The sequence below is a fragment of the Phalacrocorax aristotelis genome, chromosome 21, assembly GCF_949628215.1.
Source record: "Phalacrocorax aristotelis chromosome 21, bGulAri2.1, whole genome shotgun sequence".
Classification (NCBI taxonomy): Eukaryota; Metazoa; Chordata; class Aves; order Suliformes; family Phalacrocoracidae; genus Phalacrocorax; species Phalacrocorax aristotelis.
This window is the reverse complement of record NC_134296.1, coordinates 1-55609: the sequence shown is the minus strand read 5'-3', so window position 1 is coordinate 55609 and position 55609 is coordinate 1. Positions and strand designations below refer to the sequence as shown.

General features: G+C 55.7%; 2 protein-coding genes, 3 long non-coding RNA genes and 4 other non-coding genes across 10 annotated transcripts; 3 read left to right on the top strand and 6 right to left on the bottom strand.

The window, feature by feature from the left end:
- Positions 1–3063: 3063 nt before the first annotated feature.
- LOC142067301 (uncharacterized) lies at positions 3064–5313 on the top strand. Of its 2 annotated transcripts, none has more exons than XR_012663967.1 (5): positions 3064–3154; positions 4164–4199; positions 4301–4336; positions 4635–4703; positions 5086–5165. It is a non-coding gene; the product is annotated as an uncharacterized LOC142067301 (long non-coding RNA). The 2 variants fall into 2 exon arrangements; XR_012663966.1 differs by lacking the exon at positions 5086–5165 and adding an exon at positions 5172–5313 and having other exon boundaries at positions 3065–3154.
- Positions 5314–11385: 6072 nt separating this feature from the next.
- Positions 11386–25904, bottom strand: LOC142067105 (sperm-associated antigen 4 protein-like). Its single transcript, XM_075115404.1, has 15 exons — positions 25353–25904; positions 24769–24876; positions 23511–23706; positions 20461–20661; positions 18613–18719; positions 18289–18373; positions 17478–17545; positions 16833–16894; positions 16626–16666; positions 16276–16369; positions 15603–15687; positions 14919–15031; positions 14158–14325; positions 13708–13797; positions 11386–13040 (listed from the first exon to the last, which is right to left on the bottom strand). Exons 4-15 carry the CDS (start codon positions 20511–20513, stop codon positions 12909–12911), a joined length of 1098 nt encoding a protein of 365 aa, XP_074971505.1. The 5' UTR covers positions 20514–20661; positions 23511–23706; positions 24769–24876; positions 25353–25904; the 3' UTR covers positions 11386–12908.
- Positions 22485–22569, bottom strand: LOC142067417 (small nucleolar RNA SNORD45). The gene has a single exon (XR_012664029.1). It is a non-coding gene; the product is annotated as a small nucleolar RNA SNORD45 (small nucleolar RNA).
- On the bottom strand, positions 24535–24617 carry LOC142067421 (small nucleolar RNA SNORD45). The gene has a single exon (XR_012664033.1). It is a non-coding gene; the product is annotated as a small nucleolar RNA SNORD45 (small nucleolar RNA).
- Positions 25905–26114: 210 nt separating the features above from the next.
- Positions 26115–28029, top strand: LOC142067230 (uncharacterized). The gene is made up of 2 exons (XR_012663931.1): positions 26115–26606; positions 27142–28029. It is a non-coding gene; the product is annotated as an uncharacterized LOC142067230 (long non-coding RNA).
- Positions 28030–36083: 8054 nt separating this feature from the next.
- On the bottom strand, positions 36084–50253 carry LOC142067103 (SUN domain-containing protein 5-like). The gene is made up of 15 exons (XM_075115402.1): positions 49658–50253; positions 49074–49181; positions 47816–47961; positions 44766–46945; positions 42918–43024; positions 42591–42675; positions 41832–41899; positions 41189–41250; positions 40982–41022; positions 40632–40725; positions 39959–40043; positions 39275–39387; positions 38521–38688; positions 38071–38160; positions 36084–37403 (listed from the first exon to the last, which is right to left on the bottom strand). Exons 4-15 carry the CDS (start codon positions 44816–44818, stop codon positions 37272–37274), a joined length of 1098 nt encoding a protein of 365 aa, XP_074971503.1. The 5' UTR covers positions 44819–46945; positions 47816–47961; positions 49074–49181; positions 49658–50253; the 3' UTR covers positions 36084–37271.
- On the bottom strand, positions 46790–46874 carry LOC142067405 (small nucleolar RNA SNORD45). The gene has a single exon (XR_012664018.1). It is a non-coding gene; the product is annotated as a small nucleolar RNA SNORD45 (small nucleolar RNA).
- On the bottom strand, positions 48840–48922 carry LOC142067422 (small nucleolar RNA SNORD45). The gene has a single exon (XR_012664034.1). It is a non-coding gene; the product is annotated as a small nucleolar RNA SNORD45 (small nucleolar RNA).
- Positions 50254–50301: 48 nt separating the features above from the next.
- Positions 50302–52320, top strand: LOC142067104 (uncharacterized). The gene is made up of 2 exons (XR_012663893.1): positions 50302–50897; positions 51433–52320. It is a non-coding gene; the product is annotated as an uncharacterized LOC142067104 (long non-coding RNA).
- The last annotated feature ends 3289 nt before the right edge of the window (positions 52321–55609 follow it).

Genomic DNA, 55609 nt, shown 5'->3' with positions numbered 1-55609 from the left:
AATCCCAAGAACTCTCTTTGCTGAAGGCTGACTAGGAATGAGTGGCCAAAGCAACCTTTTGTGACTGGTCTGGAGGCTCCACACATCCTTGGCATAGACCACCTCTGGAGAGGGTACTTCAGGGATTCAAAAGGGTATCAGTGGGCTTTTGGTATAGCTGTCTTGAGTATGGAGAACATTAAGCAGCTGTTTAGCTTGCCCAGTCCCTCAGAGGACCCTTCTATTGTGTGGTTGCTGCAGGTTAAAGAATAGCAGGAGCCAATTGCTACCACATCAGGGCACTGGTGACGCTATCGCACCAACCGAGACTCCCTGGTCCCCATCCGTAGGCTGATTCAGCGACTGGAGAGCAAAGGATTTCTCAGGAATACTCGCACCCTTTAATAGTTGCATATGGCCAGCCCAAATATCTGATGTGGGGTGGAGACCAACAGTGGATTATTGTGGCCTGAATGGTCACAGTGCTGCTACGTGCTGCCACAGCGGACATGCTAGAACTCCAATATGAACTGGGCTCAAAGGCAGCGAAATGGTATGCAACAACTGATACCGCTAACGTGTTTTTCTCGATCCCTTTGGCAGCAGAGTGCAGGCCCCAGTTTGCTTTCACCTGGAGGGATATCCAGTACCCCTGGAATCGATAGCCCCAGGGGTGGAAGCACAGCCATACCATTTGCCAGGGACTGATGAAGATGGCACTGGAACAGGGTGAAGCTTTGGAACACCTGCGTGGGGCATCATAGCAGAGGAAGTGTCTGAGAAAGGGCGAACAATCCAGATTCTTCAAGGTGGTTTTACCATAAAATAAAGTAAGGCCAAAGGACCAGCACAAGAGGTCCAGTTTTTAGGAATAAAATAGCAAGATGGGCATTGTCATAGCCCAATGGATGTGATCAATAGAATAACAGATTTGTCACCACCAACCAACAAAGAAGAAACACATGCTTTCTTAGGTGTTGTGAGGTTTCTGGAGAACGCACCTTCCAAGTTATAGTCTGCTTGTAAACCCTCTCTATCGAGTGACCTAGAAGAAGAACGGTCTTGAATGGGGCCCTAAGCAGCAACAAGCCTTTGAACAAATTAAACGGGAGATAGGTCATGCGGTAGCCCTTGGGCCAGTCTGGGCAGGACAAGATGAGAAAAATGTGCTTTACACCACAGCCAGGGACCACGGCCTCACCTGGAGCCACTGGCAGAAAGCACCTAGAGAAACTCGAGGTCGACCTCTAAGGTTTTGGAGATGGGGTTGTAGAGGATCCAAGGCCCACTACAGTCCAGTTGAAAAAGAAATATTAGCAGCATAGGAAGGGCTTTGAGCCACTTCAGAAGTAGCTGGTCCTGAAGCACAGCACCTCTTGCCACCTCCATTGCCTGTGCGGGATGGATGTTCAAATCAGGGGTAGCCTCCCTACTCCTGCTGGCCACACTATTCCTGATTCAAGCCAGGACGCTGTTGGCCTCCTTGGCCACCTGGGCACACTGCTGGCTCATGTTCAGCTGGCTGTCGACCAGCACCCCCAGGTCCTTCTGCACCAAGGCCTCTTTTCCCCACAAGCCCCAGTCCCAGCAGAGGGGGTACTTGGCAGATGACCCTGAAGGGCTGCCAGCTCTGCAGGGCAGAGAAACTGGGTCTTGCATACCTGGGATCCCTCCTCTGCTCCAGGCGGTGTCCATGGGCTGGCGATAGAAACCACTCAACCGCCAGGTCACCCTGGGGTGCACCACACTCAGCATGGAGTAATGAACCAATCTCCCAACTCCCACACTGCCCCTGCCCCACACTGGCCAGAGGATGCTGCCCAGGGCCCCCAGGATGGTGATGTCTGTGCCAGGGGTGCTGTGAAAGAATTCACCCTGGAAAGACAGCGATAGCTGCAGGACAGGCGGAGGGGAGAGGGAAAGGGATGCAGTGCCCCTGAGGAGGCAGCCCCAGCACGTAGGCTGCTTTAAGCCCTGCTCCTGCAGGACTCCCGGCCGCCAGGCTTTCCTGAAGGAAACACCCCCGGCTGTCAGGCTGCACCCTTGGGAATGCCCCCGCCTCTGGGCTCCAGCCTGTACCAAGGGGAGTGAGGAAGCCCTGGCATGTGGGATACCCTGGGACCTGCTCCTTCCTGGTCCCCCCAGCACTGCCCTCCAATGTGGGCTATGCCTGCTGCTGGGGCTGGGGGGAGCCCAGGTGTCCGGGCTGCATTAACCACCCCAGAGTCTCCCTGATCAGGCATGCTCCTGAAGAGCCAATCTTGCTGAATGGGCTCCTTATGCCACGGGCCCTGACAAACACAGCTTATCATTGATGCTGCAGGCACAGACATCCCTCCTCTTGCAGGGCAGCCCCGTCTCTGCAATTAGCTCTGAGTGGCTGCACAGGGACAAGCAGGCGCTTCAACATGTCCCTCTAAATGGCCGATCCTGATCAGGGACAGCGCTGCCTGGGCTGCGGACAAGGGCACTGAAGGGACACTGGGGAAAAGGGCCTTTGGTGAGCTGTGGCTGAGTCCCAGGCAGGGAGAGGGCTGGAGCCAGAGCCTTGTGGGGGGCAAGTCACTGGGACCCCCTAGCCAGAGGGGAGCTCTGCAGAATGGGACCCACGTTGTCTGGGCGCGGGTGGGGGCCGGGGAGCGGCAGGGTGAGGGAAAGACTGCTGTGGGAGGCGAGCGGCACTGGGAGATGGCAGTGCTGGGAGGTGAGGGGCACTGGGAGGTGGGGGGATCTGTCTTTGGGGGGCTGTTGGAGGGCGTTTTTCTGTTGGAGCAGCGCGTTGTCACCATAGGGTGTCCGGCTGTCAGGGGTGCTCTGTCCGCCCTCCCCTTGCAACCCCCAGGTGCCTGGGCCCTTCCATGGTGCAACCGCCCCATGCAGGAAGCTGGACTGATGTCGGGGAAAGTGGTTGGATCTGTGCCGGAGGCGGGGGCTACTCTGTGCCGAGGCTGGGCTTGTTGCCAGGGCTGGCGTCTCTGCCACGCCTGGCTTTGCCCTGGAGGCTCTCGGGGTGGGGAGCGGGGGAGCGAGGAGGAGTTCTGGGGGGGATAAATCTGCCCCTCACCTTCTCCAGCTTCACCCAGGACTTGCCACTCAGCAGAGGAAGATGAAGGCCGCAGTGCTCGGCATGGCCCTGCTCTTCACCATCCTGCTGTGCACCCCAGAAGATGCTCAGGTGAGTCCCCAATGCCACAGGGAGGGCTCAAGGCTGGGGATGGGTCTTGGCTGCAGAACATCAGCTCTCCTGCAGGGTGAAATTTGTAGCGGGGAGCACAAAAGCCCTTGACTTGGCCACTCCCTTTCCCAAGCCAGGGGCTGCTCCAGGCTGCCCTGCACCTCCAGCCCTGGGCAATGCAGCCTTCTCCCTCCCACAATCCCATCTCTTCCCTCCGCTTCCCCTGCAATTAAGCCTCTGATGCCCAGAGACCGGGTTCCTCACTGAATCGTCAGACCTCTCTCCTCCCCGGGAGGGGCCACCACAAACTCCTACAAGGGCCCACACCTGTTTCTCGTCTTGGTGCCCCACATCCCTCCCTTTTTGGCCTCCCCATCCCATCCTTTTGATTCCCTCACGCATCTCCTGCCCGGGATCCCTGCCGTGTCCTCTCTGGGGTCCCCAGATGCCCTCCCTTCAAGCGTTCCCGATGCCTTTCCTTCCGTCTGTCCCCTCAGTCCTTTGCCTTTCATCCAGTCCACTGCGGCACAGTCTCCAGATCCCCTTCCTTGAACCCCCACTGCCAAACATGCTCCCAGTCCCCTGGCTTCGGTCCTCTGCAGTCGTCTTCCTCCTGCCCCCTCCAACCACCGCACCTGAAGTCCCCGTATCCTCTCTGCTTGAATTCCCTCACTCGCATCCCATGCAGTCCTGTCCCTTCAACACCCCGGCCCAGTCCCTTGCGGTGCGCTAATTCACCCCAGCGCCCTGTCTCTGGGTCCCCCCCACCCCGTCCTCTTTGGAGGCCCTGAATTCCCCACGCTCTCCTTGTCTCCATCCCCACCCCTGGTCCTTGCATGAGCGGGTATCGTGGGTGAAGCTTAGAGGAATGGGGCTGGGGGGAGCAGAAGGGATTTTCCTGCTCACACCAGGGGGAAGCCCTTGGACTGGAGGGACTGGGGACACCTGTGCCCCACGCACAGCCCCACCAAGGCCCAATCCAGACCACCGCTTTGCTCTTTGTCCCTAGGCAATATTTGAAGCAAGTGGAAGTTATTGCGTGAACGTAAGTAGTGGGGTGAACCTGGAGGGCAATTTGGTCCTCCCATCCCATGCTGGGTCTGGGGACATCCCAGTGACCAGTGCGGCCTCATGGTCTCTTAACAGAGAAGACTCACGCTCGGGCGAGTGAAGAGGGCTGAGGTAGGTACCGCGAGTTCGGCTGGCCCCAGACCCTCCTCCCCTCGCCTCCTATGGCCACGACACTCCAGCGTGACCCAGTACACCCCAGGGCAACCCCAGAGAGCACCCTGCACCCCAGTGCTTGCCCAGGGAGGCCCCCTTCCCCAGGACCCCCCACTGCTTCCTGTGCGCACCATACAAAATCATGTACCCCGCTTTCCCCCGGCAGCACCCTCCCCAAAGACCCCATTGCTTTCCCCTGCCTCCCAGTACACCCCAGTGCACCCAAGCACATCCCTAACCCTCCCTTTCTCCCCAGCCCCCTGTGGCTGACAAGCAGGTGGAGCTTGTGCGCCAGAAACTTGTGGCTGCAGACGTTGATGTCTAGGTGAGCAGCATCAGGGCATCTCGAGCCCCACAAAGGATCCTGAGCCCTCAGGGGTGGGCAGAACTTGGGTAGGGGACAGGGAAACAGAGGGGACTGCCCAGGATCCATGTCCCAGGGTGAGCTGGACAGAGCTGGCCCCATGCCTTTCCTTGCACTCAGTGGGGCTCTATGGGCCCAGAGGGTTGCCGTGCAGGCCAGGCATACAGGCGCCATACAGACCCCCAGGATCACCATGAGGGCTGGGCTGGGCTCTGTGAGATTTAGGGGCATCCCGGGTTAATGACACATGGGGCACGGAGCTCCGGGTGCCACAGGGGTCTCAGGAAAGCCAAGACCCTGTCGTGGGTGTATTGCGGGCTGCAATTCCCTCCTCCTTCCCTAGGTCTCTGCAGAGAGAGACGATGGGGACAAGGCCCCTCTCATGTCCCGGCAGACACTGGGGGTCATATTTTGGACTCTGCCTTTCAGGACTGGAGCCAGTGGTGACACCCGTGTCCTGCCCCCCTCCTGCAGCATGCGGAGATGATTGTCCCTCGATGAGCCCACCTGATCCCCTGGGAGCCCTGGGCCCTTTCCCTCTCACAATCAATAAACCCCTTCAGTAAAGGAACGCTCTGCATGTGTGTGCGCGTCCGTGTCCGTGTTCCCGCTCCTCTGCCAGCACCTGGATGCCTGGGTCCTCTCTGGCCACACCACCGCAATGAGCAGAGGGGCTGAGGAGGCCCGGGTGCCTGGGGTGTCTCTGTAAAGGCGATCCCTTCCCACCCGCCGTGTGCCCCCAGAAAAGGGCAGATCAGGGCAAAGTGGAGTGTCCCCCTAGGAGGCTGGGAGAGGGGAAGGGCAGGTGGTGCCAGCCCTTGGGGCACCCGGTGTTTTAGAGGCACAGCGGGAAACAGGTTCTTACCGGGGCTCTGGCGAGCACCATCCCCAAACAGCACAGTCTGGTGTCAGGACAGGAGAGGAGCGTGGACAGGCAGCCTGGACCCCAGGGTCCTCTGCCCCACTCTGGGCCCACGAGCCTTCCTGGACCCCCAGCCCACACCCTTCACTGGGGCAACCCCCATCACCAGTCAGGAAGGCGTGTTGGGGCCACCGGACACTGCAGAGAATCCCCCAGGGACATGTGGCCCAGCTCAGTCACCATGGGAGTGGGAGAAGCAGGTTCCCTGGCGCTGAGCCCCTGTGGGTCTTCTCTGATGTCTCATAGTGGGGTTCGGCACCAGCTTCAGTTGGTACCTCCACAAAAAGCCCAGGCAGGTAGAAGCCGTGGTGATCTGGGGAGCTGGAAGTGGCTAACAGGGCCACACCTTCTGGTGCCAGGTACTGGGGTCAGACGGGGGGTGTGGGCACCCCTCCTCTGTGGTGTCAGCTACTGGAGTGCGTGGGGCCCCAGTGCAGCTACTGTAGTGTTTCGGGTCCCAGTGCAGCTACTTGGAGCGAGTGGGAGTCTTTAACTTCCAGCCACAGGAGTGGGAACGCTGTGTATCCTAAAACCACTATGGGAGGGAAAGGGAAAGGGAAAGGGAAGGGAAAGCAGTGGACAAGGAGGGGGAAGGGGCATGTGCTGTCAGGGCTGGCACTCACTGGGTCTCTCCCTCTAGTCCCAGAGGCAGCTATTCTCCCAGGGCTGTAGCATCCGCAAGCTGTTGAGCTCTACATGCAGGGAGAAGGCAGACAGATTCTGCAGGGCTTGTTCAGGCCAAACGGTCTTGGAGCTGCTGCTGCTGGAGATTCAGAGCTGTCTGTGCTGGGAAACCGGCCCTCGTGCCTAAGCCCAAGGCATGTCCTAGTGCTGCTGATCAGCCACACTTGACTCAGGGATGGGGCCTCGGCTTGAGCAGGCATTGGCCCTCAGTGAAAAGTGTCTTGGTGTCAACATGCCATGAGAGGCAGGACAGCCTCTTGCCTTTGGAGAGAGAAACAAACACTAGACGAGTCCTTTCTTCTTCAGCCACCTGCAACCCATCTTGAAACGCTTTCCCAGGGGCCAGTCCTGTCCTTGGGTGGGAGGAGAGCAGGGCAGGGCCCTGACTCCACAGGCTGCTGCTCTCCATCCCGCAAGGGTGGCCAGGAAAACCCTGCTTCCCGAGTGCTGGTGGGAGCAGGAGGACAGGCGATGCTGGGGAGGGCAGCCGCCCTCCCGCCTGCCCAGCTGAAGAAACAGCTTCCTCTGTCTCTTCCTCCTCCTTCCCAGATGGAATCTTTTCCACGCTGTCAGCCTGCCCCTTCCTGCTTCTCGGTCTGCACCAAGCGTCATGCCCTCAACCTTCAGCCATGCTCCCCCCAGGCTGAGACCCTCCTGCCTCCCATCTCCCCCTGCTCCAGCACACATAGCCCCACCTGTTCCCATGGTGCCTCCAGCTCGGGACACGTTTCAGTCTTTTGCCTAGGAATGCAGAGAAGCGCTTGGTGTCAGGACTGAGCATCAGCGCGGGCCCTCAGCCTGTCTCCTGCTCCTGTTGCACGAGAGCTGCTCTCCTGGCCGGTCTGAGTACCCCCCTTGGCCTGAGAGGTTCACTGCGGAGGGAGAGAGGGGTGTCCTGGGTCACCGCCCTGGTCGAGCTCCTCTTGGGAGAGCCATGTTCACCTGCAGGCGGATCCAGAGGAGGACCCGAGGGGCTACTCACAGCTGCGTGAACAGGATGTTCTCCTGCTGTGCAGGGCCAGGGGCCTGCGAGGGGCTGTGGCTGGGATGGACAGTGCAGGCTGGTGGGTAGCTAGCGTATGGGTTTGGGAACGGTTGAGGTGTTTGTGCTGTGAGCCCGTGGTCCAGTGCAGAGGGAACGGAGAACACAGAAGTCGTCTCGGTGTGATGTGCGTGAATGGCAAAGGAATGTGAATTTGGAGAGGAAAAATGCCTGCTCGTCTCTGGGCTGGGACTGCTCTGAAGTCGCAAAGTCATGACCTGTAGCTGTCCCTGCTAGACCCTGGGGAGTCACTGCTGACACCGCTATGCCACCTTGGCCCTTTCAGTGGGAAGGAGCTGATGCAGAGGGATGTTCACTGCGGGGTCTGTCCATGCTGTTTCACTCCCTACTGGTGCCCAGAGGAGAGCACGTATGGATTTCATCCAACACTGCAGCAGAGAGCAAAGGGGCCAAGAAAGTCTGCTCAGGAAGGTGCTGCGGAGGAGATGATCCTCCCCGGCAGGACCTGGGTCTGGGCAGCCAGGCAGAGGGGAGGGAGATGTTCAAGCTGCACAGCAGAATGGAACGTCAAGGGATGTCAGGAGCTGGCACTGCCTCCAGCAAATCCGTCCCAGGCCCCCCCCTGGGGACCCAGGGTCTCTGCCCAGGGTGGTTTGACACAGCTGGTTTGACCAGCAGCGAAGCTGAGCACGTATCCCAGAGACGCATAGATGCGCGCACAGACACATGCACAGGACACACAGACGGACAATCACACAGCCTGCCACAGCCAAGACACTGCCACCAGCAGCCCCCATGCACAGGACCCCCATCACACGTCTGCACCCACAGCCATGTTCCCTCCTCCGCTGCGACTGGCACAGACCGACGATCACTCGTGCAGGCACACGCGCGCACACTCGGGTCCCCCAAGCACTAGCATGGCCCCTCTGCTGCCCGCGACCCCTGCCTGGACCCCAGCCTTCTGACCCACCCCTGGGTCCCCAGGTCGATGGCTGGTCCAGCTCGGTGCTCACTACAAACATGCAGCACTCGCACAGCCATCCCACGGGCACCCCACACTCGCTGGTCCCCCCGAGGAGGACCAGCACCGACCCCTGCCCATCTGATTCCCCAGCCCAGATGCGAGTTCCCCCTGCTCCTGCCTGGTCCAGCCTGAAGTTTGCTGGTGAAAACCCACGCACATCCCACGCAGAGCCCATCTGGGGGGGGGATACAGACCCTCGTCCCCTCAGCAGGGGCAGCTCCAGTCACCAGCGCAGAACCCCTCACTCACCCTGTGAAGGGGAAACCCAAATTGCCACTGCCCAGCAAAGGCACCTGGTGACCAAGGAGTGATTTGGCAGGGAGGGCAGCAAGGGTTTAAGCTGGTGATGCCGTAAAAGTTGGTGAAAGAAACTCTTTAAGGCTCGTTCTTTAGAGTTTTAGAAAGTGGGCGTTTATTGCAGTACTGGGTACACAGGGGATCGCTCCACCTAATGTGCATGCCGGGTTCTTGTATTGCAGAGATTATATACTCAAAAAGTTTGCATAGTCATTAGATTTTGGGGAACGTATAATATTCATGCTACTCATTAATATATGCAAATGGCCTTGGCGCATGCGCAGTCGAGATCAGTGGCGGTCTTCCAAATTTCTTTGGTGGTCACCGATAGTCTTCCTCACCGTGTTCGCTAGTTGAACTCAATCTTCAAGCGTGCTCAGTACCCTTTTGGCTCGTTTTCAAGGTTATTCCATGTGCTTATTTTACAAAAATCTACTAATCAGGATTTATTTTTCCGTAACGCTAAATCACGTCAATTAGTAAGGAATGTATCCTACCAGGGTGCAGTGTTACATCGTACCCAGGATATATTGTCCAAGGACACAATACTTAAATCATGTCCATACTCCTCCTGCTGTCTAAAAATGTTTTCCTAACCTTATCTTGCTTGTAAATGTATCTCCTACCTATCATACTTGTAACTATAGTTTTGGTTATTTTGATTAGACAGGGACCAGATGTTCCATCTGGTATCAGTGATGCCCAGATGTCCTGCACATCCCCGATGTCCCATCTGGTGTCACTGGCAGGGAGCAGGGGCCCGCACAGAGAGACAAGCCGCAGGATGGAATCGCGAGGGTCCTGCAATGGCGGCGCCCTTGCCAGCAGAGCTGGGCTGGGGATGGACCCACGGCCAGCGCTCACAGGACAGGCACTGGCCCCAGCGTGGGGAAGGAACGGGCTCCTGCCCCGCAGGTGCCGAATCCCTCCAGAAGGGCTTGTGGCAGTAGGACTCTGCCCCAACGCATTCCTGTGTTTAAGCACAAAGGTCCGTTGAATTTGCCTCAAGGGGCACAGGAAAAACTCCCACACACTGGTCCCCCCTGTAGCTGGTTTTGAGGACACACACCGTTCCCGCCCCACTGGCTAGAGGCCCGGGCCCCCCCTGGGTCCAGTAGCAGCACTGGGACCCCCACTGGCTCCAGGACCTGACACCACAGAGCCCACGGTGCCCACACCCCTGCTCTCATTCCTGTTGCGGGCCCCAAATCCACGCACACTGCTCTTGGCAGCAGCTCACACTTAATCCTTGCAAAACAAATGCACGCACTCCCCTCCCCACAGCCCCCAAGAGAGTGAGTTACACGGAGCGAGCGTTAAGAGAGGATCTGTTACACTACTATTATTATTATTGCTATTACTCGTATTATTATTAGGGTTTATTTCCTTATTCTTATGAAGGTTAATGGGATCGCCAGGAGTGGTTAACACAATGGCCACGAGGTGACTGTCGGTATCTCCTGGAGCTTGTGCTTGCAAAGGACCCAAGGCCTTTGCCAGGCCAGGCCAAGGGCTCCCTTCCCCCGCCACTCTTCCACCAGTTTGCACAGTCCCACCCACCCCCTCCTACATCCCAGACCCTCCAGTTTGCATCCTGACTAAACCTGACCCGTTGCCAAGTCTGGCTTTGCCTGCAGCCCCTTGACAGCCCATCAGTCAGTGCCACTGCTGAGGTGTGGCCTCCTTACTGCCTCCCTTACCACTTGTGCTCAGGGCAGTGGCTCCGCACCTTCTTCCTGATGACTTCTTACTTTTCCTATTACCTGCTTCTGCATCTGGGCAGATGCCCTTAAAGGAACAGGCACTCTCTCCTTCCACATGCCCCTACACGCACCACCAAGGAGGACAAATGGGACAGTGACAGGAGGGTCTCTGCAGAGACCCTGTGGAGGGGAGACCCCTTCCCCTGTGGCACAGGACAGGAGGTGCAGCTGGAGACCACTCCCAGAGGAGCACTGGACCCACGACAAGCCCCCCAGCCCCGGAGGGAGGGGATGGAAATTGGTGACTTCTGGCACAGGAGGAAGGCTCCTTTTGCTCCTGCAAAGCTGCGGGTACATGGGAAGCGCAGCCCCTGGAAAGAGGCGAGGAGGAGCCAGGCCCACCACGGAGACACGGGCGCCAGCTGAGCCTGAAGACCCATGGCACAGGACAGGCTGGGGGTGACTGTGCCGCAGAAGCAACTTTGCTGAAAAGGACCTGGAGGCCTGGGATGGTTCTGGCTGAGAAGGGGTTAATTCTCTTCACTGCGGTGCCTGTGGTGGTCGGGGACCTTTCCAGCTTCCCGCGCTCTGCCGCGTCGGCGGGAGGCTGGGCGGGGCGGGGCCACGCCCGGGGCAGCTGACCCCGACTGGCCAATGGCATGTTCATTCCATACCATGTGACACCATGACCAGTATATTAAGGGGGGGGGGCAGCTGCGGCTCGGGGAGGCGCGGCGTCGGGTCGGCGGGCAGCGAGCGGCGAGCGGCTGCGTCGCCTGTGGTTTGTTTCGGTGGTTCGTCCCCCCACCCCCCCGGGTTTCGCGCCTCTCGTTGTTTTCCTTTCCATTGCATTTTTGTTGTTGCTGATTTTTAATTTTAAATTACTAAACTGTTCTTATCCCAACCCACGAGCGTCACCCTTCTGATTCTCTCCCCCATCTACCGGTGGCAGAGTGAGCGAGCGACTGCGTGGGGCTGAGTTCCCGGCTAAACCATGACACCCTCACTTTCAGCATCCAAAATCCTCTTTTAACTCTCAAAGCCTCATTTTCATGTTCCAAACCTTCACTTTCAGGGTCCAAACTCCTCTGTTAAGGCACAAAGCCTCCTTTAGAGGTCCCAAACCCTCACTGTTAGGGTTCAAACCTGTCTTTTTTACTGTCTAACCCTCATTTATATGTTGCAAACCCTCACGTTCAGGGCCTAAATCCGTTCTTTAAAGCTCAAAGCCTCATTTTTAGGACCCAAACCCTCACTTTTAGAGTGAATCCGATCTTTTAATCACCAAACCGTCATTTTCTCATTACAAACGGTGACATTATAATACATATTATTTTAATATAGTAGTATTATAGTATTATATTTCAAAGTACAGATCGGCGACCAATGATTACAATATTCAGTTAACTGCTTCCTTGTGAGGGGATCGAACCCACCCCCACCCCCCTTCCAATGCTTCAGTCAACGCCCTAGAGGTGACTTCTTTAAGACCTTGCCTTTAGACGATTCCCCACCCATATTAAATGTGACTTCCAAAACAACTATCTGATCCGAACATGCAAAAATAAATCCATATTCTGATAACCACGCCAAAATTCAGAGACCGGTCAAGACAAGTAGCCAAACTGGGGACTCAAACCCCATTCAGTGGGACTCTAACCCGCTTGGTCAACTTCGGGGACTCGAAGCCCTTTCCAAACCAGGCAGGGGACTCGGACCCCCCCAACAAGAAAACATCCTTGGCAAAGTTCTTTTTCTCTTAATAACTGACCAAAACAACTATTACAAGCACCGGTACTTAAAACCAAATTATAACTACAATTTCCAATTAAACAACCTTTCCCCTCCTGCGCGGGCAGCCCTTTGGCTGGTACGTGAGGCATTCACGCCAGCAAGCGCCTCATTGCTTGACCTCTCGCCGGGCCTCGAACCCAGCGGCGGGACTCGAACCCGGGGCCCTGGCTGGCGCTCCGGGCGCGCCCGTAGCAACGTGCTCGTCCGTCGGCACGCGGCCGCAGCGGGGCGGGGCCAGAGAAGGGGCGCTGCGGTGGTTGGCGGGGGGCCCTGCCTGTCCCCGCCTGGCGGGCGCCATTGGCTGAGAAGCCGGGAAGAGGGTGGGCGGGCGCCTGGGGGAGCTCCTGCAGAGCCCGCGCGGGCCGGCGGGCGGGGCCAGTCGCCCTCTTGTGAACTGAAGCCGGGCCCTTCGGCCTGCCCTGGGCTGGGGCCACTTGCGGAGCCCCCAGGGGCGGCGGGAGGAGCGCTGACAGGCTGGGCCTCCCCTCTCTAGCTTCAGTCTTGGGAATGCTTCCTATCTTCCTCGTTTTTAAGAAAAAAATTGCATAGAAGTTGTAACATTTTCCACACGCTCCCGAATTCCCCTCCCACAGCGTGGAACGTCTTGAGCACCCCACTTTGGAGACAAATCTTCTACAGTTCTACAGCCATCTCAATTGCCACATCTTTTAGATTTATTTGTTCTTCCTCCCCTTCTTCTTCTTTCTCATGTTTGACTTTTTTTTTCTCTCTGGTTTCACCTGGGGCTTTCCGGTTGCGCCATCTTCCCATGAACCTGCACTCGATAAATGCAGGTGTACGCTGGGTTTCCCCAGTTGCTCTTCACAAGAAGTTTGATAGACGGAAAGGCTCTGGGAAGCGGCGCGTTCTGTGAAGAAGGGTGGGAAAAGGAAACGGGGGTGTTAAGAGCGGCAGTGCAATCACCCCGTCTTTGCATGCCGGCCCGGCTGGGGCTCGGTCTCCCTTCCCTCTGCCCCTTCCCGCTGCTGCTTGCTCTGTGCTGACAGGGAGGCCGGGGAGGCGCTCCTGCGCGTGGGGCACCTGGTGTGCAACCCCGCCGAGCTCCCGCTGCCTGCTGTGCCTGCTCTCCCCCTGGCAGGTGTGAGAGCGCCGCGGGAGAAGGGGCGTGCTATGGTGGGAGGAGAGGACACTGTCCAGCCTGCCAGCAGGCCGCAGCATGGAGCGACGGTGCTGCCCGACGCCTCTCGCCACCAGGCCGCCCTGTTTCTCCACGGCACAAAGACGCTGCTTGCGTGGAGTGGGCGCACGTGCAGCTGCCTCTGCTGAAGGCACCGGGCGCAGCCAGGGATCTCTCGGGACTCGTGCTCCTACGGGCCTGACCCTGCCCTTGCTACCCTCTTGCTACCACCACCGCGTGCTACTCAGCCCTCCCAAGCCCGCAGGTCTCTCTCTCATGACGGCGGCCCGGGCCCCTCTGCCCAGGGAGAAAAGAAAGCATGCGTGCCCTTCCTCCATGGACTTGCAGGCAAACCTGCTGTGCTCCCTGGCATCTCGTCCCCGTGCGTGGAGCGTACCTTCAGAGGGAAGGTCTGAATAGCCTCTTTTGCCACGTTGTACGTGAACGTCCCAAGGAGAGTTTCCTCTTCTCCGTCCGCATCCACTCCCTCAGGGGCAAAGCACAAGGAGAGCCGCTCAGACTCATCCCGACAGAAAGGCAAGGTACGCGCTGGCTCAGCCCTGTTATCCACCCACCCTCTCCTGGGGCTCGAGCAGCAGCCTAGCACCGCGTATGGTGGAGCTCAGTCTCCGCTTTGAGATTTGGTCAAGAACCCAGAGGTGCTTGGCCAGAACAAACCTTAAGAGGGATGAAACCTCTCGAGCCCCTGAAGTGTCCCGCGAGGGCACTGCAGTGCTCGCGAGAGATCAGGACACAAACCCCAGAAGATGCACAAAAGCAAGCAGGGCCCTGTCCTGGCTTTGCCCCAGGGTCAGATGCCCGCCAGAAGCGCCCAGCAGAGACTTACAAAGACAGCGACGTCTCTGGGAGCACTGATGACGGTCCCAGATGGAGACACGTCTTTGGAGATGTGCTGCACAGTGACGGCAGTCAGATGGACTCGTGCTGGCAACCTGATGACCACCTGGCCCTGATGCCCTTGGAAAGGCCAGCAGTTTCCTGGGGAAACATCCGCCTGCAACCAGAACGCGACAGCAATGAAGTGTGAGAGAGCACTGGGGCCAACACCACTGCCCATGTAGCTCGAAGCATAGGCGCCAGCATGTCTGTGGGGCCTATTTCAGCTTGAAATTGAGGCGCCTGTGAGGAACTGGACAGAAGTAGGAGGCCCCCTGCCCTGCCTGACAAAGGGGGTCTCAGTATTAGGGAGCAGAGGAGAAGAGTGGTTACGAAAGCATCCTAGTCAGGCCCGCGCAGAAACACGTCCCTGCCCAGCGGCTCTGCAGGGCACCCGCCACCTCCCGCCTCCCGCCCGCAAAAAGGCACCGTTAGGGGTGAGTGTGGAACCAGGGTCGCCAGGGAGGAAGGCTTTCACCCAGTTGTGGCAGAGGACTGTGGGCAAGATGCAGCAGTTCACCTCTGTTCACCTCCCCAGGGGAACCATGGATCTCTAGCAAGCCCAGCCCTGTGTGAGAGCTTTGGTGTCCGGAACCTGAGCAGCACGGTGGGCTTGACCAGTACCACTGGCCTGAGGGGAGAGCCCCTGAGGTCAGTCCCCAACTTCTCAGGAAGGAAGGACACCTTCCCTGAAGATTTCTGCTACAATACCTGCAAAATAGTCTCAGGAGGCTTGGCAGCGCGGAAGAACCATAAAACCCTGCAGCCCCAATTCTCTTGGCAGTCGTAGGTCTCGGAAGTTCTCTGCCTGTCAATGGTGGCACCTGTAAGGAAGGGAGAGCAGATGACTGCTAGAGGCCGCAGACTAGAAGGGAGCTGGTGCTCAGGAGTATTTGTGATGCCGCCGTCCAGCTCCACGTCTGTCAGTCCTGTCCTCATCACCACGCTGGGGGCGGGGGGGTGCCCAGCTGCACAGAGCAATGACGGCAGCCCCATCCCTGGTGAGTGCTTCTCTCACAGCACCACGAGGAGAAGGTCTGAGGGCTCTGGGAGCCTGCAGGCGCCCACGAGCATGACAGCAGACCAAAGCTGAGAGCTTGGAGCATGAGCAGCAAAGGACGGCCCAGCCATTCCCTTTGCAAATGCAGCGCAGAGGAGCAGAGCCCCTCCATCAGCACAGGAAGACGTGCGGGGGCAGCGCCAGGGGCACCTGTGTGGAGACCAAGGGCTTGACTGGGAGGGAGTCTGAGCGACCCACTCTGCCACAGCCTTGCTCTTGGACCCCGTGAAGGATTTAAGCTGCCCCAGTTTGGAGAGCAGCGCCTGGAGCACGGGCTCCTTTGGGGAGTGCTAGAGGCAAGCGCAGGACAAGGACTGGGCTGCTTGTGTCCATACCAGAGCTTTCCAGGGCCCAGTCAGACATCTCGACGTAGGCACCCAAAGCCTTCTTGGACGCTGCCTGGTTCACTTCCTGAGCTTCCTGGGAACGCCAGAAATCAACACAGAAAAGGACCACATCAGCAGGCAGTGCAGCGTGGCTCCTAGCGCCCGCAGAGGCAAAGGGTCAGTGTCAGGAAGGCAAGGCAAGGCAAGCCTTGTCCACAGAGCTGCAAGACTCTCTGCTGCTGGCGTGAGCCGTGAGGACTAGGAAGATTATCTGTGGCCATGGCCATGGCCATGACCCCAAGGTGTGCTGATGTGGGTCCCCACACCACCGTCCACACCCTCTGTGCTCTCCAAGTCAGGAGGGGGAGAGGCTCAGGCCCTGTAAGCCATGGCTGGCACTGTACGTGTGCCTGGGTGCCACCACCGCCTCAGGAGCCTGCTCAGAGGAGCCAGAGGCACCAGCGCACCTAGGAAAGGCTCTCAGGAGTCCTCTGCTGCCTGAAGTGGCCTTGTTACACTGGGGCTGGAGAGGGGCCTGTGCAGTGCAGAAGCTCACCCAGCAAGCTGCTGGGGCAAAGGCTGGGTTGCTGCAGTCAGCAGTCTGACCCCACCAAGAATCCTGAAGAAAATGTTCTCAGGGGTTCTGCCCAGCCAAGCCTCCCTCCCCAAAATGCAGGATCACCTTCAAACTGCGGATCTGTGCCCTCAGCCGAGCCACCTCCTCCAGCAGAAAGCGTGTCTTTTGGGTTTCCTCCGCCGCCAAAACGGGCAAGTTCCTGCACGACAGGAAAGCCGATCTGGTCAGAGAGCGGCCCATTGCCTCTGGGGAGCGTCTGAGCTCAGCAAGAGGAGAGAGAGACACGTGTGCTTTCCCTGCTTTGCCAGTGCTTCCCTTCCGCACCAGGCTGAGCAAAAGGCAAAGGCAGGAGGGAAGTACGGGAGCCCTGGCTGTTAGGAAAGTGAGTGCAGGTAGCACGAGGTCGGCTGACGCTTCTGCACAGAACCAGTTCCAGCTCAGGAAACCTCTCTTACCACAGCATCTTCAGGTTTGCCGACGACACGCTTGTCAGCTCCTGGGAGGGAAAAATGCTCCATTAGAGCATCTGCTACCAGAGTTGCCGCGGCTTCCCAGGAGAGGCTTCCCTAGGAAGGCACAAGCTGCCGCTTCTTTGGGTCAGCCTGCGTGGCAGCAGCACAGCCTGTGATTCCTCCAGCCACTGCCAGCAACGAGTCACTGACCTCTATCAGTCCCTTTGCCTGCGTTGTCCACACCGGCAGCGAGGTCGCGCAGTAAGCACCAGCTGCAATTCACATCACCGAGAGACGGTTATTTTAGCGGAGTTGCTAGCCATCCCCCTGCAGCTGCGTTGTCGCCTGCCTGGTGCCCTGGGGCTGGGCAGCAGGTGAGCTGAGGAGGTGGGGAACGTGGGGTGCAGAGAGAGGACGCGCCTCTGACCGGGAGCCATCAGCCCAGGCTTGAGGGGACTGCGTAGCCGTGGCCTTCAGGTGTGCTCGGGGCCCCAGAGCTACTCCCCATTTCCCCTCACTGCTTCGGTGAGCACCGAGGCTGGGCTGCATGGGCTAGGAGAGGTACCTCTCCATGGGTCCCCCTGCACGGCCCCTCCCATCTGGGAATCCCCAGCTCAGGCTTGGAAAGAGCTACGCCCTTCTCTCACAGACTTGCAGACTAAGCAAGCCATTTGGCCCAGTGGCCAGAGCAGCAGCACGGCTGGGAGGCTACCAGTCTTACTGGTAGTCCAAACGCCAGTGCCAGTCAAGGACCTCCTCAGGACGCACCCGCACCACGGGCGTTTCACACATACTGGCCCAAAAGGAAAGCTGGCATCCAGCACAGCCAGGCTGTGTTTGCTCATGAAAACTCACCCAGAGCCACTGGGAGCCACAGGAAGAAGACTTTCAGGAACCTCTTGCTCTGCGGGCCCATCTTTTGCCTAGAAGAGAGTCCTTTGGGTGTCAGTACTGCAAGTCTTGGGCAAACCCCCTCACCCGTGGACTTCCCTCTTCAGGCCCTGAAGCCATTGCTTTGCAAGCCTGCTACTGACAGAGAGCTGACAGATTGGCACCCAGCACGAACACGATTTCTGTCCACACCATTCAACGCTGCAGGCAGATCTTCCCCAAACAAAGGGCTCCAGGAGCACCTTCCGAAAGGGAATGAAAATCATGCAGGGAAGTAGAGGGGTTGAGCAAATGAGGACTGCTTTTCAGTAGTCCTTCTGGTGTGGACCTTGCTCTCTCTCTTTGGCTGAGAGAGCAGGCCTGTTCTCACTTGCAGTCACACAGATTGCTCTTAGGGGTGTTTCTCCGCACAGCTGGGAAGCGCAGGGGCCTCGTCTGGCTTTCCTTCCAGACCTGTGTGGTCTCTTGCCAGAGCTGGGGAAGACCCTTGCCCTGCGGAGGCTTGGCTGTGCTCCTGAGCTTCTGGCTACACGGCGGTTTGTCCTACTACATCTCCGGGAGGGTTCTGGGGCTCCGGCAAACGCCTGGGAGTGGGGCTGCCAACGGGCTTTGCTCTTGGCTCTCCCCGAGAACGGGCACCGCACAATCTTTGGTGCACGACGGGAGCCCGGAGCTGCTGGGTGGGGAACACCCTCTGCTCTCCCCCTTGCTTGGGGGAAGGGACATCCCCCTTCTCCCCCCGCCCCCCACCACAGCAGAAACAGGTAGTACGTACCTGGCAAAGACGCATGTGCTCAGCAGATGTCTCCACAGGGAGACAAGGGCACCTGCCGGATGCCAAGCCAGGCTGAGGACCGCCCCTGGGCAAAAAAGCAAGAGAAAAGTTAGGCCTGTCTCTTGAGGTCTCTTCTCTAGGATGCCCAGCCACACGTGTTTGAGCTCCCTGCGGGAAGGCGGGCACCCAGTCCTACGCACTCCCTCCCTCCCTGGGGCAGCCTGCACTTCTGCCTCTCGTGACATTTGGCCAGAGCTCTGGCACAGCGCAGCTCTCCAAGTTCACCCCAGGGGACTTCACAGCAAGCAGCAGTGCTGAGCTTACTTGCAATTCCTGTGGCCTTGTTGCGCCACTTGGCAGGCCCTTGCGTGGCAGAGCAGGGAGCCGAGGTGGAAGGGACCGTCACCAGCTCCACCTCCACGCACGGGTTCCTGTGGGAGGAAAAAGACAAATGCTGGTTGCCCACCATCGCCACGCCACGGGAGCCGAGGCGGGCCGGAGCAGCCTGAGCAGAGGCCCTTGTCAGAGGACGGGCTGCCCCAGCCCACCTGGCAGGACAGCCCTATTCTGAGCCCGTCACTCCCTGCTCCCTGGCACCAACTGCCCCTTCGCAGACAGCTCTCGGTGGCTGTCTGGGGAGAGGGCACAGGCTGCTGTCCCCCACCGTGGGCCGTCCCCCACCATGGGCCACACCCCTCCTCCCTGGTCACTGGCGTTCTCCCGACCCCTCTCCTCCCCGCACAGCTGCCCCACCACAGCCAGGCAGGACCCCGCCTCAGCATCCCAAGGGGGGGGCAGTGTCAGGTCCCAGGGGCTGGCCTGATGTGCAGCAAAATCTCCCTGCAAATCAGGGTGGGCTCTGACCCCTGCAGCACAAGGCTACCCCCTCCCCAAAGGCCCCTGCTGCACACTGGCTTCTGACGCCACTGACTACATTGGGCCACGGCCCTGCTACTCCGCCCGAACCTGACGCCCCAGGCAGGAGCAGCCCACTTCGTACCCGCTGGCCTGGCAGCAGCTCGGCCCCGCTGCCTCCCCTGCCAGCTCTTGTCTGGCATTAATCCCAACGGAGCCTTTGGAGGCCCCTTGGTGTCTTCCCTGGGGGGCCTTTCTCCTCGCCATCTCTGGGCCAAGGCAGGCTCCCCGCTCAGCTCTTCCCCCTCAGCCCCAGCAAGCGTGGCCTGCCCAGGCAAAACCAGCTCCAGTAGCAGCCACGTGCCTGCCGCCTCTCAGCAGGAGCGCACCTGCCCGGGCAACAGCCACACACATCTGTGGGCTCCTGCCCCACGCGCCACAGGGCTGTGCGGGTGGCCAGCTCTGAGCTCACAGTGGTGGCTCTGACGTCACACTGGGGCTCCCCAGGGCTGAGCCGGGAGGGGCAGAGCGGCTGCTGCCGTCCCAGGCGCTGGGAGCCCGTGCCTGTGGGCGCGCTGAACCCTGCCACGCTCCCGTGCCAGGCGGCTGCCTGGCCTGGCCTGCCGGGCAGGGTTCCATCTCTCCTGGGCACCCCCGGGAAACCAGAAAGGATGCTGGAAAGGGGGCTTTGCTCTTGCCCCACGAGACAGCCGCTTCCAGCAGCGGTTCTCCTCTCGGAACCCTTTTGTGGGCCAAGAAGAAAAAGGGCCAGTAGACCGGAATGTGCTGTCAGGCGCCCAGCGGTACATCTGGTTAGCAAGGACTGTTTGTTTTCTTGCCCCTGCTGGTTCTGCCTCCGCTTCCCTCATTTGAAATGGCAGTGTGAGCGTCCTCCTTCCTTGTCTTGCAGTGGCCTGGAGGGCCCAGGAGCAGAGGGGCACAGGCTGCGCTGAGGGCTCTGGGCAGCACGGCCCGTACCAGGCTCCCAGCCTGGCAGCACGGGGTCACAGGCTGTATGGAGCACGGCCCCGCCAAGTCCCACCTCACTGCCCGCTGGGAGCCCCACGCCGGTGCAGGGCCAAGCCGTGCTGGGGCAGTGCGGGGCTCCAGCTACACAGCCATGCCAGCCGCTTTAGCAGGGGAGCACAAGGCGCCCACTTCCCCCTGGGCAGCCCCAGGCTTGCCTGGGCCCATGGACCCGCCAGCGCAGCGGGCCGTCCAGGCAGCAGAGCTGCCAGTGCCGTTGATGACAGGAGGGCCCTGGCAGCAAAGGGTGCCTGAGGGGCTTGCGGCAGGCTGGGCAGCTCTCACACTCACGGGTCAGGGCGGCATTGGGCGTGATCCTCTGGGTAGGGACGGGCTTCCCTCATCCAGCTCTGGAAGGGGGCTCCTGTGGGAGCGGTTCCTGTCCCTGGAATGCTCCAGATGGGCTTTCCGAGTCAACAGAGAACGTGGCTGACTGGGACATCCTTGATGGAGAAGGCGCTATACCCCAGGATGCCATGTCCATGACAGCAACTGCAGGACGGAGAAACAAAGGGTTGCAAAAGGCAGCGCCTGTGGGAGCGAAGAGCCTAGCCTTAGCGTTAGATGGTGGAGCCCACGATGGCAGCACCCCAAGGGCTGCGGAACCAGACAGCCTTTCTGGGAAGCCCAGAGGCGGTGGTCCGTCAGAAGGGAACACGGGTCAGGGAGCTCAAATTGGCAAGGGCAGAACAGAATAACGAGGGGCGAAACGCTCAAAACTTCCCCGTCGACAGTAACCAATGTGACACAGAAGGACCCCCAACAGAGAGCAGCGAGATCTAGAACCGGGACGCGCACGGGCTGAGGAACGGGGTTTCCGACAGGCCAGTCACACAGGCTCTCGACACCCGTTCGACAGAAACTTGGCAACAGCCTGGGTGCCGGGAAGGTGCTAGGCCAAATTGTTCCCTCCGCTCCTGCGGCCCCACTACCGGGACAGTGACGGAGGAGCTCCGAAGCCTGGGAGCCCCGAAGAGCTGGCCCAAGGCTTGTTGCTCGACCCGCAACCCGGGCCTGCCATCTGCCCGGCTGCCGCAGTGTCACCGAAATCAGGAACAAAACTCCGTAACATCAATGTAGTGATATCCTGAAGAAAATGGTCGTTTTGGAATTCTCCGCTGAGCCACAAGAACGAACTACGTGAGCTTGGCAAAACAGAATTTGATGGCCAGAGTCGGGAACTGAGAGATAGAGAAGCACTTGTTTTACCACTATTTCCTTGAGGAGAGCTAAGAGACTGATCAAAGCAAACATCCCACCTCAGAAGCCGCAGAGAACTGGGCAATAAAGTGTATAGTTAAGGAGAAGAACTGGTTCTTCCCCCAGAGGGTGGTGGAGCCCCGGAACAGGCTCCCCAGGGAGGCCGCCACGGCACCAAGCCTGGCGATATTCAAGCAGCACTTGAACAACGCCCTCAGAGGCACGGTGTGAATTTGGGCTTGTCCTGTGCAGGGATGGGAGCTGGACTTGACGGTCCTTGTGGGTCTCTTCCAGCTCAGGACATTCTACGAATAGACGCAAACTGCACAGTGAGGAAAAATCGAGGTCTGAGTAGCGAATACAAAGATTTCTGAGGTAGCACTGACGTGAGCCAGTTCGCTCCTGGGACACAATGTCTTATGAACACAACAGTGCTGGTCTTGGGCCCCAGCTGGCTTTATGTTTTTTCTCCTAGCTCATGTCACCTGTAAAAACAGTAGTTGAGAATTTATTATAAAGAGCATAATAGAAGAAACAGCTGAAATGAAGGAATATTCTCGGGCCAACCCTGAAAAACACTAACAACTTTAACTTTCCGTCCCTACAGTCAGCTGGAATCTTACAGTCGCCAGCTAAAATTCAAGTCTTACAAAAATGCAAAATGGAACCTACAAGCCCAACACACAAATATATTATCTACCTTTTTTTTCCCCCCTCAAAAAACAAGTCTGAACACGTGACTGTTGACTGTGATCAAAGGAAGATGTGACATGACCCTTCAAACATTCTGGATGCGTAGGTGGGACTAAACCGTGTTTGTGAATTAAGAATATGCATGCTCATTAAGACAGGCGGGTTACATTTACCACCAAACCTCTACATCAGCATTTGCCAACACTGTTCAGCTTTGAGTACCCAGAGCTGCGATCAGTTAACGTGAGAGCACCTCCTAGTAACATCCAAGTATTAAACTAACAACTATACCTCCCTAGCGCGTAAACGGAAGGAAGCTCAAATTGCGCCCCCTTCTCCTTACGCTGCCTTAGAACGTGACAGGCATTTGATTCCAGGTTGAAAAAGCGCCACGGTCACAGTCTAAGGAAACTGGAGTTTCCCAGGTCTCAGAGTAATTCTAGAGCTAAAGTGGTGACAGACATCACCTTTACATCAGATAATACATGCCAACACTCATCACTGACCCGAGAAGGCCACCTCCTCCTGTCCTGCCCAAGGGTTTGAAATCCAACACACTTTCTTCCCAAAATGGGACGCTACAAATAAATAAGATAACACCGTTAAGGCATTACTTGAGATGGGACTAGAAACACATTACGCGAGCAACCAAGCACTTGTCTGGAAGCACTGGAGCCTTTCGGGTACTGTTTTTCACCACAGTTTACTCGAGAAGAAATATAACAGGCAGAACAGATGCTGAGAAATTTCAGCTACCCTGGAGATAGCTGTGGTGAACAATAAGATTGAGACTAAGTGCTGCTTCTCAGCGGGAAAGTACCCACCAAATAAATACAGTGCTCAGACTGGTATAATTTGTGAGTGATACGGAGGCAAAAAAAAAAAAAGCAGACGTGAGGAACATAAGACCCGACTACAACCTTTCTTTTGTGTAGTACTGAAGTGTAAACACACTACACACAAAAACTATAGGTATTACGTGAACGTACAGGTCATGTCGTCATTACACAATTACTTTAATACTCACTAATATTATTTCTGTCCATACCAGTACCTATAAAATCCAAACCTTTACTCATCCTCTGGCCGTACGCATCTTTCACCTCAACATACACCAAGAAGCATTCGTAAACTCCAAACGTGACTACCTACAAATTCCAGTAAAGCCTGCAGCTAGGACATATTTAGAGAAGACTGTGCAAAATTCGTGAAGAATACAGACAACATCACCAGTCAAGCAACTGAAAAAGCACGACGTTCCCAAATTCGACAACTTCTTGAGAAGAGGAACCGTAAACCTTTGCCCGTTGCATTATGTTTTTTTTCCTCGGTAACACACCAAAATAGTTTTTGCCGTTGGTATCCAACAGCACCTGGTTCCTAAGCCCGCAATCATCACAATCACTGACTCAAAGGCGCTGTCTCAACAACTACCCTGTTACCTTTACCTGGACGTGCTGAGGGTCGACAGAAGACGAGGATCAGGACCTGCGCCGGCACTTATTCCACCACATTCGCGTTGTCAGGGTTTGAGGAATGCCAGAACTTCGTCCATCTCCATTCGGTGCAGCCATCCCACGAGATCCACTGCTGTCTGCCTCAGGAAACACTGCCTGCCCTCAAAGACTCCAACGGACTGCGTCCCTAAGCGGGGCATTATTTTAGTCCTTCATCAGATAAGCGCAGCATCAAACCAGAGCAAGGAAAATGCCTTAGTTAACCCTTACAAAGCCTGCAGGGCATCACATGCTTCCCAACCCATCAACCACTCGGGATGTGCGAACCACGCACGGACACGACCTGCAGTACACACGCCTACGCTACTACACTTCCCTCCTCCCCTCTATTTTCTGCTCTAGAAGTACCAAGCTCAATGCCAAGGTAAACATGTGCAAGTAGTAAGGCACCAATTCACTCTAGATCAGCGGCTATTACCTTAGCGCCCAGACAAACGCTCAAATCCCCACGAGTCTCAAAAGTAACAACTCTAACATTTAACGAAACTTACCGGCAAGGGCCAAAGCTGCCACCACCAGCAGCTGCACTAGGAAGGCAATTCTCATACGCGCGTATATCTATCTCCCCTTCCTCTATTGTTTACCTCTGCTACCCGTAAGCATTACTTTCTCGATGCAGCACTTTAAGCCACGTCTTTTCCGCACGGCAACAACAATCGTAAGCAATAGTGCCTCCAGCTGCCTTGCGGGCACTAAACACGACTGCCAGCTTTTCCCCCCTCCAGACATAAGCAGTTATTGACGCTTTCTGCCTCCTGGAACTGCAATGCAATTACTGGGGGCTACGTCTGGTAACCTCTGCCTCCGCCTGATGCTGCTAGTTGCCGTGTTCATCAACCCAAAGAACAACAGGGCAGTGCTGCGCCCACATTCAGGACAGTGGCCTTCAAGGGAGACACGTGGAAATACAGCTGCAGCCTCCTTGCAGACAGAGAAGCAACAAGTACTTTGTTCCCAGGTCTCAGAGTAATTCTAGAGCTAAACTGACCGTCTTCAGGTTTATACTCAGATAATACATGCCAAGACCCATCACGGACCATGGGGAACTAACCTTTGTACGTCACGGGGGATGGCAGGGCAAGAGAGGAGCAGCTGGGGAGCTCGCACCCACACCCTAACACTCAACATGGGAATAAGGGTTGTCACACCTAAAAAAAGCACAGCTGTGCTGAAGTTAGCTCATACTCACACAACTGCCTTTCAGTGTCCCACACAAAGCTGCAGAGGCCAAGCGTTTCTCCAGAAGTAACGTGCTCAGGGCATCAGGTTTTCTCAGTGCGCCCTTTCATGGCATGACCTTTAAAAAGCACCAATAAAACATAAGTTCAGGTTCAAAAGGAGCTTTAAGATCATCAAGTCCAACCGTTAACCGAGCACTGCCAAGCCCACCACTTAAACCATGTCCCCAAGCACCCCATCTACAGGTCTTTTAAATACCCCAGGGATGGCGACTCCCCCACCTCTCTGGGCAGCCTCTTCCAATGCCTGACCGCTCTTGCGGTAAAGACGTTTCTCCTATTATCCAATCGAAACCTCCCCTGGCACAACTTGAGGCCATTTCCTCTCGTCCTATTGCTTGTAACCTGGGAAAGAGGGCTACCCCCCCTCACTACAGCCCCCTTTTGGGCAGCTGCACAGAGCGATAAGGTCTCTCTTCCTCAGCCTCCTCTTCTCCAGGCTAAGCCCCCCCAGCTCCCTCAGATGCTCCCCAGCACGCTTGCTCTCCAGACCCTTCCCCAGCTCCGTTGCCCTTCTCTGGACACGCTCCAGCACCTCAAGGGCCTTCTCCGCCGGGCACGTTCCAGCCGCTCTGCCCCAAGCCTGGAGCCTTGCCTGGGGTTGGTGTGACCCAAGGGCAGGACCGGGCACTTGCCCTTGTTAAACCTCATCCAGTTGGCCTCGGCCCGTCGATCCAGCCTGTCCAGGTCCCTCTGCAGAGCCTTCCTGCCCTCGAGCAGATGCCAGCCGGGTGGGTCAGGGCCAGCTCGGAGGGTTTCCAGCCCGGGAGCATTTCGGGCAACGCCGCAGCAGCACGTGCCTGCTCGGAGACGGATCTTCCTCCGCCTGCCCGGACCGCGGGCACGTTCCCGCCCTCCTTCCCGGCCTGCCCGAGCCCTCCCGACGGAGCGAAGGAAAACCCCCGATGAGCCCGAGGCGAACCCCAGCTCGCCGCTGACCAGGGGTCCCCCGGCGCCCGGCCCGACCCAGGCGGGCTCGGCCGCACTGCCCGACCCGGGCCCACCGCAGCGCAGCGCAGGGCGCGGAGCGGCCGAGCCGGAGCCCCCGCGCCGGAGCCCCCGCGCCGCCCCAGGGCTCCGGCGCCGCCGCTCCGGCCGGGCCGGGCCGGGCCGGGCCGGGCCGGGCCGGGCCCCTCCCCGCCGCGCCGCGCCGCGCCGCGCGCAGCACCGACCTCGGCCACCGCCCGCGCCGGAAGGGCGGAGCGCCCGGCAGGGCCCCGCTAGGGCTGCCGGTGGCGTTCGCCTGACCCGCGCCGGCGCGCTCGGGCGGGACCCGGCGGGCGGGACTCGGCGGCCCGCTGCGCGGAAGGACCCCGCCCGGAAGCGGGCGCGCCGCAGCGGGCGCCGCGGCTCTGGGGAGGGGCTCAGCCCAGGGAAGGGGGGCGACGGCGCTGCCCTCGGAAATGAGCCCTTTCCTTCCTAAGTAACGCTCTTGCTTCGACTGCGCCGTTAGCGGTATCCTGAAGAAGACGGAATTTGGGGAATTTTCCGTAAGCCCTAAGAGTGAACTCCGTGAGCCCGGCACACAGACTTTGGCGGCCGGAGTCGGGAACTGAGAGACAGGGAAGCCCTTGTTCTACGACTCTAGCCTTGAGGAGAGCTGAGACACTGATGGAAGCAAACGTCCCGGCGCAGAAGCCGCTGAGAACGGGGCGATAAAGTGTATAGTCAAGGAGAACAACTGATTGGGATGCTGACAAGAACTAAAGCAAAGTGCCCTGTACGGGAGCTACCCTCGATATAGCAGTAAAAATCAGGCCCATACGCCGGCAACCGCCCCCTGTCTCTAGTAAGCAAGCCCCTTACTCCCTGAGCACGCGTGGTGAATTAAAAGCGAGCTGTACCTTTACATCGAGGCGAGAAAGCAATGAACCAATTATTAGTTGAGGCGTGTGAATATTAGCTGTGACTGACACATTTAACTGTACAAATGCCTTGCAGTTCCTCGGGGTGGGGTGCAGCTTTGTGGGTTACCACCTAGCACCCATCTTTGCACAAAAATTCATCAAATAAAACGACTCCGCCCTGTGTGGAGTTTGGTGTTCTGCACGTCAGGCGGACGAACCCGCCTTTCGGGGTAACGTTAGTTACCAACGCTGGGCTCTGGCAGATGCCATCCGTGCCGGGCGGGAATGCCTTTCTGAGACTCTGAATGAACAAATATGCGTAACGCTGGCTGGCACCGAGCAATGGAAAACAATGCTCTTTTCTGGGCCTGGATTTTGGGTCTGGGGAAGGGGTTGGGGGCATGTTGGGGAGCTTTGGTGTCTTTTTCAATACAGCAAATACTTGTCCAGCATGTCACAGTATTAATCTTCCCGCAGGTAAATAAGACGGCGGTTTACAGCCATGAAGCACTCTCTGAGCCATGTAGACGTCACACCTGGTGACAGGATTTGTACCGTCCAGCACTATATTCGGAGGGTGGGTGACGGGGTCTGTAGTGAAGCAGGGGCGTTTTGGTGTGTAGCTGTACATAATTTCACAGAGGGTTCAGTTGGGAAGGGACTTCTGGAGGTCACCCAGTGCATGCCCCCTGCTCAAGCAGGGCCACCCAGAGCCCACGTCCCAGGCCCATGTCCAGTTGGGTTTTGACTGTCTCCAAGGATGGAGACTCCACAACCTCTCTGGGCAGCCTGTGCCAGTGTTTGACCCACCCTCAGAGTAAAGAATAAAAAACCCAAAACAAACCAGAAAGTATGTTTTCTTGTGTTCGGGTGGGATTTCGTGTGTTTTCATTTGTGCCCATTGCCTCTTGGCCTGTCGGTGGGCACCACTGCAGAGTGCGTGGCTCCCTCTGCTTCCATACCAGGAGTTCCTGTTCATGCACGTTGATGAGATCCCCCTGAGCCTTCAACAGGCTGAACAGTCCCCGCTCTCTCAGCCTCACGCTCCAGACCCTTCATCATCGCCGTGGCCCACCCTTGGACCGTCTCCAGTATGTCCGTGTCCTGGACACGGGGATCACAGCACTGGACGCTGCGCTCCAGGCGCAGCCTCACCAGCGCTGAGCGACTTCCCCAAGAAGTCCGGGAAAGCGCACCCTGCCAGCACTGAAAGAAGGGCCTGTCCAAGTTAAAAAACAAAATCTCACAAAAATCCCTCCTTCTCAGCTGTTCTTGCCGCAAATCTGGTTAAGTGTGTATACGCTGATGGGTTTAAATGTACTGGATTTGAAATAAACAGGATGCTTTAAGTCATTCTTAAGGAAAGGCTACACAGTTTCACTTGAATCATCCTCACTGAACCGTCACTTGCTTAGGAAGCGTGGCCGTGAAAGAGGCCACGCGCTTGGGGCCGACATTCTGTTACTGCTGGGTAGTATCTAAATCCTTAAGACCGACGCGGGCGCAGGCAACCGCAGCGCAGGCCTTGGCGTTGCTGCGCTGGAAGGGCTGTTCAGCTGCCGGGGGGCTGTAGCACAGCGAGAACCGCAGTACAGCTGTAACGTACGACAGACACTGCACAACTTACCTGAGATAAAATTTAAATGATGCGGCGAGCAAAGTGAAGAAAAGCAACTGCACCTCGCTGCTTATAAACAGCTTTTTACCAGAACGCAGCAGTGCCCGTCAGAAATAGCATTTTGCTCAGCTAATTTTACCGCAAAAAAACCTTGTGTTGTGAGGTTCTCGTTTCTTGCCCCTGATTGTATTTGGGCTTTTGGGGTAATACCCAAGTTCAGAACAGCGTCTTTATAGAGGAAGATAAGGCAGCTTCCTACAGGTTCTTTCACATGGGGTCAGTTAAAACGGAAACATGTATAGAACGGAATGATCACGTTTCTTTCCTCTCACTATAATAAAATCACGTACCTGTATTTCTCAGGAGCTGTACTTTACATTCATCCGTAAAGAAGCAGCCTTCCCTAAGGTGCAAGAAGACAAGTATCTGCGTCATCAATGCTACAGGTTTCTTTGAGGCGCAGAGATAAACGCCCCGAATGAAAATTTCTGTCTGCTGGACCCAGGTGATTAAGACGGTTAAGCCACAGAGAAGAAGCCCTGTTATGCTGAGCCATGTGAGAACACAAACTACTTTCTGTCCGTACTGACTCATGGGCGTGTGCAAAATATCGGTGATCTGCAAGTAGTAATCCAGGCACCTTCGGCGAGAAAGAACACCTATCCGTGTTGTAATCTAGGAGAATGTTTCTGAAAGGTCTAGAAGCCAGTATCTAGTGGCTTTCAATTTTTTAAAAAGATGCAGGTTTCTCAAGGCCACACAACCACAGCGTTAGCATATTTGTTTTAGCAAGCGGTGGCCCTGTAGGTCACCGTGTGCTGTGACAAGGTGGTCCTGAGGAGACAGAATTGCTTTTTTAAATTTCCCTGAGATTTGTTTATTTGATATCCACCCAAACCCCAGTGTTAGAACAGTGGGACAAATCTGTATCGTCATAAACAATACAGAAACACCTAAAATCCAATTCCTTGTTGCATGCTGAATGCCTTCGCAGACAAAAAAAAAAAAAAAAAAAGGAAAAAAAAAGTCTGACTTATGTTCCCTTTTTCGATCACATCAATTTTACAGGGAAGGTGTTTGCCTCTTCTCCCACCAAAAGCCAAAGATTTGAGCGAAAGGGAGTGAGTGGGGAAAGAGCACAACCAACCTCTTTGGAATTCAGAAATGTTTAGAAAACACCAAGTTTGTCAGTGAGAAGGGATGAAGTAAGAGAATGGCCGGGGAGTGCAGAAGTAGTGTTCTATCGTGTATGGAATAAAAACATTTGGAAGGAAAATGGTTTTCTCCACGTCTTTGTAACTGTGTTGAGAAGCGCACAAAAATCCTCTTCCGTGAGAGCACAGGGCGCCACAGCAGCCCCATGCGTGCTTGATACATTTCATTAAGCCTTCTGTTTGCCAACATCCTCACGAGATATGATCATCCTTTGAGTCTGAGCAGGCCCCTTGTAAATCCAAACAGAAGAATTGCAAGAATGTTCGCTGATCATTTTTTACAATATTTTAACCAGATCTTTCTACACTTGCTGTCGTGGTTTAGCCGGCAACTCAGCCCCACGCAGTCGCTCGCTCACTCCCCCACCGGTGGGATGGGGGAGAGAATCAGAAGGGTAACGCTCGTGGGTTGAGATAAGAACAGTTTAATAATTGAAATAAAACCAACAACAACAACAAAGCAATGGAAAGGAAAACAACGAGAGGCGCGAAACCCGGGGGGGTGGGGGGACGAACCACCGAAACAAACCACAGGCGACGCAGCCGCTCGCCGCTCGCTGCCCGCCGACCCGACGCCGCGCCTCCCCGAGCCGCAGCTGCCCCCCCGCCCTTAATATACTGGTCATGGTGTCACATGGTATGGAATGAACATGCCATTGGCCAGTCGGGGTCAGCTGCCCCGGGCGTGGCCCCGCCCCGCCCAGCCTCCCGCCGACGCGGCAGAGCGCGGGAAGCTGGAAAGGTCCCCGACCACCACAGGCACCGCAGTGAAGAGAATTAACCCCTTCTCAGCCAGAACCAGCACAGAAGCAAACACGGTTTCGGTATTGCCACCTTCCATTCGTGTACTGTTCCTGGATTCAGCCTTCGCTTAGAAAAAGGACTTGTGACCTAAATGGCAAAGCATTTCCCTCTCCTAACTGGCTTTCCAATCCATTACTTCCTCACAGAGATGCTGTCTGCATCTTCCGTAGACTGCGTTTGGTCTGGTGCCTCAAAGGATGGTAAGAAAAGCCGTATTCAGGACAGAAGTCCATACATTTCGGTGCCCTCTCTCACAGCAGCCGGGAGCAGATGCTCACATAAATTTAAGGAGCGAGGTCACGTTTCAGCATAGCTGTCTCTCTCTGTCAGCCGGCTGTACTGCCCACCTCAGTCAGTGACTCAGCCCTCGTTATAAGGCAACTGCAGTTATGCAGGTCTTATAACTAATTCATTAATTTTCCTAATTTCTACACTCAGATAAGAAAGAACAAAAGAAGGAAAGAAGGTAAGGGAGGGAGGAAACGAGGATGGGAGCAAGGGGGAGACGAAGGAGAAGAGAGAAAGAGACAAAAAAGAGAGAAACCCTCATCGTTGGTAAGCCCTCTTAGTCAGGAAAACAAAATCTTGAGAGCGGATTATGCAACTAAATGGCTGAAATTCCACCTGTAATGGCCTTCTGCTAAGCTTTGTCTCTCCTAAGTCGTCAGCCTTTAAGTTCTCTACTTGCATTGCAGTACCGCAAAGTCCTCGTAGAGTTAACAATAGCCAGCACCCTTTCTACCTTAATAATATGCTGCTTTTAATTCCCCACAGCCACCTGTTTTCCCTAGCCTCCACTCCACACACCCTCACTCTTCACCATTGGTGATCCGGAGGAAACTGCTGCTGCTTCTGGAGTGATTTAGCAACCCTTGACACAGGAAGTCGGGTCTTTGCCCTTGCAATTGACTCTCCAGCCATACCTGGAAAGGCAATACATGATGTCACTTCAGGAGTTAGAGAATGATTGAAATGGTTATAAAACCAAACTTGGTTAGTCTTTGAGAGCCCTGCGTGAAGAAAGCTGGGCACGAAAGAGATGGATCAATGACAATTCTGATGAGCTCGGTCTAGGGAGCTGTGGGAAGGGGAAGGAAACAAAGGGAGAGCTATGGGAGGGGAGGGGAATTTAGGGAGTTGGAGCAGGTGCTGGGAGCCAGGACTCCTCAGTTCTCCTTTCAGCTCTAGGACTGTGGTAAACTTTGCCAGATACAGTTCCTTACCCATTGTTCCCCACCTCTGTCAATAAGGATGTGGGCCAAAAGGCAAAGAGAGTTCCTAGAGGATGCCAGTACCTATTTCACCAGCCCTGCAAGGCTGGGGCACGTGCATGCCACAGACAATCCGGCAAACCCCAGCTCAATAGTCCAAAGGTCAGAAGTCAGGGACAGAGTTGCTGCAGGAAAGAAATTTAGCAATAGCATGGAGATTGTGCTTATGGTTGCCATAGGACTTGAGCTGGGATTTGCGTATGAGTAAAGGCTGTAAAAAACCCAAGAGCCACATTTACAGTAACATACAAGACTGAGTTTATAATTAAAAGAGAGTTACCTCTGGGCGTTGTGAATGGAGTTTTTTAGATGACTTAAAGAATCACCGTCAAAGGTATTAGCAAAATTGGTTTTAAGAAGATATTGTGAAAGTGCGACTTCACAAAGTTCGATGGCAAGTTCACTCTATTAATTACTGCATGGAAGAAACATATAAAGGAAACATGAGTTACACTGGAGTTAAAATGATTCACAGAGAGACCATGGATGCAAAAGGGCAAGGAAGACCCTCCCATTGAGTCATGAGGTTCAGAGCAGAACCCCTTGCTGGCTAAACTCCTGATGGAGCTTAGGTGTGGCCTAGGTCCAACCTTAGTCTCAGACTTGGACAACGTTTTAAGTCTAAGGGATTGTACATGCAAAGTTTACGTAACGTTTCATTAGCATCAATTCAACACACAATCAAAGTTACCAGGACAAAATCAAAGTCATCATACTACAAGGTTTTGTGTGATATCAGCTGCTTTCCAAATCTCTGCCCTTGGTGAAAGGTCTCTCTGCCTTGAGCGGCAACCCTGAGAGGTGTCCCAGCTCAAGGGGAGATCACCACCACACATCCACGCTGCCTAACCAGGAGAGCTCAAAGGTGGCTCACTTAGGCTGTCATATTTATGGGATAAAGTGGTTGGCTCGTAGCCAAATCGCGTGCGATGGACAAGGTATGCGTGAGACTCCTTGTACCCACAGCTTTCTTCCTGATAAATGATAAATGATCCTTAGGCAAGGCACCTGCTCTTGATGTGTCAATCACGTGATGGGTGTTCCAAGCTCATATGCACTGATGCCCTACGGTGGCAGTCTGCTGCTTCGTGGGTTTTTAGAGAACAGATTGAAACTAGAGGAGTTCGTGGGCCCGGCTACGGCTCAGGCCTTTACCTTCTCCGCAGCCTGCACCAAACCACCACTGTTGCATTAATAGTAGGAGTCTGAGGAGTGGCAAGGTTCAGACAGGACCCCCTTGCTTTCTAAAATCCTCCTCCGAGAGGAGTCTAGGTGCGGCTAGGTCCAGTCTTAGTCTCAGACGGTTTATTTTCTAAGGGTTGTAGAAGCAACCACTCATCAGAGTATTTGTTGTCAGTAACTAATCTGGCAGATGCCCGGCCTGCTCACGTTCAGTGAGAACCATCACGGCTAGATCAATGAATAGTGCGATTTATTAAAGCGACAGATACACAGGTTCTTTGGGTCACCGGTGATAAGATTGCTGGTTACAAGACGCACATAAATACTGAGGATATGAGTACACTGCTGGGCTACAAGTATGCTAAACAAATATGAAGCAACTCTACTATGAAGCAAAGCAACTCTAATACGTTAGAGATTTAAAGTGACTCTGTAGAGGTTTCCAATCTTACCCAAAGGCATCCCACCGCGGGGTAAGAGAAGCTCAGCCCATCGACTGGTCCCAGAAGTCAGAGTGGTACGCGATGGTATCTTCCCTGACACCCTCTTTCTCTTCACAAATTTCATACTATTCTTTATCTTTCAGGTGGAGCTTGAGTGACTCTAGTCATACATCCCTTTATTATGGCTGGCGTAAAATTTCCTCGCTTTGCTTTTAAAGATGTAGGCTAGAAAAATTCAAAGCGCGTGCCCAGTGAGGGGTGGCCGCACCTTAGAGGCGGGTAACTTTTGGGATGGAGGTGTGTTTTGGTATTAGAATGATATTATAGTGAGCAAAGTTCACCAAAAGGACAGCATTTAGTCAAAAGCATGACGGACCGTTGGCCCAGGGTCGCAAATGTGCAGCGTACCAGCTCCATGGTACCTGGAGTTCCCGTTTATCACAGAGCCCAGCCGCGATGCCCCCACACCGCTCCACCTTCCGGACAACTCCTCTCAGAGTCAGTACGCCAAGTTCTCCTGGCATTGCTGACATCTAAGGTTACCAGGGAACTTTCATGGAACGGCTTCCTCGCACGTCAGCTGCATTTCACCCTGAAAGCTTCTTCAGCGCTGTACCTTTTCTAAAAACATAAGTTCAGCGTCTAAGTCACCTCCAGCGATTATTCCACACACCACCAGTCTGGTCAAGGGGTCGAGCACATCCGTCACAATGGGTTAGGACCAGCCTTAGGTTGATTCTGTTGATGCAATTCAGAATTTTCCTATGATTTGAGGGTAGGTTTGCTATAGGGGCCATTTCTGGGTAATCGCAAGAAATGAGGCCACCCCAGGCTGCTCTAAATGAGGGTTTGGCTACACATGCATCGATTTTAGGGTACCATAGTTACCAAATCTTGAGCCGGTCACCAGCTCGGTGTTTGAGGTTAGGGATACTTCATGGATCAAAGGCTGTAGTTACCTCGTATGGATGTTGTAGTTTAACACCAGTAGGCTGCTACGTTGCTTGATCTCTCTGCCCTGGAGGGATGGGGAAGAGGCTTGGAAGAGTAAGAGTGAGAAAACTTGTGCGTTGAGATAAAGACAGCATAACAGGTAAGGCAAAAGCTGTGCTCACAGGCAAAGCAAAACAAGGAATTAATACACTACTTCCCCTTAGCCACTTCCAGGAAAGCAGGGCTCCCAAGGCCTGGCCCTGGGAGCCCTGAAGAGCTGGCCCAAGGCTTATTGCTCGCCCCACAACCCACCCTGCAGTCTGCCCGGCTGCCATGGCGTGACCGAAATCGGGAATAAAACTCCGTAACACCAATGTAGTATGAAGAAGCGGGCATTCTTTATTATGGTGCCAGACGCACAGGGGATAATTCCTCCTAGTGTGCATACCGCAAGGCGTGATAGACAAAGCTTAGATTGCTCGGTTATATACATATGCATTAGCTTTCCTGGAACTAATTCTAACACTTGCTTCCTAATTACCCGTGCGTTTTAAGTCCCTCAGAAGCCCCTCAAGAGGTATCGGGTGGTCCCTAGTGCTTTGCTGAAGGGGTGTTTTTTCTGTCCTTTCCATGAACTCTGAGTCCTTCTTCCACATATGGTCGTGAGTTGGCCCATCAAGTAATCTTGTCACAGTGTGTGGCAAGGTGTGTCGGTTTCACCGGGTGTTGTGACTCTTATCTAGATGGAGATGTCCATAGTTCCTTCTGTCTTGGTTTCGACTGGCGCCAGCTGCTAGGTCGTTTGCATCCCCGTCATGCTCGCAGAGATTACGTCCTTGAGTGCATTCTTGCCTAGAGGCCCCTCACAATATCAACCTCTGATATTCAGTTCACAATAACCTTTGTGCCTGACTGCTCAGGTGCCGATTCAGATCGGTGGTGGCAAGAATGATCCTCCAGCCTTCCTGCCTGTGCATCCTGAGCGTGAACCCTCTCTGCTTCTTCCCCAGCCTCAACCACAACAGCCTCTGCTCCTCATCTCTCAACAACATATTCAAGACCACCTGTATCTCCTTCCACTCTGGGTCATGATTCTCCACAACAGTTTCCAATACCTTCGCCACCTTTGCCGCATCTTCCCCATACATTAGAGCCATCTCCTTCCAAGCCCATCAGCCTGCTACTGAGAAGGGTACTTCAACCTGCACCCACCCTCCTGTCGGACCCACGGCCTGCCTTAAGGGTGCTGGTAGCACTGCCCCCCGTCTCCTAGTTCTTCCTGCTACAGCACTGAAATTCCAGCCCCCCTTCACTTTCTATTACTAGCGATAGAACGAGGGGAGATGGCTTCACGCTGCATCAGGGGAGGTTTAGATCGGATATTAGGAACTACTTCTTTACTGCAAGAGCGGTCAGGCATTGGAACAGGCTGCTCAGAGAGGTGGTGGAGTCACCATCCCTGGAGGTATTTAAAAGACGTGCAGATGTGGCCCTTCAGGGCATGGTTTAGGAGACATGGTGGTGTTGGGTCGGGGCTTGGACTTGATGATCCTAGAGGTCTTTTCCAACCTTAGTGATTCTGTGATTCAGCACCACCATTTACACCCCCATATCCACTTGTCCAACTTCCCTGTTTCCACACTGATCGTTACCTCCCTGTAGACTTCCCTGTCCCGGAGCCACTAATCATCCTACATCATCTTCCTCTTCCACCAGCTCCTTGTATTTTACACCTCCTTTTACCAGTACTACATGCAGAACAACATCATTTGGGTGGTTTGTCCCAACATTGTTCTAAGGCCAAAACATTTGCATCCTTAGTAATCGATCCGCGATCTTTTCCCCTTTTCCAACCGCTGCTCTGCAACGTGAAAAACAAACCCACGTATGGGATCTCATCCCATTTTCCTTCTCTTTTGCAAAACATCATCGACTGCACTATGGTATTATTGCATTATAATATATATTATTTTAATATAGTAGTATTATAGTATTATATTTCAAAGTACAGATCGGCGACCAATGATTACAATGCTCAGTTAACTGCTTCCTTGTGAGGGGATCGAACCCACCCCCACCCCCCTTCCAATGCTTCAGTCAACGCCCTAGAGGTGACTTCTTTAAGACCTTGCCTTTAGACGATTCCCCACCCATATTAAATGTGACTTCCAAAACAACTATCTGATCCGAACATGCAAAAATAAATCCATATTCTGATAACCACGCCAAAATTCAGAGACCAGTCAAGACAAGTAACCAAACTGGGGACTCAAACCCCATTCAGTGGGACTCTAACCCGCTTGGTCAACTTCGGGGACTCGAAGCCCTTTCCAAACCAGGCAGGGGACTCGGACCCCCCCAACAAGAAAACATCCTTGGCAAAGTTCTTCTTCTCTTAATAACTGACCAAAACAACTATTACAAGCACCGGTACTTAAAACCAAATTATAACTACAATTTCCAATTAAACAACCTTTCCCCTGCTGCGCGGGCAGCCCTTTGGCTGGTACGTGAGGCATTCACGCCAGCAAGCGCCTCATTGCTTGACCTCGCCGGGCCTCGAACCCGGGGCCCTGGCTGGCGCTCCGGGCGCGCCCGTAGCAACGTGCTCGTCCGTCGGCACGCGGCCGCAGCGGGGCGGGGCCAGAGAAGGGGCGCTGCGGTGGTTGGCGGGGGGCCCTGCCTGTCCCCGCCTGGCGGGCGCCATTGGCTGAGAAGCCGGGAAGAGGGTGGGCGGGCGCCTGGGGGAGCTCCTGCAGAGCCCGCGCGGGCCGGCGGGCGGGGCCAGTCGCCCTCTTGTGAACTGAAGCCGGGCCCTTCGGCCTGCCCTGGGCTGGGGCCACTTGCGGAGCCCCCAGGGGCGGCGGGAGGAGCGCTGACAGGCTGGGCCTCCCCTCTCTAGATTCAGTCTTGGGAATGCTTCCTATCTTCCTCGTTTTTAAGAAAAAAATTGCATAGAAGTTGTAACATTTTCCACACGCTCCCGAATTCCCCTCCCACAGCGTGGAACGTCTTGAGCACCCCACTTTGGAGACAAATCTTCTACAGTTCTACAGCCATCTCAATTGCCACATCTTTTAGATTTATTTGTTCTTCCTCCCCTTCTTCTTTCTCATGTTTGACTTTTTTTTTCTCTCTGGTTTCACCTGGGGCTTTCCGGTTGCGCCATCTTCCCATGAACCTGCACTCGATAAATGCAGGTGTACGCTGGGTTTCCCCAGTTGCTCTTCACAAGAAGTTTGATAGACGGAAAGGCTCTGGGAAGCGGCGCGTTCTGTGAAGAAGGGTGGGAAAAGGAAACGGGGGTGTTAAGAGCGGCAGTGCAATCACCCCGTCTTTGCATGCCGGCCCGGCTGGGGCTCGGTCTCCCTTCCCTCTGCCCCTTCCCGCTGCTGCTTGCTCTGTGCTGACAGGGAGGCCGGGGAGGCGCTCCTGCGCGTGGGGCACCTGGTGTGCAACCCCGCCGAGCTCCCGCTGCCTGCTGTGCCTGCTCTCCCCCTGGCTGGCGTGAGAGCGCCGCGGGAGAAGGGGCGTGCTATGGTGGGAGGAGAGGACACTGTCCAGCCTGCCAGCAGGCCGCAGCATGGAGCGACGGTGCTGCCCGACGCCTCTCGCCACCAGGCCGCCCTGTTTCTCCACGGCACAAAGACGCTGCTTGCGTGGAGTGGGCGCACGTGCAGCTGCCTCTGCTGAAGGCACCGGGCGCAGCCAGGGATCTCTCGGGACTCGTGCTCCTACGGGCCTGACCCTGCCCTTGCTACCCTCTTGCTACCACCACCGTGTGCTACTCAGCCCTCCCAAGCCCGCAGGTCTCTCTCTCATGACGGCGGCCCGGGCCCCTCTGCCCAGGGAGAAAAGAAAGCATGCGTGCCCTTCCTCCATGGACTTGCAGGCAAACCTGCTGTGCTCCCTGGCATCTCGTCCCCGTGCGTGGAGCGTACCTTCAGAGGGAAGGTCTGAATAGCCTCTTTTGCCACGTTGTACGTGAACGTCCCAAGGAGAGTTTCCTCTTCTCCGTCCGCATCCACTCCCTCAGGGGCAAAGCACAAGGAGAGCCGCTCAGACTCATCCCGACAGAGAGGCAAGGTACGTGCTGGCTCAGCCCTGTTATCCACCCACCCTCTCCTGGGGCTCGAGCAGCAGCCTAGCACCGGGTATGGTGGAGCTCAGTCTCCGCTTTGAGATTTGGTCAAGAACCCAGAGGTGCTTGGCCAGAACAAACCTTAAGAGGGATGAAACCTCTCGAGCCCCTGAAGCGTCCCGCGAGGGCACTGCAGTGCTCGCGAGAGATCAGGACACAAACCCCAGAAGATGCACAAAAGCAAGCAGGGCCCTGTCCTGGCTTTGCCCCAGGGTCAGATGCCCGCCAGAAGCGCCCAGCAGAGACTTACAAAGACAACGACGTCTCTGGGGGCGCTGATGACGGTCCCAGATGGAGACACGTCTTTGGAGATGTGCTGCACAGTGACGGCAGTCAGATGGACTCGTGCTGGCAACCTGATGACCACCTGGCCCTGATGCCCTTGGAAAGGCCAGCAGTTTCCTGGGGAAACATCCGCCTGCAACCAGAACGCGACAGCAATGAAGTGTGAGAGAGCACTGGGGCCAACACCACTGCCCATGTAGCTCGAAGCATAGGCGCCAGCATGTCTGTGGGGCCTATTTCAGCTTGAAAATGAGGCGCCTGTGAGGAACTGGACAGAAGTAGGAGGCCCCCTGCCCTGCCTGACAAAGGGGGTCTCAGTATTAGGGAGCAGAGGAGAAGAGTGGTTACGAAAGCATCGTAGTCAGGCCCGCGCAGAAACACGTCCCTGCCCAGCGGCTCTGCAGGGCACCCGCCACCTTCCGCCCACAAAAAGGCACAGTTAGGGGTGAGTGTGGAACCAGGGTCGCCAGGGAGGAAGGCTTTCACCCAGTTGTGGCAGAGGACTGTGGGCAAGATGCAGCAGTTCACCTCTGTTCACCTCGCCAGGGGAACCACGGATCTCTAGCAAGCCCAGCCCTGTGTGAGAGCTTTGGTGTCCGGAACCTGAGCAGCACGGTGGGCTTGACCAGTACCACTGGCCTGAGGGGAGAGCCCCTGAGGTCAGTCCCCAACTTCTCAGGAAGGAAGGACACCTTCCCTGAAGATTTCTGCTACAATACCTGCAAAATAGTCTCAGGAGGCTTGGCAGCGCGGAAGAACCATAAAACCCTGCAGCCCCAATTCTCTTGGCAGTCGTAGGTCTCGGAAGTTCTCTGCCTGTCAATGGTGGCACCTGTAAGGAAGGGAGAGCAGATGACTGCTAGAGGCCGCAGACTAGAAGGGAGCTGGTGCTCAGGAGTATTTGTGACGCCGCCGTCCAGCTCCACGTCTGTCAGTCCTGTCCTCATCACCACGCTGGGGGCGGGGGGGTGCCCAGCTGCACAGAGCAATGACGGCAGCCCCATCCCTGGTGAGTGCTTCTCTCACAGCACCACGAGGAGAAGGTCTGAGGGCTCTGGGAGCCTGCAGGCGCCCACGAGCATGACAGCAGACCAAAGCTGAGGGCTTGGAGCATGAGCAGCAAAGGACGGCCCAGCCATTCCCTTTGCAAATGCAGCGGAGAGGAGCAGAGCCCCTCCATCAGCACAGGAAGACGTGCGGGGGCAGCGCCAAGGGCACCTGTGTGGAGACCAAGGGCTTGACTGGGAGGGAGTCTGAGCGACCCACTCTGCCACAGCCTTGCTCTTGGATCCCGTGAAGGTTTTAAGCTGCCCCATTTTGGAGAGCAGCGCCTGGAGCACGGGCTCCTTTGGGGAGTGCTAGGGGCAAGCGCAGGGCAAGGACTGGGCTGCTTGTGTCCATACCAGAGCTTTCCAGGGCCCAGTCAGACATCTCGACGTAGGCACCCAAAGCCTTCTTGGACGCTGCCTGGTTCACTTCCTGAGCTTCCTGGGAACGCCAGAAATCAACACAGAAAAGGACCACATCAGCAGGCAGTGCAGCGTGGCTCCTAGTGCCCGCAGAGGCAAAGGGTCAGTGTCAGGAAGGCAAGGCAAGGCAAGCCTTGTCTACAGAGCTGCAAGACTCTCTGCTGCTGGTGTGAGCCGTGAGGACTAGGAAGATTATCTGTGGCCATGGCCATGGCCATGACCCCAAGGTGTGCTGATGTGGGTCCCCACACCACCGTCCACACCCTCTGTGCTCTCCAAGTCAGGAGGGGGAGAGGCTCAGGCCCTGTAAGCCATGGCTGGCACTGTACGTGTGCCTGGGTGCCACCACCGCCTCAGGAGCCTGCTCAGAGGAGCCAGAGGCACCAGCGCACCTAGGAAAGGCTCTCAGGAGTCCTCTGCTGCCTGAAGTGGCCTTGTTACACTGGGGCTGCAGAGGGGCCTGTGCAGTGCAGAAGCTCACCCAGCAAGCTGCTGGGGCAAAGGCTGGGTTGCTGCAGTCAGCAGTCTGACCCCACCAAGAATCCTGAAGAAAATGTTCTCAGGGGTTCTGCCCAGCCAAGCCTCCCTCCCCAAAATGCAGGATCACCTTCAAACTGCGGATCTGTGCCCTCAGCCGAGCCACCTCCTCCAGCAGAAAGCGTGTCTTTTGGGTTTCCTCCGCCACCAAAACGGGCAAGTTCCTGCACGACAGGAAAGCCGATCTGGTCAGAGAGCGGCCCATCGCCTCTGGGGAGCGTCTGAGCTCAGCAAGAGGAGAGAGAGACACGTGTGCTTTCCCTGCTTTGCCAGTGCTTCCCTTCCGCACCAGGCTGAGCAAAAGGCAAAGGCAGGAGGGAAGTACGGGAGCCCTGGCTGTTAGGAAAGTGAGTGCAGGTAGCACGAGGTCGGCTGACGCTTCTGCACAGAACCAGTTCCAGCTCAGGAAACCTCTCTTACCACAGCATCTTCAGGTTTGCCGACGACACACGTGTCAGCTCCTGGGAGGGAAAAATGCTCCATTAGAGCATCTGCTACCAGAGTTGCCGCGGCTTCCCAGGAGAGGCTTCCCTAGGAAGGCACAAGCTGCCGCTTCTTTGGGTCAGCCTGCGTGGCAGCAGCACAGCCTGTGATTCCTCCAGCCACTGCCAGCAACGAGTCACTGACCTCTATCAGTCCCTTTGCCTGCGTTGTCCACACCGGCAGCGAGGTCGCGCAGGAAGCACCAGCTGCAATTCACATCACCGAGAGACGGTTATTTTAGCGGAGTTGCTAGCCATCCCTGCAGCTGCGTTGTCGCCTGCCTGGTGCCCTGGGGCTGGGCAGCAGGTGAGCTGAGGAGGTGGGGAACGTGGGGTGCAGAGAGAGGACGCGCCTCTGACCGGGAGCCATCAGCCCAGGCTTGAGGGGACTGCATAGCCGTGGCCTTCAGGTGTGCTCGGTGCCCCAGAGCTACTCCCCATTTCCCCTCACTGCTTCGGTGAGCACCGAGGCTGGGCTGCATGGGCTAGGAGAGGTACCTCTCCATGGGTCCCCCTGCACGGCCCCTCCCGTCTGGGAATCCCCAGCTCAGGCTTGGAAAGAGCTACGCCCTTCTCTCGCAGACTTGCAGACTAAGCAAGCCATTTGGCCCCGTGGCCAGAGCAGCAGCACGGCTGGGAGGCTACCAGTCTTACCGGTAGTCCAAACGCCAGTGCCAGTCAAGGACCTCCTCAGGACGCACCCGCACCACGGGCGTTTCACACATACTGGCCCAAAAGGAAAGCTGGCATCCAGCACAGCCAGGCTGTGTTTGCTCATGAAAACTCACCCAGAGCCACTGGGAGCCACAGGAAGAAGACTTTCAGGAACCTCTTGCTCTGCGGGCCCATCTTTTGCCTAGAAGAGAGTCCTTTGGGTGTCAGTACTGCAAGTCTTGGGCAAACCCCCTCACCCGTGGATTTCCCTCCTCAGGCCCTAAAGCCATTGCTTTGCACGCCTTTCCACACCATTCAACGCTGCCGGCAGATCTTCCCCAAACGAAGGGCTCCAGGAGCACCTTCCGAAAGGGAATGAAAATCATGCAGGGAAGTAGAGGGGTTGAGCAAATGAGGACTGCTTTTCAGTAGTTCTTCTGGTGTGGACCTTGCTCTCTCTTGGCTGAGAGAGCAGGCCTGTTCTCACTTGCAGTCACACAGATTGCTCTTAGGGGTGTTTCTCCGCACAGCTGGGAAGCGCAGGGGCCTTGTCTGGCTTTCCTTCCAGACCTGTGTGGTCTCTTGCCAGAGCTGGGGAAGACCCTTGCCCTGCGGAGGCTTGGCTGTGCTCCTGAGCTTCTGGCTACACGGCGGTTTGTCCTACTACATCTCCGGGAGGGTTCTGGGGCTCCGGCAAACGCCTGGGAGTGGGGCTGCCAAGGGGCTTTGCTCTTGGCTCTCCCCGAGAACGGGCACCGCACAAACTTTGGCGCACGAGCGGGAGCCCCGGGCTGCTGGGTGGGGAACACCCTCTGCTCTCCCCCTTGCTTGGGGGAAGGGACATCCCCCTTCTCCCCCCGCCCCCCACCACAGCAGAAACAGGTAGTACGTACCTGGCAAAGATGCGTGTGCTCAGCAGATGTCTCCACAGGGAGACAAGGGCACCTGCCGGATGCCAAGCCAGGCTGAGGACCGCCCCTGGGCAAAAAAGCCAGAGAAAAGTTAGGCCTGTCTCTTGAGGTCTCTTCTCTAGGATGCCCAGCCACACGTGTTTGAGCTCCCTGCGGGAAGGCGGGCACCCAGTCCTACGCACTCCCTCCCTCCCTGGGGCAGCCTGCACTTCTCCTGCCTCTCGTGACATTTGGCCAGAGCTCTGGCACAGCACAGCTCTCCAAGTTCACCCCAGGGGACTTCACAGCAAGCAGCAGTGCTGAGCTTACTTGCAATTCCTGTGGCCTTGTTGCGCCACTTGGCAGGCCCTTGCGTGGCAGAGCAGGGAGCCGAGGTGGAAGGGACCGTCACCAGCTCCACCTCCACGCACGGGTTCCTGTGGGAGGAAAAAGACAAATGCTGGTTGCCCACCATCGCCACGCCACGGGAGCCGAGGCGGGCAGGAGCAGCCTGAGCAGAGGCCCTTGTCAGAGGACGGGCTGCCCCAGCCCACCTGGCAGGACAGCCCTATTCTGAGCCCGTCACTCCCTGCTCCCTGGCACCAACTGCCCCTTCGCAGACAGCTCTCGGTGGCTGTCTGGGGAGAGGGCACAGGCTGCTGTCCCCCACCGTGGGCCGTCCCCCACCATGGGCCACACCCCTCCTCCCTGGTCACTGGCGTTCTCCCGACCCCTCTCCTCCCCGCACAGCTGCCCCACCACAGCCAGGCAGGACCCCGCCTCAGCATCCCAAGGGGGGGGCAGTGTCAGGTCCCAGGGGCTGGCCTGATGTGCAGCAAAATCTCCCTGCAAATCAGGGTGGGCTCTGACCCCTGCAGCACAAGGCTACCCCCTCCCCAAAGGCCCCTGCTGCACACTGGCTTCTGACGCCACTGACTACATTGGGCCACGGCCCTGCTACTCCGCCCGAACCTGACGCCCCAGGCAGGAGCAGCCCACTTCGTACCCGCTGGCCTGGCAGCAGCTCGGCCCCGCTGCCTCCCCTGCCAGCTCTTGTCTGGCATTAATCCCAACGGAGCCTTTGGAGGCCCCTTGGTGTCTTCCCTGGGGGGCCTTTCTCCTCGCCATCTCTGGGCCAAGGCAGGCTCCCCGCTCAGCTCTTCCCCCTCAGCCCCAGCAAGCGTGGCCTGCCCAGGCAAAACCAGCTCCAGTAGCAGCCACGTGCCTGCCGCCTCTCAGCAGGAGCGCACCTGCCCGGGCAACAGCCACACACATCTGTGGGCTCCTGCCCCACGCGCCACAGGGCTGTGCGGGTGGCCAGCTCTGAGCTCACAGTGGTGGCTCTGACGTCACACTGGGGCTCCCCAGGGCTGAGCCGGGAGGGGCAGAGCGGCTGCTGCCGTCCCAGGCGCTGGGAGCCCGTGCCTGTGGGCGCGCTGAACCCTGCCACGCTCCCGTGCCAGGCGGCTGCCTGGCCTGGCCTGCCGGGCAGGGTTCCATCTCTCCTGGGCACCCCCGGGAAACCAGAAAGGATGCTGGAAAGGGGGCTTTGCTCTTGCCCCACGAGACAGCCGCTTCCAGCAGCGGTTCTCCTCTCGGAACCCTTTTGTGGGCCAAGAAGAAAAAGGGCCAGTAGACCGGAATGTGCTGTCAGGCGCCCAGCGGTACATCTGGTTAGCAAGGACTGTTTGTTTTCTTGCCCCTGCTGGTTCTGCCTCCGCTTCCCTCATTTGAAATGGCAGTGTGAGCGTCCTCCTTCCTTGTCTTGCAGTGGCCTGGAGGGCCCAGGAGCAGAGGGGCACAGGCTGCGCTGAGGGCTCTGGGCAGCACGGCCCGTACCAGGCTCCCAGCCTGGCAGCACGGGGTCACAGGCTGTATGGAGCACGGCCCCGCCAAGTCCCACCTCACTGCCCGCTGGGAGCCCCACGCCGGTGCAGGGCCAAGCCGTGCTGGGGCAGTGCGGGGCTCCAGCTACACAGCCATGCCAGCCGCTTTAGCAGGGGAGCACAAGGCGCCCACTTCCCCCTGGGCAGCCCCAGGCTTGCCTGGGCCCATGGACCCGCCAGCGCAGCGGGCCGTCCAGGCAGCAGAGCTGCCAGTGCCGTTGATGACAGGAGGGCCCTGGCAGCAAAGGGTGCCTGAGGGGCTTGCGGCAGGCTGGGCAGCTCTCACACTCACGGGTCAGGGCGGCATTGGGCGTGATCCTCTGGGTAGGGACGGGCTTCCCTCATCCAGCTCTGGAAGGGGGCTCCTGTGGGAGCGGTTCCTGTCCCTGGAATGCTCCAGATGGGCTTTCCGAGTCAACAGAGAACGTGGCTGACTGGGACATCCTTGATGGAGAAGGCGCTATACCCCAGGATGCCATGTCCATGACAGCAACTGCAGGACGGAGAAACAAAGGGTTGCAAAAGGCAGCGCCTGTGGGAGCGAAGAGCCTAGCCTTAGCGTTAGATGGTGGAGCCCACGATGGCAGCACCCCAAGGGCTGCGGAACCAGACAGCCTTTCTGGGAAGCCCAGAGGCGGTGGTCCGTCAGAAGGGAACACGGGTCAGGGAGCTCAAATTGGCAAGGGCAGAACAGAATAACGAGGGGCGAAACGCTCAAAACTTCCCCGTCGACAGTAACCAATGTGACACAGAAGGACCCCCAACAGAGAGCAGCGAGATCTAGAACGGGGACGCGCACGGGCTGAGGAACGGGGTTTCCGACAGGCCAGTCACACAGGCTCTCGACACCCGTTCGACAGAAACTTGGCAACAGCCTGGGTGCCGGGAAGGTGCTAGGCCAAATTGTTCCCTCCGCTCCTGCGGCCCCACTACCGGGACAGTGACGGAGGAGCTCCGAAGCCTGGGAGCCCCGAAGAGCTGGCCCAAGGCTTGTTGCTCGACCCGCAACCCGGGCCTGCCATCTGCCCGGCTGCCGCAGTGTCACCGAAATCAGGAACAAAACTCCGTAACATCAATGTAGTGATATCCTGAAGAAAATGGTCGTTTTGGAATTCTCCGCTGAGCCACAAGAACGAACTACGTGAGCTTGGCAAAACAGAATTTGATGGCCAGAGTCGGGAACTGAGAGATAGAGAAGCACTTGTTTTACCACTATTTCCTTGAGGAGAGCTAAGAGACTGATCAAAGCAAACATCCCACCTCAGAAGCCGCAGAGAACTGGGCAATAAAGTGTATAGTTAAGGAGAAGAACTGGTTCTTCCCCCAGAGGGTGGTGGAGCCCCGGAACAGGCTCCCCAGGGAGGCCGCCACGGCACCAAGCCTGGCGATATTCAAGCAGCACTTGAACAACGCCCTCAGAGGCACGGTGTGAATTTGGGCTTGTCCTGTGCAGGGATGGGAGCTGGACTTGACGGTCCTTGTGGGTCTCTTCCAGCTCAGGACATTCTACGAATAGACGCAAACTGCACAGTGAGGAAAAATCGAGGTCTGAGTAGCGAATACAAAGATTTCTGAGGTAGCACTGACGTGAGCCAGTTCGCTCCTGGGACACAATGTCTTATGAACACAACAGTGCTGGTCTTGGGCCCCAGCTGGCTTTATGTTTTTTCTCCTAGCTCATGTCACCTGTAAAAACAGTAGTTGAGAATTTATTATAAAGAGCATAATAGAAGAAACAGCTGAAATGAAGGAATATTCTCGGGCCAACCCTGAAAAACGCTAACAACTTTAACTTTCCGTCCCTACAGTCAGCTGGAATCTTACAGTCGCCAGCTAAAATTCAAGTCTTACAAAAATGCAAAATGGAACCTACAAGCCCAACACACAAATATATTATCTACCTTTTTTTTCCCCCCTCAAAAAACAAGTCTGAACACGTGACTGTTGACTGTGATCAAAGGAAGATGTGACATGACCCTTCAAACATTCTGGATGCGTAGGTGGGACTAAACCGTGTTTGTGAATTAAGAATATGCATGCTCATTAAGACAGGCGGGTTACATTTACCACCAAACCTCTACATCAGCATTTGCCAACACTGTTCAGCTTTGAGTACCCAGAGCTGCGATCAGTTAACGTGAGAGCACCTCCTAGTAACATCCAAGTATTAAACTAACAACTATACCTCCCTAGCGCGTAAACGGAAGGAAGCTCAAATTGCGCCCCCTTCTCCTTACGCTGCCTTAGAACGTGACAGGCATTTGATTCCAGGTTGAAAAAGCGCCACGGTCACAGTCTAAGGAAACTGGAGTTTCCCAGGTCTCAGAGTAATTCTAGAGCTAAAGTGGTGACAGACATCACCTTTACATCAGATAATACATGCCAACACTCATCACTGACCCGAGAAGGCCACCTCCTCCTGTCCTGCCCAAGGGTTTGAAATCCAACACACTTTCTTCCCAAAATGGGACGCTACAAATAAATAAGATAACACCGTTAAGGCATTACTTGAGATGGGACTAGAAACACATTACGCGAGCAACCAAGCACTTGTCTGGAAGCACTGGAGCCTTTCGGGTACTGTTTTTCACCACAGTTTACTCGAGAAGAAATATAACAGGCAGAACAGATGCTGAGAAATTTCAGCTACCCTGGAGATAGCTGTGGTGAACAATAAGATTGAGACTAAGTGCTGCTTCTCAGCGGGAAAGTACCCACCAGATAAAAACAGTGCTCAGACTGGTATAATTTGTGAGTGATACGGAGGCAAAAAAAAAAAAAGCAGACGTGAGGAACATAAGACCCGACTACAACCTTTCTTTTGTGTAGTACTAAAGTGTAAACACACTACACACAAAAACTATAGGTATTACGTGAACGTACAGGTCATGTCGTCATTACACAATTACTTTAATACTCACTAATATTATTTCTGTCCATACCAGTACCTATAAAATCCAAACCTTTACTCATCCTCTGGCCGTACGCATCTTTCACCTCAACATACACCAAGAAGCATTCGTAAACTCCAAACGTGACTACCTACAAATTCCAGTAAAGCCTGCAGCTAGGACATATTTAGAGAAGACTGTGCAAAATTCGTGAAGAATACAGACAACATCACCAGTCAAGCAACTGAAAAAGCACGACGTTCCCAAATTCGACAACTTCTTGAGAAGAGGAACCGTAAACCTTTGCCCGTTGCATTATGTTTTTTTTCCTCGGGAACACACCAAAATAGTTTTTGCCGTTGGTATCCAACAGCACCTGGTTCCTAAGCCCGCAATCATCACAATCACTGACTCAAAGGCGCTGTCTCAACAACTACCCTGTTACCTTTACCTGGACGTGCTGAGGGTCGACAGAAGACGAGGATCAGGACCTGCGCCGGCACTTATTCCACCACATTCGCGTTGTCAGGGTTTGAGGAATGCCAGAACTTCGTCCATCTCCATTCGGTGCAGCCATCCCACGAGATCCACTGCTGTCTGCCTCAGGAAACACTGCCTGCCCTCAAAGACTCCAACGGACTGCGTCCCTAAGCGGGGCATTATTTTAGTCCTTCATCAGATAAGCGCAGCATCAAACCAGAGCAAGGAAAATGCCTTAGTTAACCCTTACAAAGCCTGCAGGGCATCACATGCTTCCCAACCCATCAACCACTCGGGATGTGCGAACCACGCACGGACACGACCTGCAGTACACACGCCTACGCTACTACACTTCCCTCCTCCCCTCTATTTTCTGCTCTAAAAGTACCAAGCTCAATGCCAAGGTAAACATGTGCAAGTAGTAAGGCACCAATTCACTCTAGATCAGCGGCTATTACCTTAGCGCCCAGACAAACGCTCAAATCCCCACGAGTCTCAAAAGTAACAACTCTAACATTTAACGAAACTTACCGGCAAGGGCCAAAGCTGCCACCACCAGCAGCTGCACTAGGAAGGCAATTCTCATACGTGCGTATATCTATCTCCCCTTCTTCTATTGTTTACCTCTGCTACCCGTAAGCATTACTTTCTCGATGCAGCACTTTAAGCCACATCTTTTCCGCACGGCAACAACAATCGTAAGCAATAGTGCCTCCAGCTGCCTTGCGGGCACTAAACACGACTGCCAGCTTTTCCCCCCTCCAGACATAAGCAGTTATTGACGCTTTCTGCCTCCTGGAACTGCAATGCAATTACTGGGGGCTACGTCTGGTAACCTCTGCCTCCGCCTGATGCTGCTAGTTGCCGTGTTCATCAACCCAAAGAACAACAGGGCAGTGCTGTGCCCACATTCAGGACAGTGGCCTTCAAGGGAGACACGTGGAAATACAGCTGCAGCCTCCTTGCAGACAGAGAAGCAACAAGTACTTTGTTCCCGGGTCTCAGAGTAATTCTAGAGCTAAACTGACCGTCTTCAGGTTTATACTCAGATAATACATGCCAAGACCCATCACGGACCATGGGGAACTAACCTTTGTACGTCACGGGGGATGGCAGGGCAAGAGAGGAGCAGCTGGGGAGCTCGCACCCACACCCTAACACTCAACATGGGAATAAGGGTTGTCACACCTAAAAAAAGCACAGCTGTGCTGAAGTTAGCTCATACTCACACAACTGCCTTTCAGTGTCCCACACAAAGCTGCAGAGGCCAAGCGTTTCTCCAGAAGTAACGTGCTCAGGGCATCAGGTTTTCTCAGTGCGCCCTTTCATGGCATGACCTTTAAAAAGCACCAATAAAACATAAGTTCAGGTTCAAAAGGAGCTTTAAGATCATCAAGTCCAACCGTTAACCGAGCACTGCCAAGGCCACCACTTAAACCACGTCCCCAAGCACCGCATCTACAGGTCTTTTAAATACCCCAGGGATGGCGACTCCCCCACCTCTCTGGGCAGCCTCTTCCAATGCCTGACCGCTCTTGCGGTAAAGACGTTTCTCCTATTATCCAATCGAAACCTCCCCTGGCACAACTTGAGGCCATTTCCTCTCGTCCTATTGCTTGTAACCTGGGAAAGAGGGCTACCCCCCCTCACTACAGCCCCCTTTTGGGCAGCTGCACAGAGCGATAAGGTCTCTCTTCCTCAGCCTCCTCTTCTCCAGGCTAAGCCCCCCCAGCTCCCTCAGATGCTCCCCAGCACGCTTGCTCTCCAGACCCTTCCCCAGCTCCGTTGCCCTTCTCTGGACACGCTCCAGCACCTCAAGGGCCTTCTCCGCCGGGCACGTTCCAGCCGCTCTGCCCCAAGCCTGGAGCCTTGCCTGGGGTTGGTGTGACCCAAGGGCAGGACCGGGCACTTGCCCTTGTTAAACCTCGTCCAGTTGGCCTCGGCCCGTCGATCCAGCCTGTCCAGGTCCCTCTGCAGAGCCTTCCTGCCCTCGAGCAGATGCCAGCCGGGTGGGTCAGGGCCAGCTCGGAGGGTTTCCAGCCCGGGAGCATTTCGGGCAACGCCGCAGCAGCACGTGCCTGCTCGGAGACGGATCTTCCTCCGCCTGCCCGGACCGCGGGCACGTTCCCGCCCTCCTTCCCGGCCTGCCCGAGCCCTCCCGACGGAGCGAAGGAAAACCCCCGATGAGCCCGAGGCGAACCCCAGCTCGCCACTGACCAGGGGTCCCCCGGCGCCCGGCCCGACCCAGGCGGGCTCGGCCGCACTGCCCGACCCGGGCCCACCGCAGCGCAGCGCAGCGCAGGGCGCGGAGCGGCCGAGCCGGAGCCCCCGCGCCGCCCCAGGGCTCCGGCGCCGCCGCTCCGGCCGGGCCGGGCCGGGCCGGGCCGGGCCGGGCCCCTCCCCGCCGCGCCGCGCCGCGCCGCGCGCAGCACCGACCTCGGCCACCGCCCGCGCCGGAAGGGCGGAGCGCCCGGCAGGGCCCCGCTAGGGCTGCCGGTGGCGTTCGCCTGACCCGCGCCGGCGCGCTCGGGCGGGACCCGGCGGGCGGGACTCGGCGGCCCGCTGCGCGGAAGGACCCCGCCCGGAAGCGGGCGCGCCGCAGCGGGCGCCGCGGCTCTGGGGAGGGGCTCAGCCCAGGGAAGGGGGGCGACGGCGCTGCCCTCGGAAATGAGCCCTTTCCTTCCTAAGTAACGCTCTTGCTTCGACTGCGCCGTTAGCGGTATCCTGAAGAAGACGGAATTTGGGGAATTTTCCGTAAGCCCTAAGAGTGAACTCCGTGAGCCCGGCACACAGACTTTGGCGGCCGGAGTCGGGAACTGAGAGACAGGGAAGCCCTTGTTCTACGACTCTAGCCTTGAGGAGAGCTGAGACACTGATGGAAGCAAACGTCCCGGCGCAGAAGCCGCTGAGAACGGGGCGATAAAGTGTATAGTCAAGGAGAACAACTGATTGGGATGCTGACAAGAACTAAAGCAAAGTGCCCTGTACGGGAGCTACCCTCGATATAGCAGTAAAAATCAGGCCCATACGCCGGCAACCGCCCCCTGTCTCTAGTAAGCAAGCCCCTTACTCCCTGAGCACGCGTGGTGAATTAAAAGCGAGCTGTACCTTTACATCGAGGCGAGAAAGCAATGAACCAATTATTAGTTGAGGCGTGTGAATATTAGCTGTGACTGACACATTTAACTGTACAAATGCCTTGCAGTTCCTCGGGGTGGGGTGCAGCTTTGTGGGTTACCACCTAGCACCCATCTTTGCACAAAAATTCATCAAATAAAACGACTCCGCCCTGTGTGGAGTTTGGTGTTCTGCACGTCAGGCGGACGAACCCGCCTTTCGGGGTAACGTTAGTTACCAACGCTGGGCTCTGGCAGATGCCATCCGTGCCGGGCGGGAATGCCTTTCTGAGACTCTGAATGAACAAATATGCGTAACGCTGGCTGGCACCGAGCAATGGAAAACAATGCTCTTTTCTGGGCCTGGATTTTGGGTCTGGGGAAGGGGTTGGGGGCATGTTGGGGAGCTTTGGTGTCTTTTTCAATACAGCAAATACTTGTCCAGCATGTCACAGTATTAATCTTCCCGCAGGTAAATAAGACGGCGGTTTACAGCCATGAAGCACTCTCTGAGCCATGTAGACGTCACACCTGGTGACAGGATTTGTACCGTCCAGCACTATATTCGGAGGGTGGGTGACGGGGTCTGTAGTGAAGCAGGGGCGTTTTGGTGTGTAGCTGTACATAATTTCACAGAGGGTTCAGTTGGGAAGGGACTTCTGGAGGTCACCCAGTGCATGCCCCCTGCTCAAGCAGGGCCACCCAGAGCCCACGTCCCAGGCCCATGTCCAGTTGGGTTTTGACTGTCTCCAAGGATGGAGACTCCACAACCTCTCTGGGCAGCCTGTGCCAGTGTTTGACCCACCCTCAGAGTAAAGAATAAAAAACCCAAAACAAACCAGAAAGTATGTTTTCTTGTGTTCGGGTGGGATTTCGTGTGTTTTCATTTGTGCCCATTGCCTCTTGGCCTGTCGGTGGGCACCACTGCAGAGTGCGTGGCTCCCTCTGCTTCCATACCAGGAGTTCCTGTTCATGCACGTTGATGAGATCCCCCTGAGCCTTCAACAGGCTGAACAGTCCCCGCTCTCTCAGCCTCACGCTCCAGACCCTTCATCATCGCCGTGGCCCACCCTTGGACCGTCTCCAGTATGTCCGTGTCCTGGACACGGGGATCACAGCACTGGACGCTGCGCTCCAGGCGCAGCCTCACCAGCGCTGAGCGACTTCCCCAAGAAGTCCGGGAAAGCGCACCCTGCCAGCACTGAAAGAAGGGCCTGTCCAAGTTAAAAAACAAAATCTCACAAAAATCCCTCCTTCTCAGCTGTTCTTGCCGCAAATCTGGTTAAGTGTGTATACGCTGATGGGTTTAAATGTACTGGATTTGAAATAAACAGGATGCTTTAAGTCATTCTTAAGGAAAGGCTACACAGTTTCACTTGAATCATCCTCACTGAACCGTCACTTGCTTAGGAAGCGTGGCCGTGAAAGAGGCCACGCGCTTGGGGCCGACATTCTGTTACTGCTGGGTAGTATCTAAATCCTTAAGACCGACGCGGGCGCAGGCAACCGCAGCGCAGGCCTTGGCGTTGCTGCGCTGGAAGGGCTGTTCAGCTGCCGGGGGGCTGTAGCACAGCGAGAACCGCAGTACAGCTGTAACGTACGACAGACACTGCACAACTTACCTGAGATAAAATTTAAATGATGCGGCGAGCAAAGTGAAGAAAAGCAACTGCACCTCGCTGCTTATAAACAGCTTTTTACCAGAACGCAGCAGTGCCCGTCAGAAATAGCATTTTGCTCAGCTAATTTTACCGCAAAAAAACCTTGTGTTGTGAGGTTCTCGTTTCTTGCCCCTGATTGTATTTGGGCTTTTGGGGTAATACCCAAGTTCAGAACAGCGTCTTTATAGAGGAAGATAAGGCAGCTTCCTACAGGTTCTTTCACATGGGGTCAGTTAAAACGGAAACATGTATAGAACGGAATGATCACGTTTCTTTCCTCTCACTATAATAAAATCACGTACCTGTATTTCTCAGGAGCTGTACTTTACATTCATCCGTAAAGAAGCAGCCTTCCCTAAGGTGCAAGAAGACAAGTATCTGCGTCATCAATGCTACAGGTTTCTTTGAGGCGCAGAGATAAACGCCCCGAATGAAAATTTCTGTCTGCTGGACCCAGGTGATTAAGACGGTTAAGCCACAGAGAAGAAGCCCTGTTATGCTGAGCCATGTGAGAACACAAACTACTTTCTGTCCGTACTGACTCATGGGCGTGTGCAAAATATCGGTGATCTGCAAGTAGTAATCCAGGCACCTTCGGCGAGAAAGAACACCTATCCGTGTTGTAATCTAGGAGAATGTTTCTGAAAGGTCTAGAAGCCAGTATCTAGTGGCTTTCAATTTTTTAAAAAGATGCAGGTTTCTCAAGGCCACACAACCACAGCGTTAGCATATTTGTTTTAGCAAGCGGTGGCCCTGTAGGTCACCGTGTGCTGTGACAAGGTGGTCCTGAGGAGACAGAATTGCTTTTTTAAATTTCCCTGAGATTTGTTTATTTGATATCCACCCAAACCCCAGTGTTAGAACAGTGGGACAAATCTGTATCGTCATAAACAATACAGAAACACCTAAAATCCAATTCCTTGTTGCATGCTGAATGCCTTCGCAGACAAAAAAAAAAAAAAAAAAAGGAAAAAAAAAGTCTGACTTATGTTCCCTTTTTCGATCACATCAATTTTACAGGGAAGGTGTTTGCCTCTTCTCCCACCAAAAGCCAAAGATTTGAGCGAAAGGGAGTGAGTGGGGAAAGAGCACAACCAACCTCTTTGGAATTCAGAAATGTTTAGAAAACACCAAGTTTGTCAGTGAGAAGGGATGAAGTAAGAGAATGGCCGGGGAGTGCAGAAGTAGTGTTCTATCGTGTATGGAATAAAAACATTTGGAAGGAAAATGGTTTTCTCCACGTCTTTGTAACTGTGTTGAGAAGCGCACAAAAATCCTCTTCCGTGAGAGCACAGGGCGCCACAGCAGCCCCATGCGTGCTTGATACATTTCATTAAGCCTTCTGTTTGCCAACATCCTCACGAGATATGATCATCCTTTGAGTCTGAGCAGGCCCCTTGTAAATCCAAACAGAAGAATTGCAAGAATGTTCGCTGATCATTTTTTACAATATTTTAACCAGATCTTTCTACACTTGCTGTCGTGGTTTAGCCGGCAACTCAGCCCCACGCAGTCGCTCGCTCACTCCCCCACCGGTGGGATGGGGGAGAGAATCAGAAGGGTAACGCTCGTGGGTTGAGATAAGAACAGTTTAATAATTGAAATAAAACCAACAACAACAACAAAGCAATGGAAAGGAAAACAACGAGAGGCGCGAAACCCGGGGGGGTGGGGGGACGAACCACCGAAACAAACCACAGGCGACGCAGCCGCTCGCCGCTCGCTGCCCGCCGACCCGACGCCGCGCCTCCCCGAGCCGCAGCTGCCCCCCCGCCCTTAATATACTGGTCATGGTGTCACATGGTATGGAATGAACATGCCATTGGCCAGTCGGGGTCAGCTGCCCCGGGCGTGGCCCCGCCCCGCCCAGCCTCCCGCCGACGCGGCAGAGCGCGGGAAGCTGGAAAGGTCCCCGACCACCACAGGCACCGCAGTGAAGAGAATTAACCCCTTCTCAGCCAGAACCAGCACAGAAGCAAACACGGTTTCGGTATTGCCACCTTCCATTCGTGTACTGTTCCTGGATTCAGCCTTCGCTTAGAAAAAGGACTTGTGACCTAAATGGCAAAGCATTTCCCTCTCCTAACTGGCTTTCCAATCCATTACTTCCTCACAGAGATGCTGTCTGCATCTTCCGTAGACTGCGTTTGGTCTGGTGCCTCAAAGGATGGTAAGAAAAGCCGTATTCAGGACAGAAGTCCATACATTTCGGTGCCCTCTCTCACAGCAGCCGGGAGCAGATGCTCACATAAATTTAAGGAGCGAGGTCACGTTTCAGCATAGCTGTCTCTCTCTGTCAGCCGGCTGTACTGCCCACCTCAGTCAGTGACTCAGCCCTCGTTATAAGGCAACTGCAGTTATGCAGGTCTTATAACTAATTCATTAATTTTCCTAATTTCTACACTCAGATAAGAAAGAACAAAAGAAGGAAAGAAGGTAAGGGAGGGAGGAAACGAGGATGGGAGCAAGGGGGAGACGAAGGAGAAGAGAGAAAGAGACAAAAAAGAGAGAAACCCTCATCGTTGGTAAGCCCTCTTAGTCAGGAAAACAAAATCTTGAGAGCGGATTATGCAACTAAATGGCTGAAATTCCACCTGTAATGGCCTTCTGCTAAGCTTTGTCTCTCCTAAGTCGTCAGCCTTTAAGTTCTCTACTTGCATTGCAGTACCGCAAAGTCCTCGTAGAGTTAACAATAGCCAGCACCCTTTCTACCTTAATAATATGCTGCTTTTAATTCCCCACAGCCACCTGTTTTCCCTAGCCTCCACTCCACACACCCTCACTCTTCACCATTGGTGATCCGGAGGAAACTGCTGCTGCTTCTGGAGTGATTTAGCAACCCTTGACACAGGAAGTCGGGTCTTTGCCCTTGCAATTGACTCTCCAGCCATACCTGGAAAGGCAATACATGATGTCACTTCAGGAGTTAGAGAATGATTGAAATGGTTATAAAACCAAACTTGGTTAGTCTTTGAGAGCCCTGCGTGA

Excerpts from the sequence above, each read along its gene's own strand:
- LOC142067105 (XM_075115404.1), bottom strand. The coding sequence starts at position 20,513 with ATGAGGGAAGCCCGTCCCTACCCAGAGGATCACGCCCAATGCCGCCCT. Across the intron at positions 18,374-18,612 it reads CAAGGCCACAGGAATTGCAA|GGGCGGTCCTCAGCCTGGCT; the intron begins GTAAGCTCAGCA and ends TTTTTTGCCCAG. Across the intron at positions 16,895-17,477 it reads GTGGCTCCCAGTGGCTCTGG|CTGGTGCTTACTGCGCGACC; the intron begins GTGAGTTTTCAT and ends TGTGAATTGCAG.
- LOC142067103 (XM_075115402.1), bottom strand. The coding sequence starts at position 44,818 with ATGAGGGAAGCCCGTCCCTACCCAGAGGATCACGCCCAATGCCGCCCT. Across the intron at positions 40,726-40,981 it reads GCAAACCTGAAGATGCTGTG|GAACTTGCCCGTTTTGGTGG; the intron begins GTAAGAGAGGTT and ends CCTGTCGTGCAG. Across the intron at positions 40,044-40,631 it reads CACAGATCCGCAGTTTGAAG|GAAGCTCAGGAAGTGAACCA; the intron begins GTGATCCTGCAT and ends TGGCGTTCCCAG.